We start from the raw sequence: 72,089 nt of genomic DNA on the forward strand, positions 1-72,089 counted from the left end.
GATAAACCGTCTAGGAGAAGTATTTCAAAATACATGATGTGCAAAAATCAGAAAATCTCACATAATTCATATTCTTCTAAGATTCACTATATAGTTTGAATGTAAAACTTGTTCAGAATAATACAACACACATGTCCACCAAATTTGGTTCATTTCCGTGAATGTATGTGTCAACCACAGTAGACGGCGCGCTAGGTGGCGCTGTAGAGTCCCTGAGCCACACCCTAGGCCACAGCTCTGTGTCTGAGTATCAAATGCAATTCTACATATGCCAGCTAAATTGCAAGAGTTTTAGAGCATGCCAAGTTGGTGAAAAATGTTACTGGTAAGATAATTATACTATAATAATAATAAATATAGCCGCAAGCGGCGATGGCGGGCCCGAGCACCTGCGGTGCGGAGACCTGTGACATTTCGGAATCTAACAAAGCAACATGTGCGTGTTGGTGGGCATGTGCATGAGCAACACACATGCCCACCAAATTTGGTCAATTTTCCTGAATGTATGTGTCAACCACAACAGAATACACGCTAGGTGGCGCTATAGAGTCCCTAAGCCACACCCTAGGCCAGAGCTCTATCTTTGAGTATCGATAGCAATAACGCACAAGCCCACCAAATTTGGTTCATTTTCGTGAATGTGTGTGTCAACCACAACAGACAATGCGCTAGGTGGCGCTATACAGTCCCTAAGACATTCTTGGCCAGAGCATTGTCTCTGAATAGCTATAGCAATAACACACATGCCCACCAAATTTGGTTCATTTTCCTGAATGTATGCGTCAACCACAACACACAATCTGCTAGGTGGCGCTATAGAGTCCCTAAGCCACACCCTAGGCCAGAGCTCTGTTTCTGACTAGCGGCAGTAATAACAAACAAGCTCACCAAATTTGATTCATTTTCGTGAATGTATGTCAACCACAACAGGTAACACACTAGGTGGCGCTATAGAGTCCCTAAGCCACATTCTCGGCCAGAGCTCTGTCTCTGAATAGCTATAACAAAACACATGCCCACCAAATTTGGTTCATTTTTGTGAATGTACTGTACGTGTCAACCACAACAAATGCGCTAGATGGCGTTATTGAGTCCTTAAGCCACACCCTCGGCCAGAGCTCTGTCTCTGACTAGCAAAAGCAATAACACACAAGCCCACCAAATTTGGTTAATTTTTGTGAATGTATGTGTCAACCACAACAGACAATGTGCTAGGTGGCGCTATAGAGTCCTTAAGCCACACCCTAGGCCAGAGCTCTGTCTCTGACTAGCAAAAACAATAACACACGAGCCCACCAAATTTGGTTAATTTTCGTGAATGTTTGTGTCAACCACAACAGACAATGCGCTAGGTGGCGCTGTAGAGTCCTTAAGCCACACCCTAGGCCAAAGCTCTGTCTCTGACTACCGATAGCAATAACACACAAGTCCACCAAATTTGGTTCATTTTCGTGAATGTATGTGTCAACCACAACAGACAACGCACTAGGTGGCGCTATAGAGTCCCTATGCCACACCCTAGGCCAAAGCTCTGTCTCTGACTAGCCATAGCAATAACACACAAGTCCACCAAATTTGGTTCATTTTCGTGAATGTTTGTGTCAACCACAACAGATAACGTGCTACTAGGTGGCGCTATAGAGTCCCTAAGCCACACCCTAGGCCAGAGCTCTGTCTCTGACTAGCGATAGCAATAACACATAAGTCCACCAAATTTGGTTCATTTTCGTGAATGTTTGTGTCAACCACAACAGATAATTTGCTACTAGGTGGCGCTATAGAGTCCCTAAGCCACACCTTAGGCCAGAGCTCTGTCTCTGACTAGCGATAGCAAAAACACATGTAGCTGCCAAATTACATCCAATTTATAACTTTTTTTCTGCCTATAACACCAACTTCCTGTTTCGTAATAAGACGCCATAATTCAAACCTTCGCCATTTCGATATGCTTCGAAAATTCAAAAATCTGTTCGCAATTCCTCTCGGGCAACCCCTCAAGATCCTTTTACTGCTCATATGACATGATTTCGATAAATCGTCTAGGAGAAGTGTTTCAAAATACATGATGTGCAAAAATCATAATCATAATCATAACTCAAAGTTGTTTAAGATTCACTATGTAGTGTAAATGGAAAAGTTGTTCAGATTTATACAACACATCTGCCTACCAAATTTGGTTCATTTTCGTGCATGCACATGTCAACCACAACAGACAGCGCGATAGGTGGCGCTATAGACCCCCTGAGCCACACCCTAGGCCAGGGCTCTGTCTCTCAGTATCAAATGCAATTCTACATATGCCTGCCAAATTACAAGAGTTTTGGAGCATGCCAAGTTGGTGAAACGGCCAAACGGGCTAAGACGAAGAAAGAATAATAATAAATATAGCCGCAAGCGGCGATGGCGGGCCCGAGCACCTGCGGTGCGGAGACCTGTGACATTTCGGAATCTAACGAAGCAACATGTGCGTGTCGGTGGGCATGTGCATGAGCAACACACATGCCCACCAAATTTGGTCAATTTTCTTGAATGTATGTGTCAACCACAACAGACAACACGCTAAGTGGCGCTATAGAGTCCCTAAGCCACACCTTAGGCCAAAGCTCTTTCTCTGACTATCGATAGCAATAACGCACAAGCCCACCAAATTTGGTTCATTTTCGTGAATGTGTGTGTCAACCGCAACAGACAATGCGCTAGGTGGCCATTCATTTTCAGGTGGTTCAAGGAAGGGAGAGAGTGTGTGTGTGTGTGTGTGTGTGTGTGTGTTTGTGTCTGTGTGGAAAGAATGGGGGAGGGAGAAAAATGCGGGAGAGAGAGAGAGAGAGAGAGAGAGAGAGAGAGAGAGAGAGAGAGAGAGAGAGAGAGAGAGAGAGAGAGAGACACAGACAGACAGACAGACAGACAGACAGACAGACAGACAGACAGACAGGGTAGAGACAAATGGAGCCATACAGTACAAAAAAATAACGCACTCCGGGAGCAGTGAGGGGCTAGGTGCCTTGCTCAAGGGCACTTCAGCTGTGGACTAGTCGGGGATCGAACCGACAACCCTCCAGTTACAAGCCCCAAGCCCTAACCAGTAGGCCACGGCTGCCCCAAGTGTGTGTGTGTGTGTGTGTGTGTGTGTGTGTGTGTGTGTGTGTGTGTGTGTGTGTGTGTGTGTGTGTGTGTGTGTGTGTGTGTGTGTGTGTGTGTGTGTGTGTGTGTGTGTGTGTGTGTGTGTGTGTGTGTGTGTGTGTGTGTGTGTGTGTGTGTGTGTGTGTGTGTGTGTGTGTGTGTGTGTGTGTGTGTGTGTGAGACCAGGAGTCCCTAAGCCACACGCTAGGCCAGGGCTCTGTCTCAGACTAGAGGTGGCAACACACAAAGCCACCACATTTTTATGAGGATTAGAACTTGGGTCTTACTCAGTCAGTCCCCAATTCAATCACAAAAATGACTTAACCTGAATAAAATCTTTATACACATGATCTTTTTTTTACCTTTTACTTTGCATCACACTGTCATTCTTGACTCTGTGTGTGTGTGTGTGTCTGTGTCTGTGTCTGTGTCTGTGTCTGTGTCTGTGTCTGTGTCTGTGTCTGTGTCTCTGTGTGGAGAGCGGGGGAGGAGAGAGAGACATCCAGCTGGGAGAGAGGGGAAAGTGTGAATAACTGTGGGGGGAAGGAAAGAGACAAGGAGGTGGAGAGTGGGTGAGCCACAGTGAGGGAGCAGCTAGATAGTTCTGTGTGTAACACGCGCGGGCAGCAAGGAGCGGATAGGAGAGACCATAGTCATATGAAAACCTAAATAACTCACTTTCTGTTAATGTGGTTTACGTCGAAATTGCAGCATAGGTTGATATGATTATTATTATTCATCAACTCTCTTCAAAATATTTTAGCTAAAACTGTGTCCACCACAATCATTAATGCGCTTTTAAAAATCACAAGCAACACCAAATTCAAAACTTTGTATATGACTGTCACTACAAACACACTAACTAATACTCCATCAAATTTCATCCAAATTAGTCACTGTTTTCTGCCTATAACACCAACTTTTTGTTTCTTTTATAAGACACCTAGATTCAAACCTTCGCCATTTCGATATACTTTTGAAATTCAAAAATCTGGTCGCAATTCCTCTCGGGCAACCCCTCAAGATCATTTTAGTGCTTATATGACATGATTTCGATAAACCGTCTAGGAGAAGTGTTTCAAAATACATGATGTGCAAAATTCATAATCATAACCATAACTCAAATTCTTCGAATATTTACTATAGAGTGTAAATGTAAAAATTGTTTAGATTAATACAACACATGTGCCCACCAAATCTGGGTCATTTTCGTGAATGCATGTGTCAACCAAAACAGACAGCGTGATAGGTGGCGCTATAGAGTCCCTGAGCCACGCCCAAGGCCAAAGCTCTGTCTCTGAGTTACGATTGCAATTCTACAAATGGCTGCCAAATTACAAGAGTTTTAGAGCATGCCAAGTTGGTGAAAAAAAAAAAACAGGTAAGACGGAAAAAGAATAATAATAATAAATATAGCCGCAAGCGGCGATGGCGGGCCCGAGCACCTGCGGTGCGGAGACCTGTGACATTTCGGAATCTAACAAAGCAACATGTGCGTGTTGGTGGGCATGTGCATGAGCAACACACATGGCCACCAAATTTGGTCAATTTTCCTGAATGTATGTGTCAACCACAACAGACAACACGCTAGGTGGCGCTATAGAGTCCCTAAGCCACACCCCAGGCCAGAGCTCTATCTCTGACTGTCGATAGCAATAACGCACAAGCCCACCAAATTTGCCTAATTTTCGTGAATGTGTGTGTCAACCACAACAGACAATGCACTAGGTGGCGTTATACAGTCCCTAAGCCACAATCTAAGCCAGAGCTCTGTCTCTGACTAGTGGTAGCAATAACACACAAGCCCACTAAATTTGGCTCATTTTCATGAATATATGAGTCAACCACAGTACACAACGCGCTACGTGGCGCTATAGAGCCCCTAAGCCACACCCTAGGCCAGAGCTCTATCTCTGTATCCATATTTGTTGTCCAAATTTGAGATGATAACCAGTGTGTTGATATGGTGTACTGTAAATCATGCATCTGTAAGGCTTACATCAATATCTTTGCTTCAGATCATTGAATTCATAAAATCTGTTGCTGTTTTTAATGTGTATGTGTGTCTTGATGTAAACAAAACGTAACTAAGTCATGATTGTTTGACTTTTCTGTATTCTGGTTGTTACATGCTATTCCAACCAAGCATTTTTGTGAGGAAAAGAACCACTTTAGTTGTGGACTGGTCGGGGATTGAACCGGCAACCCTCCAGTTACAAGCCCAAAGCCCTAACCAGTAGGCCCAGCTGCCTCAAGGGGGGGGGGGGGTGGGTTGTGTGTGTGTGTGTGTGTGTGTGTGTGTGTGTGTGTGTGTGTGTGTGTGTGTGTGTGTGTGTGTGTGTGTGTGTGTGTGTGTGTGTGTGTGTGTGTGTGTGTGTGTGTGTGTGTGTGATTGGTGAGTGAGTGTGTGAGTGAGGAGAGTGTGTGAGTGTGTGAGTGAGAGTGTGTGTGTGTGTGTGTGTGTGTGAGTGAGTGAGTGAGTGAGTGACCAGGAGTCCCTAACTGCTGATAAGATATGATTCGATAAACCCTTGGTTTGATTCGATAAAGCGTCTAGGACAAGTTTTTCAAAATACATGACTTTACTGTATTCTGGTTATTACATGCCATTCCAACCAAGCATTTTTATGAGGATTAGAACTTGGGTCTGACTTAGTCAGTCCCCAATTCTATCACAAAAATGACTTAACCTGAGTAAAATCTTTATACACATGATCTTTTCTTTACCTTTTACTTTGCATCACACTGTCATTCTTGACTCTCTGTGTGTGTGTTTGTGTGTGTGTGTGTGTGTGTCTGTGTGTGTGTGTCTGTGTCTGTGTCTGAGTCTCTGTGTGGAAAGCGGGGGAGGTTAGAGAGACATCCAGCTGGGAGAGAGGGGAGGGGTGGGAAGAACTGTGGGGGGAGGGAAACAGACAAGGAGGGGGAGAGTGGGCGAGCCACAGTGAGGGAGCCAGACCGTGCGCCGCTAGGCACACAGACCTATAAAAACCTAATAAACCTAAATATCTCACTTTCTGTTAACATGGTTAAATTCAAAATTGCAGCATAGGTTGATATGATTATAATTATTCATCAACTCGCTTCAAAATATTTTAGCTAAAACTGTGTCCACCACAATCATTAATGCGCTTTTAAAAAACACAAACAACACCAAATTCAAAACTTTGTATATGACTGTCACTACAAACACACTAACTAATACTCCATCAAATTTCATCCAAATCAGTCACTGTTTTCTGCCTATAACACCAACTTATTGTTTCTTTTATAAGACACCTAGATTCAAACCTTCGCCATTTCGATATACTTTTGAAATTCAAAAATCTGGTCGCAATTCCTTTCGGGCAACCCCTCAAGATCATTTTAGTGCTTATATGACACGATTTCGATACACCGTCTAGGAGAAGTGTTTCAAAATACGTGATGTGCAAAAATCATAATCATAATCATAACTCAAATTCTTCTAAGATTTACTATATCGTTTAAATGTAAAAGTTGTTCAGATTAATACAACGCATATGCCCACCAAATTTGGTTCATTTTCGTGCATGTATGTGTCAAACACAACAGAAACCGCGCTAGGTGGCGCTATAGAGTCCCTGAGCCACACCCTAGGCCAAAGCTCTGTCTCTGAGTTTCGATTGCAATTCTACAAATGGCTGCCAAATTACAAGAGTTTTAGAGCATGCCAAGTTGGTGAAAAAAAAAAAACAGGTAAGACGGAAAAAGAATAATAATAATAATAAATATAGCCGCAAGCGGCGATGGCGGGCCCGAGCACCTGCGGTGCAGAGACCTGTGACATTTCGGAATCTAACAAAGCAACATGTGCGTGTTGGTGGGCATGTGCATGAGCAACACACATGCCCACCAAATTTGGTCAATTTTCCTGAATGTATGTGTCAACCACAACAGAATACACGCTAGGTGGCGCTATAGAGTCCCTAAGCCACACCCTAGGCCAGAGCTCTATCTTTGAGTATCGATAGCAATAACGCACAAGCCCACCAAATTTGGTTCATTTTCGTGAATGTGTGTGTCAACCACAACAGACAATGCGCTAGGTGGCGCTATACAGTCCCTAAGACACCCTTGGCCAGAGCATTGTCTCTGAATAGCTATAGCAATAACACACATGCCCACCAAATTTGGTTCATTTTCCTGAATGTATGCGTCAACCACAACACACAATCTGCTAGGTGGCGCTATAGAGTCCCTAAGCCACACCCTAGGCCAGAGCTCTGTTTCTGACTAGCGGCAGTAATAACAAACAAGCTCACCAAATTTGATTCATTTTCGTGAATGTATGTCAACCACAACAGGTAACACACTAGGTGGCGCTATAGAGTCCCTAAGCCACATTCTCGGCCAGAGCTCTGTCTCTGAATAGCTATAACAAAACACATGCCCACCAAATTTGGTTCATTTTTGTGAATGTACTGTACGTGTCAACCACAACAAATGCGCTAGATGGCGTTATTGAGTCCTTAAGCCACACCCTCGGCCAGAGCTCTGTCTTTGACTAGCAAAAACAATAACACACAAGCCCACCAAATTTGGTTAATTTTCGTGAATGTTTGTGTCAACCACAACAGACAATGCGCTAGGTGGCGCTATAGAGTCCTTAAGCCACACCCTAGGCCAGAGCTCTGTCTCTGACTAGCAAAAGCAATAACACACAAGCCCACCAAATTTGGTTAATTTTCGTGAATGTTTGTGTCAACCACAACAGACAATGTGCTAGGTGGCGCTATAGAGTCCTTAAGCCACACCCTAGGCCAGAGCTCTGTCTCTGACTAGCAAAAACAATAACACACGAGCCCACCAAATTTGGTTAATTTTCGTGAATGTTTGTGTCAACCACAACAGACAATGCGCTAGGTGGCGCTGTAGAGTCCTTAAGCCACACCCTAGGCCAAAGCTCTGTCTCTGACTACCGATAGCAATAACACACAAGTCCACCAAATTTGGTTCATTTTCGTGAATGTATGTGTCAACCACAACAGACAACGCACTAGGTGGCGCTATAGAGTCCCTATGCCACACCCTAGGCCAAAGCTCTGTCTCTGACTAGCCATAGCAATAACACACAAGTCCACCAAATTTGGTTCATTTTCGTGAATGTTTGTGTCAACCACAACAGATAACGTGCTACTAGGTGGCGCTATAGAGTCCCTAAGCCACACCCTAGGCCAGAGCTCTGTCTCTGACTAGCGATAGCAATAACACATAAGTCCACCAAATTTGGTTCATTTTCGTGAATGTTTGTGTCAACCACAACAGATAATGTGCTACTAGGTGGCGCTATAGAGTCCCTAAGCCACACCTTAGGCCAGAGCTCTGTCTCTGACTAGCGATAGCAAAAACACATAAGTCCACCAAATTTGGTTCATTTTCGTGAATGTTTGTGTCAACCACAACAGATAACGTGCTACTAGGTGGCGCTATAGAGTCCCGAAGCCACACCTTAGGCCAGAGCTCTGTCCCTGACTAGCAGAAGCAATTCCACATGTAGCTGCCAAATTACATCCAATTTATAACTTTTTTTCTGCCTATAACACCAACTTCCTGTTTCGTAATAAGACGCCATAATTCAAACCTTCGCCATTTCGATATGCTTCGAAAATTCAAAAATCTGTTCGCAATTCCTCTCGGGCAACCCCTCAAGATCCTTTTACTGCTCATATGACATGATTTCGATAAACCGTCTAGGAGAAGTGTTTCAAAATACATGATGTGCAAAAATCATAATCATAATCATAACTCAAAGTTGTTTAAGATTCACTATGTAGTGTAAATGTAAAAGTTGTTCAGATTTATACAACACATCTGCCTACCAAATTTGGTTCATTTTCGTGCATGCACATGTCAACCACAACAGACAGCGCGATAGGTGGCGCTATAGACCCCCTGAGCCACACCCTAGGCCAGGGCTCTGTCTCTCAGTATCAAATGCAATTCTACATATGCCTGCCAAATTACAAGAGTTTTGGAGCATGCCAAGTTGGTGAAACGGCCAAACGGGCTAAGACGAAGAAAGAATAATAATAATAATCTGTACAAAAACAATAGGGCCTTGCACCTACGGTGCAGCCACTTTCAGTGGCCGCACCTCGGTGCTCGGGCCCTAATAATAATAATAATAATAATAATAATAATCTGAGCAGAAACAATAGGGCCTTGCACCTACGGTGCAGCCACTTTCAGTGGCCGCACCTCGGTGCTCGGGCCCTAAATATAGCCGCAAGCGGCGATGGCGGGCCCGAGCACCAGCGGTGCGGAGACCCGTGACATTTCGGAATCTATCAAAGCAACATGTGTGGGTTGGTGTGCATGTGCATGAGCAACACACATGCCCACTAAATGTGGTTAATTTTCGTGAATGTATGTGTCAACCACAACAGACAACACGCTAGGTGGCGCTATAGAGTCCCTAAGCCACACCCTAGGCCTGAGCTCCGTCTCTGACTAGCGATAGCAATACGAAAAAAGTCCACTAAATTTGGTTCATTTTCGTGAATTATGTGTCAACCTCAACAAACTATACACTAGGTGGCGCTATAGAATCCCTAAGCCACACCCTAGGCCAGAGCTCTGTCACTGACTAGTGATAGCAATAACACACAAGCCCACCAAATTTGGTTCATTTTCTTCAATGTACTGTATGTGTCAACCACAACAAACAATGTGCTAGGTGGCGCTATAGAGTCCCTAAGCCACACCTTGGGCCAAAGCTCTGTCTGACTGGCAGTAGCAATAACACACAAGTCCACCAAATTTGGTTCATTTTCGTGGATGTATGTGTCAACCACAACAGACAACGTGCTGCTAGGTGGCGCTATAGAGTCCTTAAGCCACACCTTAGGCCAGCGCTCTGTCTCAGAGTAGCAGTAGCAATTCCACATGTAGCTGCCAAATTACAACCAAATTAGTCACTGTTTTCTGCCTATAACACCAACTTCCTGTTTCTTTAATAAGACGCCATAATTCAAACCTTCGCCATTTCAATATACTTTTGAAATTCAAAAATCTGGTCGCAATTTCTCTTGGGCAACCCCTCAAGATCATTTTACTGCTGAAATGACATGATTTCGATAAACCGTCTAGGAGGAGTGTTTCAAAATACATGATGTGCAAAAATCATAATCATAATCATAACTCAAATTCTTCTAAGATTCACTATATAGTTTGAATGTAAAACTTGTTCAGAATAATACAACACACATGTCCACCAAATTTGGTTCATTTCCGTGAATGTATGTGTCAACCACAGTAGACAGCGCGATAGGTGGCGCTATAGAGTCCCTGAGCCACACCCTAGGCCAGAGCTCAGTCTCTGAGTAGTTTTACCAATTCCACACGTATCTGCCAAATTTCAAGAGTTTTAGAGCATGCCAAGTTGATGAAAAAGGGCCAAAAGGCCGTGGGACAGGTAAGGAGGAAAAAACTATAATAATAATAATAATAATAATAATAATAATAATAATAATAATAATCTGAGCAAAAACAATAGGGCCTTGCACCTACGGTGCAGCCACTTTCAGTGGCCGCACCTCGGTGCTCGGGCCCTAATAATCTGTACAAAAACAATAGGGCCTTGCACCTACGGTGCAGCCACTTTCAGTGGCCGCACCTCGGTGCTCGGGCCCTAATAAGAATAATCTGAGCAAAAACAATAGGGCCTTGCACCTACGGTGCAGCCACTTTCAGTGGCCGCACCTCGGTGCTCGGACCCTAATAAGAATAATCTGAGCAAAAACAATAGGGCCTTGCACCTACGGTGCAGCCACTTTCAGTGGCCGCACCTCGGTGCTCGGGCCCTAATAATAATAATCTGTACAAAAACAATAGGGCCTTGCACCTACGGTGCAGCCACTTTCAGTGGCCGCACCTCGGTGCTCGGGCCCTAATAATAATAATAATAATAATCTGAGCAAAAACAATAGGGCCTTGCACCTACGGTGCAGCCGCTGCTACAGCGGCCGCACCTCGGTGCTCGGGCCCTAATAATCTGAGCAAAAACAATAGGGCCTTGCACCTACGGTGCAGCCGCTGCTACAGCGGCCGCACCTCGGTGCTCGGGCCCTAAAAATGACAAGTAGGCTACGAAATCAAACTTTACAGGCTTTCATTTCTGAGTACGACTTCGCACAAATGACTGAACTGTCAAAATACGTCATCGCCACACAACCACTCTCATTGTCGTTGGTGGATGTAAAGAGCAACACGGCCCTATTTTATACTCCAGATTTTGCTGAGAGCAAAACTGAGACATTACTTGTTTGGTGGAATTACTGAGTTACATCACACGGTTTTAGACTGGCAAGTGGCGTAGCGGTAACTTCCCTGACTGCGACGCAGAAGACCCGTGTTCACATCCTGGTAGGGACGGGATATTATAGTTCATTGACTGAATTCACTGACCGATTTTGAACGTCGACGAATAATTATTTTTTGTTAATGTTTTTTAATAACTCTCTGAAATTTGTTTACCATTAACGAAAAATAATTTCGCCAGCCAATAATTTTCTAAGCCAAATTGAGCCGCCAACTGACAAACTTTGGCTAAGCCAGTTAGACTTTTTGCATCTAAAAATAATTATAGCAGAGACACACGCGAAAAATAAACGCGAGCCTATAAACGATTCCCACTGGATACACCATATCAGTATTGTGCTCGTTGCTACGATAGGCTACACAGGACTCAGTTGCATGTTCTGTAGACATGAAGTGGCAACTAAAGCCATCATCAGCCATGAAAACTTCAGCCAGCCGTTATTCTCAAAGCAAATGGCTTCGGGGTCTATAGGCTACATAACACACATTGCAAACATAGCCTATTTGAAACCGATCATTCCCCCTCCCCCATACACGTCTAACCAGTTCATGGAGGGGGGTGGGGGTCGTTTTGCTACGTGTGGACATGATTTTAGGCTACAGACATCACTGTGGCATTGGCAAATGCCTCCCCACCCCCACTGCATGGCTGTAGGCTGGCTGTTTGTTGTTTACATGAAACTCGTGGAAGAATGCGCAATCATGTTTCATCGTAGGCCTATATATGCGCGTTTTAGAATGTTCGAATTCGCCAGCGTGCGTGTACGCCTAGTTGTGTGAATAGAAAAGAACAGAATATACTTTATTGATGCCTTGCTCAAAAGTACTTCTGCCATAGTCTACACAGGTCGGGGATCGAACCAGCAACTCTTGGGAGTAAGGGCTGAAGCTCTAACCAGTGGGCCACGGCTTTGTCCCTTCACGACGTTAATCCGTGTCTCAACACATAATCACGAATTCACATAGAAGTTAGCTTAAATTGTAGAAACAATAGACCTATAGCTGTTTTTCAGCAGACATCGAAACATAGCCTACACATTCGCAAAACGGAGAATATCTTTTTCACTCATCATTTTTAATTAGCCTAGGCTACTTTTCTCGCGCCTATGCCTGCTCAGCATTTCTGCTCTCTCTATCTCCCTCCCTCCGAGGTAGACCCTAGATGCTTCTCCCTAAATGAATGAACATTGTCTTAGAAAGTAGCCGCGGTAGCCTGTAAAATGCGGCACGAAATCCTGGCTACTGTGTAATTGAAACCAGACTAGGTTAGGCTCTTTGTTCGGTCCGGTCATTTTCGGCGGCGCGAACATAGCTACCTATTAAATGAATAGAAGTGTATTTGGGGAGTGAATTAGAACTAGCCACCCATTCATTTTAGAGCTTAGATTATCTGCCCAAACCCGAACTGCGGGTTACGGATCTCGAGATCCAACAACACCGGTGTTGGGTCGACATTTTTCATCCTTCCCCTCCCGTCGGGTCAGGCTCCTAATCACAGAACGCGTATGCCTCCGTTTTAAAATAGCCAAGATTTCTAAGTAGGTTTGTTCAAGAACTCCTCCAGAGTTTTTTCCTCAAACAACACAAATCAACACAAATAAATGAACAGATAACTCAAACGTGCTGTAGGCCTATGTCATAATGAAACAACCACAGACAACACAGTCTGACAAATGTATTCAAACGATTTGATTCGTGCACGAAGCGCCATCTAGCTGTCATTATGTGTAAGTAACAGCCTCCCAGTCTAAGGACTCAGCGGTCTTTTGACCGCCTCGCCGCGCTTTAAGTAGTTCACAACAGCACGGCGCTTCTAGTAGGTCGTCAAAGCGGTCAAATGACCGGGGCGCGGCGCTTCTAGGTATAAGTGGGTCAGAGGGGCGCGGCGCTTCTAGTGTTAAGTGGTGTACAACTGTTTTCCTTGGTTTTGACTTCTGTTTTTACTGTGGTGACGGTCAATGTTTGTGTGTTAGTGTAGTTTTGTTTATGTTGTGAAACTCTCAATAAAAAGTTTATCACAAAAAAAATGTCATCAAAAAATCATGACTTATCTCTGCATAACATGTGTTTTAACCCTTAGATGCATAAGTGGGGTCAAAAATGACCCCAGAGGTTGTTTTCTTGCAGTATCTTCTTAATTTTTTTTTTTTTTTTCATTTAACCTTCCATGTATTCCTCAAATAGGTTGTCTTTGACATGAGGCCATTTGGATTTGTGTCTAATTATTATATTTTTAAAGTAATTTCATGTTTTGTATCAATACCACCGATCCGCATACGTGGGGTCACTTTCAAAAGTTAACCCTAGGATCTTTTGATTTTTATCAAGTGTGGCAGTAAGGTATACATTTACTGTTGATTATCACATCTCATGTCAGCAGTCTCACCATCCTGAAGGCTATTTTTACACAACAACATAAATCTAAGTATCATCATATAATGTGGCGGCCAAGCGTTCATAGCGACGTCGCTTTTTGATCCTTCGATGTCCACTCTTCCTATCATTGTGAAGCAGAATTCACCAAGCGATATTTACAGAGGGATTTGTTGATATAGCGTTCTTGGCCTGATTTGTATGACTTTTTATGCCTAAAAATAGGGCGAAAATTCATTTTTTAAGCCAATTGGCAGTATTTTCTGATTAACTGGATAACAAAAGAAGATATTCATAATCACCTCTGTAAATGTTTTTTTATTTGATATATTAACACTACAAAAAAACTATTTTCAACCTGGCTTTTTCCAATGGTTAGATTCTTTGCATCAAAACATATATGAAAATTAGCGCATATTTAATTAGACATGACCTAATTAGCATATTTAAACATAAATACAGAAAACTTGCAATACGTTTTTTTCTCCTATTTATGTGAGTATTCAACTCATACAGTTTTAATTCCCTGAAGTGCGGTTCTCCAATTTCACCAGCAGGGGATGGTAAAGCAAAAGCAAGCGGCTGATAACTGTAGTCCATACACTAATACTGTATGAGGACGCTAGGGGTGCAGTTCTTATTTAGTCAGTGCTATGAAGCACATGGTATTAGTAAAGCATCCGTAACATCACACACATCAATGCTATGAAAGGTTGATGCCAAATAGGATGCTGAAACATCAGGCTTATGGAGAGCTTACAGATATTTTTTTGTCATATTAAGGTATTCATGTTGACCATTTAATCTTTTTTAAAACATTCTTTCAGTGACCATGTGTCTAAAGAAGAAAGGCGTCATGATTCTACCTGTGTGTCCTACACTGATCCTGCTGCTGAGGGCTCGGCCACAACCACTTGTGTTTGAAAACTACAGCACCCACAATGCATTGAGTTTAACTGGTTTGATGTTGTAAACTAATAAAAAGAAACCATTTACTGAAGTGCACAGACATTTTTCCTCAGCGACATTTGTGTAATACTCTATTTAACCATAACAAGCTGAGGAGACCATGGATAGAGAGTGGGCATTATTACATGTATTAGTTGAACAGACAGTGGTGTCTAAAGTGACAGTCCACTATATTACAAGTGATCGCATTGTACAGCTTGGGATTCGGCGCACAAAGGTGCAGCAGTGGAAACCGGGCATTGAGCCCACCACTTTACAGACTGGTGGACATTGGCCCAGTTTCTTATCCGGTACACTGCCACTGCCCCAAATTATACATGTTGGATGAATGAAATAAAAGTGTGGATGACAGAAAGTCATCCAAGATGTAAGAGAATATTATCTTTATAATTCTGCCCTCTATTGGTTCTGAAGGTAATTATATTTAGTGTCCAAAAGTAAACTGATGAAGTATCCAACCCCCCAAATACAGAAGCCTTTTCTTTGTCAACAGTCAATATATTAGTGTATAGTTATAATGGGTGTGGGGTGGGTAGAAGGTTGAAGGTTTTGAATGAGTGTTACTGAAAAAGAGAGTCAGACACAAAAAAGCAAAACGTGGAGTTTGTGAATAGGACAGTATCCATATAGGCACAATCAATTTTCACATTTGCATTATTACCTGCTAGGGACAGGGAACTATAACAAGAATACACTGTGCAAGTTGCGTAGGGCCCTGTAAGTTACAGTTATCAAGGCCTCCCACGTCTACAGCTATAGGGACAGTCTCTCATATGTTAAGAAGAGGAAATTGAATTGCCATTCAAGGTTCAGTGGGAACAGCAGTCTGCTGAACTTGTGTTTGATTCGTGGTTTGATGTCAACAGATAATCTGTATAACATCACATTTGTGTAGTCGCTGTGGTACATTACTCAAGTCATCCTTGAAATTTGCAAAACAATTTGTAAAAATCGAGGGCTGAGAACCAAAGGGGCGTAAGTGACATTTTGGTCAAAATTGAGTTATATATCTCACCTGAAAGCTCTTGATGAGCTCTCTTAGCTGACACAATTATAGAAGTAAAATATTTGTAAATATATAGTTACAAAAGACAAAGGTCTTTAACTGTGAACATATAGAAGCAGTTAGATTTGTTTTGGCTCTCCTGTAAAGTTGGTGAAATATCACTTACGGCCCTTTGGTTCTCAGCCCTCAAAATAGCAAAAGACCATGGATTACCTGGGGGGGAATATTCAACAAAAACGTAACAAAATTGATCAAAATGAAAATTGATAATGTAGAAAACAACAGATAATTGTACATAACAATTTGCATGGATACACCAACGTATTTACAACTTGATCAAATAAATGAAAAACTGCTATTTTCATGTACACAAGTGACACAGTGATGTGACGATTGGTGTTTGCACACTACTCCAAGACCTGACCAGTTTGGTTATACGTATCCAGGGGTGACCCTGCTGATGATATCACTATCAGGGGTCTCTGCTATGCACAAGTCACCCCACCACAACAAGGTGTCACCAATGTCTGTGTTCACACTGTAGAGGATGGGACATGTTCCACTAATACTGCTGAGTCACTACTAATGTGTCAGCAGTTTATCTGAGCTAGAGAACTGAACTGACCCAATAGAGGCCTGCAGAGATAAAGCTGCAAGTGTGAAGTAGGCAGGCAAAGTGTGGGGTGACCTTTAAATAGACCACAGGCCTTAGCGCTTTAGTGCTTTAGCGCTGAGCTGTTAGCAGGAGCTGGGTGTCATCTCTTGGTGGTCTGCAGGAGTCAAGCGAGCCTCATGCAGACCACACAGGAAGATACAATGACTACATGATACAAAACATTTCCTATTACTGGAAATCAGAAGTGAAATGTTCAATTTGCTCAGCAAAGTGAAAAGTCATTTGGCTGGACCTTTTGTGAATTGAACAGATAGAACAGATTTTGTGAATTGACTGACTTAGTTACCATACAAGGAAACCACTGAATATTGTAAATAAAATGTTGACCATGACCTTAAAAGTTCAAACAGTTTAATTATGTGTAGAATTAGTAACTTTCATTACTAATTCATGCAAACACAAACACAAGCAAACAGCTGGTTTGCTACAAACATAGTTACAAATACATACACATTATGCACTCACCAACAAACACACACTCACATCTATTTGACTGCATTTCACAATTCTCACTGTTTCATGTCAGACTGTGTACTTGATTTCGTGAGAAGTCTCTAAAAGTGATGTCACCAAAGCATGTTGGGGTCTGTGGTGAAGAGAGGAAAGAGGAGGAGTCTTTGCTGTGGTCTTAATAGACAAGTCACACTTCAAAAGTCCACAGGACTCAAACAGAAACCTAATGACCAGAACATCAGTGATAGATAGATAGATAGATGGATACAAATGGAGGAGAAAATACTCTCTAAAGGAGAACATTTCTTTCAGTGTTAGAAAGCCAAAATTGACTTCTTGACACCAAGGGAAGACATGGAGACACTTTTGATCTTCTTCTTCTGTCTGCTTGTTGGTGAGTTACTCTACACACACACACACACACACACACACACACACACACACTGCAACACTTCACCACTGACATAAGTGTCAAGGATATGAGATGGGAATGTAACAATATTGTTTTATTTACTGTTATGTCTACCATACAGTATGTGTCCTCTGATGTGTTTGGTGTATTGTGGCTGCCTTTAACTCTCTCTCTCTCTCTCTCTCTCTCTCTCTCTCTCTCTCTCTCTCTCTCTCTCTCTCTCTCTCTCTCTCTCGTACGCACTGTACTGTAAGTAGCCTAAGTTCCAAATTAAGTTTTATAGTAATGTTCAAGTTAGATCTGCTGCATGAAGAATGCTGCATTCAGCGAATCCTACACTCTGGAGGCATGAACATCAGGGATGATGCACAAGCCCCCAGAGTGTACTGTAGCACTGTAGGTGATTGGTTGCAGATTTCTCTATTAATGTGTGTGGCCTCCTCAACAGTGCTTACTCCTTTTACACGATGTTGCCATCTGTCCTCTATCAAATGAATGGAAGTTCAAATGATATTAATGATGACCTGTGTGTGTGTGTGTGTGTGTGTGTGTGTGTGTGTGTGTGTGTGTGTGTGTGTGCCCACATACTGTAGGTGTTCATCCTTTGGAGTCTGTGATCCAGGTGACTGGATATGTAGGCCGATCAGCAGTGATCAGATGTCCCTATGATAAAATATATGTGGAAAACTCCAAGTACCTCTGCAGAGGGTCATGTCGTCTTCTTACACTTAAAAATAAGATAGTCAAGACTGAAGCAGGTCAGACCAGAGCAACCAGTGGGAGATTCTCTCTCCATGACAACACCACTGCTGGAGTTTTCACTGTGACCATCACTGGGCTGACTGCAGAGGATTCTGGGCAGTACTGGTGTGGGATTCATACAGGACTTGGAAAGAAAGATGTTTTCTCTCAAGTGAAATTAAAGGTACAAAAAGGTAACACTCAAGTTAAGATATTTGTGTCAGATCAATCATGTTTTCATAGTCAGGCATAGCGTTATTTCACAATTTAATTATATCATTGTACACTAACTCTCTCTCTCTCTCAGTCCCCTCTCCTTCCCCAAACTCAACCTTTGTGTCCTCCACTGAGGACCACACCCTTTCATCTTCAACTCCGACCTCCAACACCTCTCAAGCTCAGCGTGTCCTGGAGAGAACCATTAGTGTCAATGCAAAAAGGTTTGAACATGTTTATTTTGTAAAATGGCAGATGTTGTTAGGCTGGGTGAACCCAGCCTGACCTGCCGGCAAATTTGGATTTCGTCAGGCAGCTCAGGCTGGAAAAATGCTATTCTCTCTGTTCCCTGCCAGAACCTTTGGCTCCAATCACAAACTAGCTTATCCAAAAGATGCACCAGATTGTTGGTCTGATTGGTTGAAGGATTATTCAAGCATATGGAGTCATGATTTAAACGATGCCAACAGAGCTTGACAGTCCTCTGAGAGAGTATACCTCTCGTGTAGTAGAAATAAAGCACAGACTCCCCAAACTAATGTTCAATCTTAAAAGATTGAGCTAGTTTGGTGATAGCCAGACAAAGATGTTGTATGTGTATATGGCAAAATGAAGGTTACAAAGTTGGCAGTCCTGGTGTGTGTGTGTGTGTGTGTGTGTGTGTGTGTGTGTGTGTCTATGCTAATTTAAAAGTTGCTCTCCGCACTGATGACTTCCTGCATTCAGACGCACTTTAAGCCTTCATTACAACATGGGAACAACTCAAACAGGAAGTTGAAGCACATACATTACGTGTATAGAGAGAAAGATGGATAGACAGATACAAAGAGGAAGAGAGTATGAGAGAGAGAGTGGTCAGAATGGCGCGGCGCTTCTAGTGTTAACACATTACTCTAAATATTTGACAGCAAGGTGCAGTATTTTTAGATAATAGATTAATAATGTTGAAATGTGAGTGTGACAGCAAATGTTTAGATTGTAGGCTACTTTTGAACATTTCCAGCTAGATCCAAATCTGGCATTACCCCTCCTTCCACCACCAACACACAAACACACACCCACACAATGCTCCCTGCATCTATCTATCTATCTGTCTATCTATCAATCTACCTACCTTTCTCTCCATTACCTTTTGTCCTCCTGTTAAAATGTGTGCCATGTGCCATTTTCTAGAAAATCTGCACTCACCCTGACCTACTGGACTGTACGTGTGACCGTGATCATGTCTGTGTTGGTCCTGACTACTGTCTGCTTATACATATGGTACAAGAAAACTGCCAGGTATGCATATAGGTGCACACACATAGACACACAGACACACACACACACAGACAACACACACACACACACACACACACACACACACACACACACACACACACACACACACACACACACACACACACGGAAAGATCTGTTCACACTTACACACATCATGTGAATGTTTTAGTTCCCTGAAGTGCGGTTCTTCAATTTCACCAGCAGGGGATGGTAATGCAAAAGCAAGCGGCTGATAATTGTAGTCCATACACTAATACTGTATGAGGACGCTAGGGGTGCAGTTCATATTTAGCCAGTGCTTCTCCATTTTTTGAGAAAGCTATACTCCTTTGGATTGAACAGGAAGATCCTCACAGTTTTTTACACCTCCTTCATAGAAAGTGTACTGACTTTTTCATCTATATGCTGGTTTCACTCCCTCTCCATCAAAAATAAGAATCACCTCCAGAGCATTGTGCACACATGCTCTAAGATCATTGGCCACCCTTTTCAGTCACTGACATCGCTGCATGATAAGGCTACACTAAGGAAAGCCAACTCTATCTTGGAAGACTCTACTCATGTTCTACATGGAGTTTTCTAATGGCTGCCCTTTGGCAGGCGTCTGCGCTGTCCTCTTGCTAGGACTAACAGGAGGAAGGCGACCTTTACCTTTGAGGCTATTCGCCTTTTGAACTCAAATATGCCCCCAGCCCCCTCCTCCCTCTCCTGGGACTAACACCCCCCCGCCCCCCCCCCCCCCCCCCCCTCACCACCACCCTGTCTTATGTTGTGTTATGTCTTATACAGTGGGTATAGTAAGTATTCACACCCATGCTAAAGTTGACTAAAAAGAGGAATATAAAATCATCTTTTGAGAATTGATTGTAATGCCTTAATTCAAAAAATGAGTAAAAATCAAACCGCTAAGGACACTAATTTTCTTTGTGATTGAAGAATGTATCGTAAATAGATAAATGTTTTTCCTTAAATACAGGTTGCATAAGTATTCAACCCCTATGTTAAATTCCCATAGGAGCAGGAGGATTTTTTATATGTTTTTATTTTTAAAGGCCAGCTATTTCATGGATCCAGGATATTATGCATCCTGATAAAGTTCCCTTGGCCTTTGGAATCAAAATAGCCCCACATCATCACATACCCTTCACCATAGCTAGAGATTGGCATGGTGCTTTTTACAGTTAGCCAATTAGCCTGTTTGATGCTCATTGAGCTCAATGCAAATCATCAGCTGGGGCGCCAAAAAAATACTGTGCAGTACCAAAAAAATACTGTGAAGTAACAGAAAATTACTTTCTCGTAAAAATACGGTTATTTTCCATAATTAAAATACAGTTTGTAATTGTAATTTTAAAAGGATTTTGCCTCATTTTCATGTTTTTAATGTTTAATTAGAAACATTTTCACATTTCAAAACAATGAAATTACCTACAAATATGGTTAATAAATGTTGTATTACGGATAATAATGCTTACATTTACAGAAATGTGCTGTTATTAGTTGGTTTTCATGGATATTGGTTGTATTATAATTTATATTTTATGTGATATAACAGTATATGACACAAAATAATGTGATTCATCTTTCAAAACATGTCGCAAAAATGTGGAAAAACATGATATTGGGTTTACTATTGCAATAATTTAATGTTAATCTTAATTTCCATTTAATCCCCTCAAATGCATATTTAGAGCTCCCTCCCCAATAACACCATATGTTAGAAACCCTTCCGCAATAATACTAACATTATTGCAGGGCTCGGGTTTCTCCAGCAGTGCCTCTGCAGACACATAATGCAAGTAAGCATTGAGTGCCCAACTTTGTGACACTGCCAAGGGGGTAGAGGAATGCTATTGAAAAAGTGTTCAATTTCGCATTGCACCCAAGAAGAAACATACATATACTCCAAAATGTCCATGTATTTTAGTCATGGTCCTCTCTATAGTGGTTATCCTGACAAATCCCTTAAACAGTCATTTTCTGTGGAATGTTCAATCAGTTGTTCTATGACATATGGTGCACATCCCAAAAAGCCACAATAAAGAGTAATGAGGAAAAATTAAACATTATAAACAAGAAACTAACACTTACCCATAATCCCTAACTGCTGTAGGCTACTGGGATTCAGCCAATGTGAGCCCTAAGGACTAAGGACTAAAGACTTAATTGATCTCAGGTGCTAAGTGTGTGAGGCCTCATAGACCTCTGAAGTTCGCCTACAAAAAAGCCACCATCTTTGCCCAAATTAGGAGATCCGGTATCAGATTTTTTCTATGGGAAAATAACATGGGGATTTTCAATTATCGCACCTGTTGAACTCTGGCGGGGATGATGACATTGGAAATGCAGACGTTTTTCACTACACAGTTTTGTCCACTGCCGTCTAGTGGATACTGTGATCTTCGGTAGGTGAAGACGGCACACTTTGATCTTTGCTACCCCAGAGCTAACTTACCATGCAACTTGCCATAGGCAGTTAGCTTCAATTAACTCCCGGATCTCCTTATATGGGCAAAGATGGCAGCTTTGGATCCTTTTTGTAGGCGAACTTCAGAGGTCTATGCAACTTGCCATAGGCAGTTAGCTTCAATTAACACCCGGAACTCCTAATATGGGCAAATTTGGCAGCATTGGATTCTATTTAGGCGAACTTCAGAGGTCTATGGGCTCAGATAGGTATTTGAGATTGGGACAGCAGTTCACAAGATCACATGTGTCAGTATAGTTGAAAATCCAATGTTGATTCAACGTAAAACAGAGGGGACACTTTCAATATCACTTCAACATTAGGCTTCAACATAGTTTGAATGTTTCAAACCATATGAAATTACGAAAGATTTTTTTAACATTTTTCAATTAGAAATATATGCATTTCTGATGGTTTTTTTTGTAAAAGAACATGAATATAGTGTTTTTCACTGTTACAGTGATTTCTTGTTATTTCAAATTTGACATGTGAAATCACAGTCTATTTTTGTAAAATAAATGGCATTTCCAAAAATAATTTATTCCAGACAAAATCTGTAAAAAAACACAGTAAAATCCTGACATATCACATTTATTTTTTACAGTGCATTCTTTCAGTGACCATGTCTCTAAAGAAGAAAGGCGTCATGATTCTACCTGTGTGTCCTACACTGATCCTGCAACTGATGGCTAGGCCACAACCACTTGTGTTTGAAAACTACAGGACCCACAATGCATTGTGTTTAACTGGTTTGATGTTGGAAACAACTGAAGAGTTCTTTTCCAAAACGCTATATCCACCATTTTAATGAATTTTCATAAATCATTTTGTTACATTTTGTTTTTCATGTAATCTCAGTGAAACTGTATTGGATTATGTTTAGTTGATTTATCTTTACTCAATAAAAACAAAACAACTGCATTTTTATTGATATTACCTGAAATACACAATTAAATAACATAATTTTTTAATGTTTTCAAAAATGGATTTATAGCGTTTTGGAAAAGAGCTCTTCAACTATTAAAAAGAAACCATTTACTAAAGTGCACAGACATTTTTCCTCAGAGACAATTGTGTTATACTCTTTTTAACCATAACAAGCTGAGGAGACCATGGATAGAGAGTGGGCATTATTACATGTATTAGTTGAGCAGACAGTGGTGTCCAAAGTGACAGACTATATTACAAGTGATCGCATTGTACAGCTTGGGATTCGCGGCACAAAGGTGCAGCAGTGGAAACCGGGCATTGAGCCCACCGCTTTACAGACTGGTGGACATTGGCCCAGTTTCTTATCCGGTACACTGCCACTGACCCAAATTATACATGTTGGATGAATGAAATAAAAGTGTGGAAGTCATCCAAGATGTAAGAGAACATTATCTTTATAATTCTGCCCTCTATTGTTTTTGAAGGTTATTATATTTAGTGTCCAAAAGTAACTGATGAAGTATCCAACCCCCCAATACAGAAGCCTTTTCAGTCAATATATTAGTGTATAGTTATAATGGGTGTGGGGTGGGTAGAAGGTTTTGAATGAGTGTTACTGAAAAAAAGAGTCAGATACATAAAAGCAAAAAGTGGAGTTTGTGAAAAGGACAGTATGCATATAGGCACGTAAATTTTCACATTAGCATTGTTACCGGCTAGGGACAGGGAACTATAATAAGAATACACAGTGCAAGTTGCGTAGGGCCCTGCAAGTTACAGTAATCAAGGCCTCCTCCCACATCTACAGCTATAGGGACAGTCTTTCATATGTTAGAAAGAGGAAATTGAATTGCTATTCAGGGTTCAGTGGTATCAGCAGTCTGCTGAACTTCTGTTTGATTCTTGGTTTGATGTCAACAGATAATCTGTATAGCATCAATACAGTCTTTCTCAGTTGCCTTGTTACATTTCTCGAGTCATCCTTGAAATTAGTAAGTGCATTTCTCAAAACAATTTGTACAAACAGCAAAACACCATGGATTACCTGCAAAAGCCAGTCTCTTGCTCAAACTCCTTTGTTCGTCTCTCAAAAGTAAATATCTGTGTCCATATCTGTGAAAAAATGCCCTCATTTTCCCCTACGACAAACTCTTGAAAGCTTGCATTATCCCACTCCTGCAAAGACTGTAACCAAACATACTCACCTGCACTTAGTTTAATGTTTATTGCAGTGTATGTGTCTGTTGTGTAAGTGTTTGTGGTAAGCTTTTAATTTTAACTGTGATTATGTTAATGGTACAGCCTGGACTCTGATCTGATCGTGCTCTGATCTGATCGTGACTGTTGTTGGAAATAAATGGATATTTCGTATTGTACTGCTATCTCCTGCCATCTCCTTCCCTCAACACCACCACATTCTGTGTTGCACCTCCCACAACGTCAGGTGGCCGCCTCGGTCCCTCACAGTGTCATCATGTACAGTACGGATAAGACAGCCAAATTGCTTAGTCATGTTGTCAATGTACAGTAACAGTGTACTCTGGAGGGATGTTCGGATGTAAACTATGACGAAAGTTTTGATGACAAAGATAGAAATTGTAATTTGTTTAGGTTACACCCTAGTTTATGTGAGTTTAATTGCAAGAGACTGGACAAGATTCACAATTACACAGTTACTGTTTGTATTTTGTTAACAGACCAGCACACACACACATAAAAGACAAAGGACAATCTCCTCAGGGATAACTGTGCATGCAGTACTGTGGGAATAACAGTGCAATCTCCCTCCATCTCCTGATGTTCCTGTCTGTTGGGCCACAAATTCTCATCCATATCATAATAACATTACCAAAGTGACTGAAAACAACAGCAAAAAAAAAAAAAACCCTGTTAGCTGATCTGTTTATTTGCATCTCTCCAGCGTGTGTTGCTGGCCTAGCCAACCTAACAGGGCAGTGAATCCCCTGATCTGTCTGCACTTGCTTGATTATTTGCTGGCCTACCTTTTTCCTTCAGATTACTTTCCAAAATCGTGAAATATAACCACATAGTTTGTTTTTTGAATGCTGATGACTGGCTACATCATAAAAATAATAACAATAACAAACATCATGTGTTAGTTTTAAAATTAAATTAAAATTGATTAAAAATAAATATGTCTGAATAAAGGTTAGGACAATTCTAAGGGCCCAGCACTGACAGAGAGCACCTATTTGTTTTGGGTGGGTGCAGGGGTGGGGGAGGGGTGTGGTATTGGTATTTGCACACTACTCCAAGACCTGACCAGTTTGGTTATACGTATCCAGGGGTGACCCTGCTGATGATATCACTATCAGGGGTCTCTGCTCTGCACAAGTCACCCCACCACAACAAGGTGTCACCCACGTCTGTGTTAACACTGGAGAGGATTGGTCATGTTCCACTAATACTTGCTGAGTCACTACAAATGTGTCAGCAGTTTATCTGAACTAGAGAACTGAACTGACCTAATAGAGGCCTGCAGAGATAAAGCTGCATGTGTGAACTAGGCAGGCAAAGTGTGGGGTGACCTTTAAATAGACCACAGGCCTTAGCGCTTTAGCGCTGAGCTGTTAGCAGGAGCTGGGTGTCATCTCTTGGTGGTCTGCAGGAGTCAAGCGAGCCTCATGCAGACCACACAGGAAGATACAATGACTACATGATACAAAACATTTCCTATTACTGGAAATCAGAAGTGAAATGTCCAATTTGCTCAGCAAAGTGGAAAGTCATTTGGCTGGACCTTTTGTGAATTGAACAGATACAACAGATTTTGTGAATTGACTGACCTACAGTAGTTACCATAGAAGGAAAACACTGAGTATTGTAAATAAAATGTTGGCCATGACATTAAAAGTTCAAACGGTTTAATGTGTAGAATAAATGTGACTTTCATTACTAATTCATGCAAACACAAACACAAGCAAACAGCTTATTTACATATTTACAAATACATACACATTGTGCACTCACACACAAACACACACTCACATTTATTTGACTGCATTTAACATTCTCACTGTTTCAAGTCAGACTTTGTTCTTGGTTTTGTGAGAAGTCTCTAAAAGTGATGTCACCAAAGCAGGTTGGGGTCTGTGGTTAAGAGAGGAAAGAGGAGGAGCCTTTTACTGTGGTCTTTACAGACAAGTCACACTTCAAAAGTCCACTAGACTCAAACAGAAACCTAATGGCCAGAGGATCAGTAATAGATAGATAGATAGATAGATAGATAGATAGATAGATAGAAATGGAGGGGGAAATACCCTCTAGAGGAAAACATTTCTTTCAGTGACTTTAGAAAGCCAACATTTACTGCCTTCTTGTCCCACACCAAGGGAAGACATGGAGACACCTTTGATCTTCTTCTTCTGTCTGCTTGCTGGTGAGATATTCTAACAATATAATTTATCATACAGACACACCCACTGCAACACTACACTTGCAACACAAGTGTCAGAGATAGGAGATGGGAATGTAACAATTCACTTATTTTTAATTTGTATTTTTTTTTACTGTATGTCTACCATATGTGTCCCTTGATGTCTGTGGTGTATTGCGGCTGTGGCAGCCTTACTAAAAACTAATTTCTAATTTGACATAGAAAATTAGTTGTTCGTTCTGAGACCTAATAAATTAACCTTGCACCTTGAATACAGAAAACCTCTGTAAATTGTATCTCTCTCTCTCATGCACTCTAAGTAGCCTAGTCCCAAATTATGTATTATGTTCAAGTTAGAACTGCTGCATGAAGAATGCTGCATTCGGTGAATCCTACACTCTGGAGGTATGAACATCAGTGCTCATGAACATGCCCCCAGATTGTAGCGCTGTAGGTGATCGGTTGCTTTAGCTGCTGGCTGCAGCAAACAATTGTTTTTTTTTTTCTTTTTCTTTTTTTTACCGACAGATAGAAACAGTTATCTGCTGTATATGTAAAATTGACAGTTTTCTCTGTTAATGCGTGTGGCCTTCTCATTTATTACAGTGCTTACATCCGTACTATTTTACACGATGTGACCATCCGTCCTCTATGAAATTAATGGAAGTTCAAAGTGATATTGATGATAACCCTGTGTGTGTATGTGTGTGTGTGTGTGTGTGTGTGTGTGTGTGTGTTTGTGTAGGTGTTCATCCTGTGGAGTCTGTAATCCCGGTGACTCGATATGTAGGCCAATCAGCAGTAATCAGATGTTCCTATGAAAATAAATATGGAAGCAAGTCCAAGTACCTCTGCAGAGGGTCATGTCCTGTCATTGTAGGTAAAGACATTCCAATCAGGACTGAAGCAGGTCAGACCCATGCCACCAAAGGGAGATTCTCTCTGCATGATGACACCACTGCTGGAGTCTTCTCTGTGACCATCACTGGACTGACTGCAGAGGATTCTGGACAGTACTGGTGTGGGATTACAACAGGACTTGGACTCACTGATGTGTTTACTGAAGTGGAGTTAAATGTTATAAAAGGTAACAACAGACATTTTTTTTCAGGAAATGTAATGAAGTTTGTGAATGAAGAAGTTTGTTCTTTTTTCCAAATTTCAGTCATACATTGCCCCCCCCCCCCCCCCCTTCTCTCTCTCCCAGAGTCCTCTCCCTCCCCAAAGCTGATCCAGATTTCTGCACCGTCTCCGGTGTTGCCCTCATCCACGTCTCCTTCTGGGTTCACTGCAGTAGAGCAGAGTGGTGCACCAGGTCATTACAAGCAGTCTGTTATACTCGCCACACACAAAACCCTTGTTTACCATGTGTATATAGATACACACACACACACAGTTCCTAAAGTCTCTCTCTCTCTCTCTCTCTCTCTCTCCCTCTCTCCCCTTTCATAACAGAATATTCTACTGAGACACTTCCCAACAGGTGATCTATCAATCAGTCAATCAATATGTCAATCTACCTATCTACCTATCTATCTATCTATCTATCTATCTATCTATCTATCTATCTATCTATCTGTGTCTGTCTGTCTGGTTGCCTGTCTGTTTGTCTGTCTGTCTGTCTGTCTGTCCCCATTTCCCTCCTCTTGAAACATGTGTTTCATTTGTTGTGTCATTTTCTAGAGAATCTGCACTTACCCTGACCTACTGGACTGTACGTGTGACCATCATCTTGTCAGTGTTGGTACTGGCTGCTGTCTGCTTTAAAACTTGCTACAGGAAAACCAACAGGTATGCATGACTGTGTACACACAAGCACCCACACACCCAGACAGATACATATTTACGCACATACACCAGAGGTGGAAAACTCCAAGTCAAATCATGTTTTGGTTCTACCTCTGCACTTAACACAGGTGTTCTCATTAATTAGCTGCATGCCCTGGGTAAGCGTATGCGCCCGTGTGCGACCTGCTGTGTCCTGTGTACAGACTCACTGTAGCATTACTACTGGAGGTCTTCAGAGACTATAGTAATATCAGATGTGCAAATTGGACCGTAAAAGCCGGGTATGACATCACCTCACGTGATCATTGTTTAGGCTACTCACAACTGCCCCCAATAGTTGTCAATTTTGTGCCATGTGCCATTGTTTACTCTCATGATTGCCCCCAGCATGTATGTCGATAATAAAAACTGACATCACACTTGTAATGCTATGCAGAGGTGGTGCAGAAAATTATGCTGAAAAGGGTGTCACACCAACAGGAAACATCAAGCGGATGCAGGGTTTAGTATTGCAGAGCTCAGGGTATATATACTATATGTTGTGTGTCATAATAAGGCATTCATGTTTGCTATTTGTCCTGTTTTTAAATGCTCTTTCAGCCCTCATGTGTCTGAAGAAAGAAATCCATGTGATTCCACCCAAGTGAACAGCACTGGCATCATTGGACATTCTGGTGAAGGCACAGCTGAAACGGTCTCAACCTCTGTGCTCTAAGACTACAGCACCCATAATGCAATGTGTTTACAGTTTTTCTCAAATGCTAAAACACAAAAGCCAATCCTCTAAACCAAATGACCAGTTGTCTAAACACATTTACTAAATCTAGCCACAATTTTTCAATACCATAAACACATTTCACATGAAGACACAATTCTCAAAACACAATCCTCCGTTCTCATAAATCTAAGCACATTTTTCCTTGCTAAAACACATGTTGCAAAACATATTCTCAAATGAAAGCTCATGTGATGCAAAATTCTTGCCACAGTCAGCAATAACTGAACACAATGAACATACCTGGCGTCATTCATTACACACAATGACTCAAAAATGAAGACACTTGTTGCTAATAAGCACAGTGACTGTGGTTTGTGTGTGTGTGGTGTGAACGAAGAAAATAAAAGAATTTCACACCCTGATCACGTTTTCAAGAGTACTGTTGTGTGCAATAGATTCTGTTTTTTTGCATTGAGTTGTGTTACAGTAGTGTACTTGGATAGCCTAGAAATCTATACCCCACATACCCTAGTGGCCAAAAATATTTTTGCCTATACATTTCTGTGTAGTTTGTCTTGCCAGGCTAGTAATTGGAGAATTTTTGTACTCTTGATATGAAACTCACAACTCTAAATGAAGAGCTCTTTTCCAAAAACGCTATAAATCCATTTTATAGACATTATATACTGTAACAAATCATGTTACTGTATTTGCAGTAATTGTGTGTTTAAGGTAATAAAAATGCAGTTGTTTTGTTTTTATTGAGTAAAGATAAATTACTGTAACTAAACATAACCCAATACCGTTTCACTGAGATTACTTGAAAAACAAAATGTAAAAAATATATTTATGAAAATTCATTAGTAAAATGGTGGATATAGCGTTTTGGAAAAGAACTCTTCAAATGCCTAATCCTCTGCAGAGATCTAAGAAGATCCGTTACTCTATGCATTGGCAGTTATGAAACAAAGAACCTTCTCACAAATTGAGCATTGTGTTTTCAATTGTTTTGCTGAAGTGTGTAATGATGTGTATAGTGTTTACATTTTTGAAAGCTTCGAGCTGCTCTTTTGGTGTGAAAGTTTGAGTTTTGAAGTGAGAAGGTGTGGTTGTGCTTATGTAGCTTTAGAAAAGGGTATTGTGTTTAGACATTGGGGAAGATGGAGGAAACGTTTGTGAAATGTGTTTTAGCATTTGAGAAAAACTGTAATGACTGCTTTGATGCTGGGCATAAATGATAAAGTAGAATAGTGAAAGCCAGTGTACCAAGGAGCACAGACATTGTTCCTAAGAGCCATTTGTTCTATACTCTGTATTCTCTTTGTATAAAGCTGTGGAGAGAGAGAGAGAGAAAGAAACTGAGAGAGTAGAAACAATGGATGAAAAGAAAGAGTTGATGACAAAACAGTTACATTATGTATACAATTTCACAATTTCAACAAATTCATTGGTTTTGAAAGGTAATTACATTTAAAAAGTGTCCATGTTTAACTGTTGAGGAACCAGCCTCCCCATTCCAGTTACAGGGGAAAGCCTTTACTTTGTCAACAGTCAATATGTGTACGTGTGTGTGTGTGTGTGTGTGTGCGTGTGTGTGTGTGTGTGTGTGTGTGTGTGTGTGTGTGTAGTTATAACGGGTGTGGGGTGGGTATAACGTGTAGAGTAGTGTTGTATAACACATCAAAGAGGGTTCAAGATAAGTGTCAACCACAAAAAAGAGACATAAAGGCAAATAGAGAGAAGAGTTGAACAGTGGTGTTTGTGAAAAGCACAGTCACACACAAGAATAGGCGTGCACTTCCGCGTGTGAGCTCTCTCTCTCATGCTTTATTTCACACACACACACACACACACACACACACACACACACACACACACACACACACACACACACACACACACACACACCTACACACACACACACACACACACACACACACACACACACACACACACACACACACACACACACACACACACACACACACACTCAACTCAACCAACCAACCAACCACCCAACCAACCAATCACTCAATCAATCAATCAATAAATCAATAAAAAGTCTCTACAGTGAACACTATCTACAGTGTTGTCATCCTGTGTCCTGTTAATGGCTGGACATATCAGCTTTATGTAATAGAAGTTGTACAGTAAATGTAACCGTGGGAACTAATACATATCTTACACTGCATCTTGAGTAATGAGTGTGTGTGTGTGTGTGTGTGTGTGTGTGTGTGTGTGTGTGTGTGTGTGTGTGTGTGTGTGTGTGTGTGTGTGTGTGTGTGTGGGTGTGTGTGTGTGTGTGTAGGGGGATAGAGTGGAAGAAATGAGATTGAGTGAGATAGAAGAGAGAAGTAGAAGAAGAGAGATATACAGTATAAAGTGGACATGGTGGTTTTGGTCAGGAGTGAAGGGGGAGGGGTGTTTCTATTGGTGTTTGCACATGCTGACAGAAAGATGAGTGTATTGGAAACAGACAAAGAGGGGGAAGAGAGGGTAAGAGATATAGAAAAAAGAGAGAGAGAGAGCACTTGGCATGCTGTTCTTAGTCTTATCAAGTAAGAAACATGCTATTGGTGAAACAGCTCATGGACATACTGATATTTTACTGAATTGACACATACACCATATTGCCAAAAGTATTGTGTCACCTGCCTTGACTCGCATATGAATTTAAGTTACATCTCATTCTAAGGGTTAAATATGACGGTCCACTCTTTGCAGCTTTTCCAAGTCATGACAAATCAGAATACATTTTGTTTCATGTCATTCTCGGCTCTTAGTGATAAGTATCCCAATAGGCCTGCAGACACAAAGTTGCCTGTGTGAACTAGAGAATACATTTTGTTTCATGTCATAGCTCTTGATGAAGTGGTCACCACAGCTAGTTGGTGTCTGTGGTTAAGCGAGGAAAGAGGAGGAGTCTTAACTGTGGTTTATCATACACATTTCATAAGCCTACTACAGCGACTCAAACATAAATCTAATGCACATACAAGCAGAAACAGTAGACAGACAGACAGACAGACAGACAGAGATAGATAGATAGATAGATAGATAGATAGATAGATAGATAGTACTATAGACATATCCATTGATTGAAAGAATCAAGAGAGAAAGAGACATGGTTACCCCCTTGATTGTCATCTCCTGTCTGATTGCAGGTGAGTCACTCTAAGAATATATAATTACACTTAGACACACTGCCAGCCTAGTGAATACTTAAGCATTATCGCACGAGTGGGAGTGGTGTTGTTGGCCAATATCGCCACGGCTGTGGTTCGCCGTAGGCACGAAGCCGAAGGTCGAGTGCCGTAGGTAACCAAAGCCGTGGCGATATTTGGCCAACAACACCATGACCACAAGTGTGATAATGCTTTTATACAACAGTTCCATTGCCAGCAAAAAAAATGATACCAGAGTGCATTTTTAGGAAGGATAATTTATTATTTGCCATTGTTTAGTTTAGCCCAGTTCCTCCGCTATGCGAAGTAGACCTAGCTCAGAACGTGTTTGGTTGCTATGCAACTCCTAACTCAAAGAACGTGGAATGCCGTCTCGGTTAAATCAAAGTGAAGAATCAACCGTCGCGGAGTGATTATTAGCTGTGAAGAGTCACCAGTGGTGATATTGCTTAATATCCCCACTGATAGAACGCGTCTCGTCCAATCAGCTATTGCTAAATCGTTCGACCGGACCTAACTGTTGTATAAATATCACATAGCCTATGCAAATACATATCAGTAGGCAGGATAGGCACCAAGGCACATGTCTTCTAACATCAGAAACACACTCATACCTTTTTTGATACTCTAAAACTATAATGACATTCAGATATCCACTCCATGTTGAGTGTTTATTAGAAGATGCCAAGTTGATATAAAAACATGCAATAGTACTGATTCTCACTCCCTAATGAAATGAAACAGTCTTCAAAATGACTATCAATAAGTGTGTGTGTGTGTGTGTGTGTGTGTGTGTGTGTGTGTGTGTGTGTGTGTGTGTGTGCGTGTGTGTGCGTGTGTGTGTGTGTGTGTGTGTGTGTGTGTGTAGGTGTTCATCCAGTGGAGTCTGTGATCCAGGTGACTGGATATATACAGTAGGTAGATCAGCAGTGATCAGATGCCCCTATGATAAAGGATATGAGGGAAACTCCAAGTACCTCTGCAGAGGAAAGTGCATCTGGGGGAGTAAAGACATTTCTGTCAGGACTGAAGCAGCTCAGACCAAAGCAACTAATGGCAGATTCTTTCTGCATGATGACACCACTGCTGGAGTATTCACTGTGACCATCACTGGACTGACTGCAGAAGATTCTGGGCAGTACTGGTGTGGAGTTGAAACAGGGTTTGGAAAGAAAGATGTTTTCTCTGAAGTGAAATTAAAGATACAAAAAGGTAACACTCAAGTGAAGATATTTGTGTCAGATCAATCATTTTTTCAAAGCAGTATTTCACAATTTAATTATTTTATTGTACACTAACTTTCTCTCTCTCTCTCAGTCCTCCCTCCTTCCCCAAACTCAACATTTGTGCCCTCCACTGAGGACCAAACCCTTTCATCTTCAACTCCGACCTCCAACACCTCTCAAGTTCAGCATGTCCTGGAGACCATTATTGTTAATGCTACTAAAGGTTTTAACATGATTATTTTGTAAAATGACATGTTGTTAAACCTCAGAGATGTGTCAATGTGTTTTGTTTAGGGCTGTCAATCGATTTAAAAATAATCGAGTTAATCACGTATTCTGTGATTAATTAATACATGAATTGCATATATATATATACTGCCGAGAGTCCAGAATGAATTTAATCGAGTCAGTGCCTTTCCGGAAATGTCACTGCTGCAGCTAGCAACGCGTTAACAACATTTTAATAACATATCCGGAAAGGTACGGACTCGATTAAATTCATTCTGGACTCTCTATCCGACCACATAAAGACATGGGGATACTTCGGTTTGGCTTTAGGGACCCTCTCCTCACTACCACGTAAGTGTAGTGTTGGTTGGAACAGTAGAAGAGGTATAAAAATAGCGTTTTGTAGCGGCGAAAGGACTTGCCCCGGTCACTTCCAGGCTAACGAGTTTTGGCTAAAAACGGTGAACTCGAACATCCTCAAAATACATCCGAATGACATGATTTTGGTGTCAACTCAACGTATGTACTCCCAATAGTCCGAAAAATTGATCTAAAGTGCATTTCACTCCGGATTATCCCTTTAATGCCTGTGAAATGCATGTTAATGTGTCAGATAGGGGCATACGTTTTGAAAGCATAATACTAAGTAATACATTTTTTTTATATAATATTGCCGTTTCTGATATTAGCCTAGGCTACAACTTTAAACTGTCAAATGGCTTGCGATAACAACGCATTCACATTGTTGTAGCGAGATGGCCCGGCTGTAGCCTATGCATTCAACAGCAGGCTCAATTTGAAGAAGGGGCTTACCGTGGAGACCAACCATTTCAGTTAACTGCATAGCATGGTCAAATGAGAATTCACCTTTTATAATAATAATAATACATTTTATTTAAAGCGCCTTTCAAGACAACCAAGGTCACTTTACAGGGTTGCAAAATCATCACATAGAAATAAAAAAGAAAAGAAAAATGTTAAATGTTAAAGTCAGTTAGTCAGTCCATAAGCTTTCTTGAAGAAATATGTTTTCAGTCTACTTTTAAAGACAGTGATTGAGTCAGAGTGTCTGACGTAGTCTGACGTAGCAACGAATTCCATAGCTTGGGGGCGATGTAGCTGAAAGCCCTCTCTCCCAGGGTGCAGAGGTTCACATCAGGGACACGTAGCAGGCCTGCTGAGGAGGATCTCAGAGGGCAGGCAGGAGTGTACACTTCCAGGAGGTCAGTGAGGTAGGTAGGGGCGTTGTTGTTTAGGGACTTGTATGCCAGGAGCAGGACCTTGAAATTTATTCTGTAGGCAACTGGAAGCCAGTGCAGCTGCATGAGCGATGGTGTTATATGGCTGGTGGATTTGGAGCATGTTATAATCCGCGCTGCAGAGTTCTGGATGAGTTGGAGCCGGTGAAGTAGCTTATTTGGAATTCCAGACAAGATTGAGTTACAGTAGTCAAGGCGGGAAGTCACATACGCATTGACTAGGACTTCTGCACTCTGCTGGGTGAGTGCTGGGCGGAGCCGTGCAATGTTCCTTAGATGGAAAAAAGCATTTCTTGATATGGTGTTTATGTGTGCATTGAACGAGATGGTATTGTCCAGTATGACACCAAGGCTCTTGACCTGTTTGGAACAAGGGATGGTGCTGCCATCTACACAGATGGTGATAGGTTCCATCTTAGTAAGAGCTGATTTGGAGCCAACCATAGCAGCTCAGTCTTACTGCTATTCAGCTACAGGTAATTTTGTGTCATCCACACGTTGATGTCATGGAAGCAGGCAGTAAGTGCAGCTGGCGGAAGGGTGGCAGTAGGTTTCACTGAAAAGTAGAGCTGGGTGTCATCAGCATAGCAGTGAAATTGAACACCATGTTGCCTGAGGATAGTGCCAAGTGGAAGAAGGTAGATAATGAACAACAGATTATGTTTCATAAGTAGGCCTAGCGATAATTTCAATCTAGGCTACGCAATAAGGTTTCACAGCGCACAGTCAATGAATGAATGAAAGCGCCTCCCGCAAACAGCGGGTGGAAATCCCGAAACCTTTTCAACGATATGAAACTTGATAGTGAACCTTCAAATACCTCACATATTTCAGTGCCCATCAGTTTCAACATTTAGCAACATCACCAACAGTCCAAAAGTAAATGAAACCCCAAACTAAACAGAAAACTTCTGCTTTTGATAGCCTACCGGTGCCAATAGAAACAAAGCACATGTCTCTCACAATTAAACGCAGATTGGCCAGCCTGGAAGTTTGCACAGCCTAAGTAGCCTAAATAAAGATCATAGCCTAATTGAGGATTGATATGATCTACCGTGCGTTATAGGCTATTTATTTTAGTTTGGTATTTGCCTACATAAGCAACTGGTATCTTGTAGCCCTTATTGTAGCCTACTGTGTATGTTGTAATAAGTCCAAACTAGCCAACAGTGTGTGTGTGTGTGTGTGTGTGTGTGTCGGTTTATGGAGCGTCAGCTGTCATCTATCTAGCTATCCTGCAAACTAGGTTTAGTCTACCGTAAAACCATGTCCGTTTCGAGATTAGACTAAAGAGCCGTTCACACCAAGAACGATAACGATAACGATAACGATAACTATAAACAAATATCGCTCTCGTTAATATGAATGACAACGTTCACACATAAACTATAACAATAACGACATGAAGAACGATATCGTTGTTGATCACTTTCAGAGCGATTTTGAGAACGATAAAAAGCCAACAGCCAATCAGAACCCATAATATTCTAGCCATCACATTCATTAACATGGGGAGAGACTTTTCTTATCGTATCGTATCTTATCGACTTTTCTTATTGCCCTGATGTGTCATACATTTTAGCATCAAACTCAAACAAGCAAGACACATGCACATTTATGCATGCAGCGTATAATGTTTAATATATATTCTATTGACATATACAGTACATCCTCATGCACTTCTGATTATACTATGTCTAGACAATGCTGGAGAAGACCCTGTCGTCATGGTGATCCTGTGTGTGCTGGTGCCACTGGTAATGGTGTGTGTTTTAGTTTCAGCCCTCTACTACAGACATAGGAGGAAGCAGACAGCAGGTACACAGACACAGACACAGACACAAACACACACACACACACACGAGATATGGTACGAAATGGGACAACTTTATTGTCAGTTGAGCTGAAATTAATTTTGCATCCCTAGGCAGTTAATTTAAAACAGGACATAGACATACATCTAAGTGTATGTAATGTGTAATATGTATCTCAACACACGTACCCCCACCCCACCCCCTATCAAATCATCATCATGATTATCATCATCACAATTATTATTATGCTATATTATTCGACATGCACTTTCATTTCAAACCAGTCAATGCTTAAAGTGCTAACATTGTTCACAAAAAGTTTGTGAAAACCTGCACATCAGAGGCCTGCTTCACTAGTGCAACATAATATGCATGGCTGCATGAGAAATACTTAGATAGACTTACTTTGGTAAAAACACCAACTTTTGTCTATGGTAAACTGCCAAGCAGATAGGCATAAATCACTGATCTGGAGATGTTTAAATGAAAGACTAAGGCTACAATCTTCTGACCGTGTTATATTCAAATTTGACTAAACAGTACTCAATGCTAAACAGTGTATTGTGCAGTCTCTACTCTGTTTCAATGGAAGTTGCAAGAATCCATGTTGTTCTATTAAATGTATTTTAATAGTTTTGTAGTGGAATACGGAACAAAGTGCATTCTGTATTAGAACAAGACTTTTATGTGTCAAATACGGGTCTATTCTGTATAGTACGGGATGGTTCCGTATTATATAGAGCGGTTGTAACCCTAGTGCACACGCACACATGCACGCACACACACACACACACACTTGGCACCTCCACCCTATCTTGCCTTCCTCATGTTAACCTCTGTTCCAATCAGTTGTAGCATCCAGCCTTCACAACAGCGATCAAGAAGAAGAGGTAAGACCAGTGTAGCACAGTACATACACTCTTTTTTATCCCATGAGGGAAAATAAACAGAAATCCTTCCATACGTAAATAATTCTCTCTCTCTCTCTCTCTCTCTCTCTCTCTCTCTCTCTCTCTCTCTCTCTCTCTCTCTCTCTCTCTCTCTCTCTGTTCTTGATTCTGACCTTGAAAAACCTGAAAAATACTGCCTTCTAGTGGTTAATAGTAATAACATAAAATGTACACATGCTACTTTAGATACTATATGGTAAACAGTGAAAGAAATGACTAAAATGTGATAATTGAGTTTAAATATCAATCTAATGTATTAAAGCAAGATTATCTCGTGATTTAATGGCCATGCACAGGAAAACACCACAAATGTGTCAATGACTCAGCTCTGTTGTAGCTCTTTTTTACTCTCACTATTTCCGTATGCCATTTTGGCCATTATTCTATCAACATCATATCAATTGGAGATGTTCCTACCCATTGAGTGAGCTCAAGTATTTGTATTACTCATTTCATTCCTTAAGACATTTTCCTGTATGTCATGACTAGGGCTGGGACTCGATTTAAAAAAATAATCTAATTAATTAGAGGCTTTGTAATTAATTAATCGAAATTAATCACATTTTTATCGCACATAAATATGACCTGAGAACAGTGAGAAGTATTTTTTTTTTCACATGGATTTTTAGTATAACCTACTATTGGATAATGACTGAATACATAGGCCTACGCTTAAGCAACAAAAATATTGTTTATTAATAAGTCCAACAGACCAGTGCAATTTTTGCCATAAAGACTAGCAATACCATATTTAGAAATAGTACATTTTCAGAAATTCAGGTAGCCTATAGATAGGTAGACCTTCTGTAAACTATAATACTGTGATATCCTGTTAATTGTGTGTCACCTGTTACCTTGAGTTAAGTTCATGAAATTGTCGTGTCCCTTTAAGGGGAACTGGAGGGGTGGAGTTTACGTGTGTGCGTGTGTGCTTGTATGCGGTTCTGAGTGTGAAGTTTCTTTTAAGTCTATGGAAGCTGGACATGGAATTAGGTGCGGTGGATTACTGTTATAAGCGTGAGTTGTGGCTGTAACAGCAACTCGGTTGCTATTTGTTTAATAAATAAAGCTCAGAGGTTTCCCTCAAGTGTCTGGAGTATCACAATACTTTGTCCACGCTAGCTGCTTTATGTTTTGCACTGAGGTGATACCTGCGGTGATACGCGAATTCCTTGTTGCAATGGTTGCAGACAACCATGCTCTTATCAACGCTTCCATCCGTTCGTTTTTAGTAACATTTCCCATCCACGGGGCCAACCAACGCGGTCACATCAGCTTCTTTGTTCATGTTCACTGTGCCACTATGGTTTGTTTTGTCTGAACCAAACCGAACTCATGCGTGTTAGTTGGTGCTCCAGTATAATCGGTCCGTCTGAAACTCATCCAATGAGAAACGTTCCGCGGTGCAAAAATAAATAGGCATACGATTAAAATGCGTCAATTTTTTTAACACATTAATGTTTGTGTAATTAATTAATCATAATTAACGCGTTAAAGTCCCGGCCCTAGTCATGACTATTGTTTTTTCATCATACCCATGTGTTGTCCTCTAGCCCAGTGATTACCAGATGTCTGAGGAGCTTGGCAGCATTCCAGCATCCAGGGCGTCGGTCAGCCGTCGCGATAACCTTGCAGGTGCACCTCAACGACCCTCAGTGATCTCACTCTACTCCACTTGCAGGCCACACAAGGTCACACAAGCCTCTGAGCAGCCCGTCTACTGCAACTACCATGAAGACAACGTCATCTACTCGAATGACATTTAATTTGAAGAAACTACATCCCCCACAATGCACTATTTCTATCTAACCCTTAGAGGACTGTTGTTGCAAAGTTTGTCAAAATAAAATAAATCCATTCTTCTCTATAGCTCTGGAATACGCCACAGTGACAGAAAGAACAAAAGTGGGGGATTCCGATGAGACTAGGCACTTGTCTATAAGATCAAGTTCACCTGCACATAGATGTCAAGGGGATGATGTCATGAAAACAGAGGATGTGACAAAATAACTCAACCTCCCTTCTGTACTTAGATGTGTTTCTCTATGGCAAAGCATATTCATAATCCGGTCCGTCGAATTCTTGCATGGTATCCAATTCAAGGCTAACATTGCATCCCTTTCTTCGACAAAGAATCACAAATCACTTGTTTGCCTTTTCTTTGTTCATTGCAATGCAGTAAAAAGTTTTAGTAGAGAATCATCATGAGTGCTCACAGGCTACTGTACAGGCTCAGGTGAAGTCAGGTCAGATCAGTTCGTGTCACAGATGTGGAGCGCAGAAAGGTCACAGAGAAGAGACTGGTCATATTTTTATCACTAAATGCAAAATGGCATTTATATAACTAGGGCATTGCCCGTGCAAACAGTGTTTTCCAAGAAACATGTTACCCAATGACATTGATGCAGGTAGATCATGTTAGATTGGTGATGATGTAGAATCAGGCCCGTGCAGTTAGAGCTTTTTACTGTCTTTGCAAAGTAAAAAAGTGAAGGGGAAAGGCGTTTGAGTTGCAGCTAATGGCAATATTAGACACATGTTACATATCCGTGCGTTTTTGCTGTTGTTGGTAAATTATAGTCTAAAGTTAACCGCATGACCATGGCCATATGCCAGTGCTATGAACTCGGAGTGATGTTTGAATGAATGTTATGCCTGTAGCCGATGTCCAGATAGAGTGAAGAGCCGCTGTTTTAAATGCAAATTTTAACAGAATGCTACCGACGTGTGTGTCGGCCTGATCAGGCAACAGAAGCGCTAGGCAACCGCGGTTGTTGAGTAGCCTAAGCTATGCAATGTTACGTGACTCTAACAGCCTGGTGCATGTGACTGTAACAGCCGGGTGCATGTGTGTCAGACTCAGCATGTTTATCCAACATGAACAATCTTGAAACGGTCCGTTGTTTACTGTACGTGAGACATATTTCGTGAGTAATTTCCATGATTGGCAACGTGAGGGATTTTTTGTTTCTATGCTGGAGTAAGTGAGAGCGAGGGGGAGTGGCTAGTGCGAGAGCGGTAGAATTGTGGGATTGCGGTAGAGTTGTATTTCGCTTAATTTAACGATATCTTTGTCATTTGTTGTCCAACAACGACCAAACTTCACACTGCACTCACGCATGGCATTAGCAATACCCGTGTCAAATTTTAGGTCTGTCGGATGAGCGGTTCGAGAGTTATGCGTGGGACAGACAGACAGACAGAGTGACACACAGACAGACGTTCCTTGCTTTAATAGATAGATTTCATGTCCAGCTGGCAGCTTGCTTAGGTGGGATACATTTCAAAATGTGAGAATTTGCTTTATGCTTTTTGAGGTTGTATTATTCAAAATCAAATCAATGCAAGTATTAATACATGAAATGGTAGAGCTGGGTAGCCTAGATTCTGCTGGAAAAAAAACAATATATACCATTGTGAATGACTCTTACAATGACCAGGATAAATCCTTACAGCAGAAGGTAGTGAGAATGCCCTTAAAGTAGAGCAGGCCTCAATGAGTTAACCACAAGGGACAAGCACTGCTATCACTCCATCTGGTGCAGAACAGGGAGGTTGAGTTCTAGCCAGGTGCAAGGTTCTCTGAAAAGCACATTTATTTTAAATTCTAAAAATGGCAAATGTTTTGATAAATTATTATACAAGTGGAATAATGAAGGCCTGAATACTGTATATGCCATCTGATTATGAATATTGTAATAGTACCTGCTTTATAGAGCTCTTTGTGACTATGTCATTAGCTGATAATGAATACATATTACAAAAATGCTTGTTGTCACTGGGACTTACATTACTGTTGTATAAAAGACCATAGCCTATTGACATTCTTGTAATTGTACATATATAAATACAAATCAACACCATCATCCTGCCATTGCTGAAAAGTGTGTATATGAACATCTGACCCACTCATTTCATTGAACTGTCCCACTGAGAGAGAGCTAACTGTGCCTTGGTGGAGAACTTTAACTGCTGTATAATATTTTAACATTTTTACCAGTTGCCACATGCAAATGAGATATTTAGCTATTAGAATGTATCACTGTTAGACATTCTGGCCAACAGGGGGCATCAAACATGTGTTTTGATTGTTAAAATGGAGTCGCAAGCCTGTACGGCCTTCAATTTGGATTTGACTGGTTTTCAGGGAGACTTTCAGGCATTCAAACTCTTGGCATCACATGCTACCATTCACATGCGTGCACTTGCACACACACACACACACACACACACACACATACACACACACACACACACACACACACACATACACACACACACACACACACACACACACACACACACACACACACACACACACACACACACACACACACACACACACACTCTATGTCTGGCTCTTTCACTAAAAACCAAGGGGATAAGGCTATTTGAGGATCCATAGTTACAGATAAAGGCTGTGTTTAGACACAGCTAGTATGTCCACCCAAAAAGCATTAAGGCAAATGAGAATTAACTCTGGCAAGTGTTTTTTGTTTGTTTGTTTGTTAGTTACCATATAGAAATACATTATCCACTGCAGGTTTTGAATCTGCAATGTCAAATCAAGTCAAAAAGTTAGTGGGTCATAAGAATCTCTCCTTTCTCTTTCCTCCAGCAGAAATTATTACCTTCTGTCACAAATAACCTTCTATTTAGACACAAAGGTCACTGAAGGAGAATGATTGTTTTTCTGTCACAGATTTTCACACATTTTTAGCAGTGTTGAGAAACAGGTAGAAGGTTTAAAAAATGCCTGCATCAAAAGTTGGTTCATGTGTAAAACAGGCGTGACTGTGCACTTGAACACCCACACGCAGACAGATCCATATTTAACCCTCATGTTGTCCTAAAATCTTACGACGTTTGTTGTCCTTGGGGTCAATTTGACCCCAGCTACAAAAAACTCTCAAAAATGATTAAAATTATTTTTTTTACCCAATTTTTTTTGTGGTAGGTACTTAACAAGAGTGTAATAACCACTATCAAAAGCCCTACAAAACAATCCCACCCCCCCACACCCCTTTATGAACCCTGGAACCCTGACTGGCAATATGGCCAATCCAGTGTCAACAGCCCAAAGGCTGACTTTTTGGACTTTTTCAGACCTGCCAAAATAACTTATATGTAATATGTACTTGTATATGAAATAATGATAATAGCTACATGTTCTCATACTATTACAATAATAATATCCATAATTTGTCAAATATTCATTTTCATCATGTTTCATAAAAATGGGGTCAAATTGACCCCAATACCACCAACGTAACTATTTTTTTTACAGGACATTGGAAACATATTTTTGTGCAAATTTCATGTTTACTCTGTTGTACCCTTCAAATGAGGAAAAGTCATGAAACTTGAAGCAAAACAAAAAAAGTGAACTATATATTTTATGATGTTAAACACTGCTTGGGGTCAAATTGACCCCAAGGACAACATAAGGGTTAAGCACATATTCAAGCACATAAACACAGGCTTCTACCAATACCACATGCACATAATGGATGTGTTTAGACAACTGAAGGTGCAGTTCCCACATGTCACCAGCCGAGTGATTGTAACACAAAAGCAAGTGTTTTCAGTACCCCACACACGGATAGTGTAAGGAATGGAACAATGAGGATGGGTGCTGTGCTTAGTTAGCAAGTATGTGAAAAACATCTCTGACATTACACTTACAATGCAGAGGTGATGCAGAAAATTATGCCGAAAAGGGTGTCAAACCAACAACAAACTTCAGAGCTTAGTGTTGCGAAAACTTTTTCAGCCCTCATGTGTCTGAAGAACAAAAGCCATGTGATTCCATCTTTGTGAACAGCACTGGCATCTCTGGACATTCTGCTGAAGGCACAGCCGGGGCAGTCTCAACCTCTGTGCTCTAAGACTACAGCACCCATAATGCAATGTGTTTAATGACTGCTTTGATACTGAGCATCAATAAATTAAGACAAACAGTGAAAGCCAATGTACCAAGGAGCACAGACATTGTTCCTAAGAGCCATTTGTGCTGTACTCTTTGTTCTCTTTGTATGCTGTGGAGAGAGATGAGAGGAGAGACTGAGAGTAGAAATAATGGATGAAAAGAAAGAGTTGATGACTAAAGAGTTTCAATGACTGTATTGGTTTTGAATTGTAATTACATTAAATAGTGTCCATGTTTAAGTGTTGAGGAGCGAGCCTCCCCGCTCCAGTTCCAGGGGGCCTTATGCTACTTTGTCAACAGTCAATATGTGTGTGTATAGTTATAACGGGTGTGAAGTGGGTATAAAGTGTAGAGTAGTGTTGTAAACACATAAAATAGTGTTCAAGCAGAGTGTCCACCACAAAAAGAGACGAAGGCAAATAGAGAAAATAGTTTTATTAGTTTATGTAATATCAGTTGATGGGGGGGCACAGAGAAGAGAGAAGAGTCGGGGTAAGACAGAAGAGAGAATAAAAAGGGAGAGATTACAAATAGACTTTGTGGTTATTAAGTGAAGGGGGAGGGGGTTGGTGCTGACAGGAAGAAGTGTATTTGACAGGGCGGAGAGGGTGCGAAAGAGAAAAAAAGAGAATGATAATGAGAAAGATGAGAAGTTGAAAAAGTAGAGAGAATGAACAACAAGAAGAGGACAAAATAAAGGGAGAGCTAGAGAGAGAGAGAGAGAGAGAGAGAGAGTAACTGAGCATCTGCAGCTAACTCAGCATCTCGCTGTAGAAGATACATAATGTGGCTACTGCTTACTCCATCCATGTTGACCTTGACAGACATACTGCATGTAATGGCACTGTGCCATAGTTCAGTAGCGTGATGGCCTTAGCCTTGCTAAGATGTCTGAACTTGGGAAAGAGAGCGTGTGGGGACCTTGCAATACATAAATAATAAGTAATACCCTGTTCTATGTTTCCTGTCACACTCTGCTCTTGGCAAGAAGTGTCTAAAAGCGGCATCAACACAGCTGATAATTGTTTGTGGTTAGAAGAGGAAAGAGGAGGAGTCATACTGTAACTGAGGTCTTAACAGATCATACACACTTGAAGAGTCCACTTAATCTCAAACAGAAACCTAACACAGATGAACAGATAGATAGACAGACAAACAGCCATGTTTGTGTTCACACTCGAAATAATTAGCACAATAAGTGTCAGCAGTTTATCTGCACTAAAGACCTCAATTGACCTTTGAATTAGAAAGATGAACTGACCTTTCTGTGAACTAGAGAGATGAACTGAACTTTCAGAGGCCTGCAGACACAAAGCTGCCGGTGTGAACTAGAGAACACATTTTGTTTCATGTCATACTCTGCTCTTGGTGAGGTGGTGTCACCATAGCGGATTGATGTCTGTGGTTAAGAGAGGAAAGAGGAGGAGTCTTAACTGTGGTTTATCGCACACACTTTATAAGCCCACTACAGCGACTCAAACAGAAATCTAATGCACAGACAAGCAGATAGATAGACAGATAGATAGATTAATTTATTGGTCCATTGACTGATAGAAAAGCAAGAGAGAGAGAGAGGGATGACATATTACTAACATGATACATATCTTTCAATGGCTTGAAACACCAACAAATACTGTTTTCTTGTTCCGCACCAAGGGAGGACATGGAGATGTCTTTGATCTTCTTCTTCTCTCTGCTTGCATGTGAGTTACTCTAAGAGGAGATGATCACACCCACACCCACTGTCTACACTATTGAATACATCACATACCCTACATGAATGCATATAAGTAATATGGGGAGGATAGGCACCAATGCACCTGTCTTGAAATACACACACTCACTGCCACACTTGACTGAAAAACGTACATCACACAAGTATCAGAAACACACACACACACACACACACACACACACACGTTTAATGTATTGTCTGCTGATAATTATCAGAAAATAAGCCCTGACAGGATGAACAGAACCCAGACGCTTGGCTACCATTTTGTGGCTTCTGCTAGCAAAATTAATAGTTTGTCACACAGATAGAACTTGACAGTTGCAGATGTTGCGTGGCTAATTATCAATGAAATCCACTGCGAACGGATTTGTTGCGGATTGATATGAAAGAAGTGAATTAAAACACAAAACCTTTTCCCAAACATTGGGAAGGCTGTTCATGTGAATGGAACTTTTCTGCAGCACTCTGAAGAGCTGTGTATTAAATAAGATGATGATGTTTGTCTGTCTGTCTGTCTCTCTCTCTCTCCCTCTCTGTGTGTGTGTGTGTGTGTGTGTGTGTGTGTGTGTGTAGGTGCTCATTCTGTGGAGTCTGTGATCGAGGTGACTGAATATGAAGGTAGATCAGCAGTGATCAGATGCCCCTATGAAAAAAGATATGAAGGAAACTCCAAGTACCTCTGCAAATGGTTGTGTCCTCGCATTGTAGGTAAAGACATTCCAATCAGGACTGAAGCAGGTCAGACCAAAGCAATCAATGGAAGGTTCTCTCTGCATGATGACACCACTGCTGGAGCCTTCACTGTGACCATCACTGGGCTGACTGAAGGGGATTCCGGGAAATACTGGTGTGGAGTTAGCACAGGATTTGGATACACTGATGTGTTTACTGAAGTGGAGTTAAATGTTATAAAAGGTAAAAGTCATCATACATCTCTGTATAACATATGGAACAATATATAATGGGCCTTACCTATAACCTCTCTCTTTCTCTCTCTCTCTCTCTCTCTCTCTCTCTCTCTCTCTCTCTGTATATTTCAGCTCGCCCTCCCACCCCAATCTCAACACTTGTGCCCTCATCGTCATCATCATCTTCATTTTCAACTCCAACTTTCAACACCTCCCAGTCTGGAATCATCAAGAAGACACCCATCAGCGGTTAGAGCTCATCTCTAAATGTCATAGATTCACCCATGTTTGAAAATGTTTTTTGTTTGTTCGTTTTGATAACAGACATTGTATCATATGATATCCATTTGTCAAATCAAAGTCAAGCAAGCAAGCAAGCCACATACATGTATGCATGCATTGTTTAATGTTTAATATTCTATTGACATATACATCCTTATGCACTTCTGATTATATGAAATCCACAGCAGACCAATCAACTGCTGCTGAGCCTCAGGAGGAGCCAGAGGACTCTGCCGTCATGGTGATTCTGTGTGTGCTGGTGCTGCTGGTAATGGTGTGTGGGTTAGTTTCAGCCCTCTACTACAGACAGAGGAGGAGGAAGCAGACAGCAGGTACACACACACACACACACACACACACACACACACACACACACACACACTTGCCACCTCCACCCTGTCTTGTCTTGTCTTCCTCATGTTGACCTTTGTTCTAATCTGTTATAGTATCCAGCCTTCACAACAGCAATCATGCAGAGGAGGTAAGACCAAGACTTTTCTAAATAAACAGAAGTCAAACCATATCTACATAATTCTCTCTCTCTCTCTCTATCTTTCTCTCTCTTACCCATTCTAACTCTGTTGTGAGCTTGATTTCCTACCTGAGCACTACTGCCATCTAATGGCCAATAGTAGTAATATAATATCTATAAGTGTTACCTTAGATGGTGTATGAACTGTAAAATCATGGACATAAAATGTCGGAATTGAGACCATAATGTATTCTGATGTTTAAGAGCAAGGTGATCTAGTGTTCTAATGGCATTCACCATGCAGAGGAAAACACCACAACTGAAATAATGACTCAGCTCTGTTGTCTGTGACTGATAATAATGTAATGTATTTGTTTGTTTATCTTTCCAAGTATCGTATGCAGCTCCAATACAATTTATTTGTGTTGGTATCTCTTTTTGGCTAATATATTTCCTTATGCCATTATGACAATTTGTTATGTTTGTTGTCCTCTAACTCATTGAGCTCACAAACTAACTATTTGTATTAGTCTTTTGACCAATCTATTGTTTTCTCATCATACCCATGTTGTCCTCTAGCCTAATGATTACGAAATGTCTGATGAGCTGGGCAGCATTCCGGTGGCCAGGGGGTCGGTCAGCAGCGTCTACTGCCTTGCAGGTGCACCTCAACGACCCTCAGTGATCTCACTGTACTCCACTGTTAAGCCAGTCACACAAGGCTCAGACCAGCCCATCTACTGCAACTCCCATTAAGACAATGTCACCTACTCCAATGACATTTAAAGTGAAGAAACTACATCCCCCACAATGCACTATTCATATAGTTCAACTCTTAGAAGACTGCTGACACAAAGTTTGTCAAATAAAACACACCCACTCGTTCATGTTTAATTGCTCCGGAACTATAGCCTGAACAGCCAGACCCACATCAAGATATAGGGCCTGGGAAACTCACCGTAGTCAGTGATCAATCGGAGGGGTGGGATAAACAGTTGTCTTTCAAGTTCTCTCTCCACGCAATAGGATAGCACAAAACAAATCATCTTCATGTTTTCAAGTAGCAGGATGCTTAATGGTCGCAACTTCTGGTCGCATGTCAGTCATCATTATGTTAAGCCCGCTCATGCGATTGGTTCATGGTTTCTGCCCGAGCTCAGCTCCCAAGTCAAACGTAGAGTTTCTAGACTACCCGTAGGGGCATCTAGATTTCTAGGCTACTGAAAATAGCGAAAGGAAGAGCAGAAGTGGGGCTTTCCAATGAGACTGTATGATCAAGTGTTTAAATTGGAAAAAAGAAATCATGAAATTAAATTCAGTTGTATCATATTAACGGTCTATTCCGCTTTGTGTTCACCTGTGCACCCAGTACTGTCATTTGAATTACTAATAAACCATGATAGCATAGGGGGGTCACATTATAAAAACAGACAAAAAAGGCGAAATAAAACCTTTAGCTAAACCTACCCGATGTGATCATGTGTTCCTCTATGGTAAAGCATGTTCATGAACCAGTTTCGAGATCCATCAAATTTTACTGCATTGCATGAACAAAGAGAACAAAGTAAAGGCAAAAAGGTCCGTGTAACGCTTATCAGTTAAATTGTCTATTCAAAACTTAAAAATCGGAAATTGGAAAATGTTTTTCAATTTCCTAATATTGTGGGGGGTTTTTTTCGCCAGGTAAAAGCGTCAGTAAGATTTTGGAGCCATGTTTTTTATTTTGCATATTATGTGTTGACTGTTGAGCGTGATAGAAAATTGGATAATTGAAAACATAGAAAATCGGAAAGGTTTGTTGTTTGCGCCTCTAGGCTGCTGGGGAAGCCAAACCTTGCGATATTCCCTGATCAGTGGCTGCGCGTAGAAAGCACAGGCGACTCGTTGCGTTTCCGTGGACGCTTTACATGGGCGAATGTTTAGTATCTCAGCTCATGTATGTTTTGGCTGGTAGTTGTAAAATGTAGTATGTGTGTGTGTGGGGGGGGGGGACGAAGGAATGAGCGGAGGATGGAGGAACGAAGCTTGATGAACTGCGCAAATGAGACGTCCTCGACTGTTTACACACCATTTAGCACGTGCAACGTCAGTGTAATAGGGCGGATCCAAAAGACTCGCCGACATCTGTATGCAGCAACTCGTCAGCTCTTCTGCTGATAAAAAAGGACATACACCACATTGTGTTTTGAACTCAACACATAATGCATAATTTAAAATCACTAGGTCCGACATGATGCTTTTTTGTGCAGATACACAAAATGTTTCAATGGCAAATGTTGATAAGGACGTTCAAATAATGAACTTATTGTTCGTTAGGCTACTTTTATGTTGTTGTATGTTATGAGCCCCTAACATAATCCCACTATAGCTTTTAGCATCAACTTCACACGCCATAAATAACAGACAACATTTCTATATTTCTATATTTTTAAACGTTACGTATACAGGATACGTCATCCATGCGTAGCCACAGAACGCCCATCTCCGAAATAACAGTTCCGCGTGGGATGGTCTTAGGTTTCCTCTCGTATCGGGATTGCCACTTCCCTCCTCTGTCCTCGGTCTTGCCTCCTCTGGTTGCAATTACATGAATGAGATGTCCTCGTGCCTCGACTGTGAGCGATTTCCGGTGAACGAGGATCGAGGAGGGAAGGAAGGACCGATAAATCGCTACATGAAAGGCACCCCAAATTTCAGAACGTCTCGCCCATTTTGAAAGCCTTTTTCAGAAATGTGAAGTGGGTGGAGTTATGGGGTGAAGTGACTCTTTAACACAGGCGATCTCATCAATAAGCTGCTCTCCTGGAGTTGGGCTTTTACACCTCTGCAACCTGGCCTGCTCACCCAGCCTACAAGGAGGCCTTTATTCACTTGGAGTCCATGAATGTGGTCAATGACAGCACAGAGCGTAATGTGAAGCTCAGCACAGACTACAGGCTCTGCAAGTCAACTGCCATATCTCAGGAAGTAATAAAGATAGAGACACACAACTGGCACCAAATGATGCGCAATGTCCATATTTATATTCAACTTTCTTTGACATTATAGGGCTAAATCTATTATTTTTGTCGTTATTTAAGAAAAACACAATATTTGTAGTCTGTTGTTAATTGGAAACTTCAGAGGCTCGGTGGACCCCTTAGATATCAATAGAATTTAATAGAAATTCCTCATGGATGTTTAATTTAGTTAGTGTAAAATATCTATTCTGGGTACAGTTTGATTTTCTTTTTTTTTTTTTTTTTTTTAAAGGGGCAAATGATGCACCCTAATAGGCATGTTAACTTTCACGTAGATATTCACACTTCTACATGTGAACTTTCTCTCTTTCTTTCTCTCTCTCGCTTTCACACACACACACAATGATGTCTGTGCAAAGCAGTCACATACATGCATACTGTATAGGCATGTCAAGTTTCACATTCACACTTTCACATGTGAGCTCTCTCTCTCTCTCACACACACACACAGACAAAGTATTAACTGTGGTTTTAACAGATCATGTGCACATATCCACATAGACACCTAAAGCAGATGAGCAGATACATACTGTAAACAGACAAACAAACAGCCATGTTTGTGGAGAGAGTTGAACACAGGCCACTGTACTGTTGCAGCTAAGTCACCACTAACATGTCAGCACGTTATCTGTACTAGGGACCTGAACTGACCTTTGTGTGAATGAGGCAATACAGTACATATTGTTTCACTCTGTTCTACATGAGCGTTCACTAAAAAGTGGTGTCACCACAACTGAGTGTCTGGGGCTAAGAGAGGAAAGAGGAGGAGTTCTACCCAGATCATACAAACGTAAGTCCACTACAACAATTCAAACAGAAACCTTATACACAGAGAAGCAGAGAGATTGACAAACAGATAGATACCGTAGATAGATAGATAGATAGATAGAGTAATTGATTGATTGGTTGATTGAACAAAGAGAGATAAATAGAGAAAGATAGAGAGATGAGCCATTACTATAATTCTTTTCAATGACTTGAAACACGCCAAGGGAGGACATGGAGATCGGCTTCTTCTGTCTACTTGCAGGTGAGTTTCTCTTACAACAGAAACACACTCAACTGCTAAACACATCACATGAGTATCACAACACACACACACACACACACACACACCCTGAAACGCACGCACACATGCACGCACGCATATTGTTATTGTCAAGAAAGACATGGGATGCTGATGGTAAAATAGGTCCATGGACATACTGAGATCTGACTCTATTGACACATATGAACTTCAGTCAGTGTCTTACTGTGGACACACATGTGGCTACTGCTTACTATTTATCCACGTTGACCTCTAGAGGACACATGACATTGCCGTTTCACTAGCATGGTGGTAATATTATTTCATGGGCTGGGACTGTTCAACCCCATGTTCAACCTCTTGATTTCTATCTGTTTATACCTGCCATGGAGTGACCTTAAGGGGTCACTGAGATATGCAATAATGACACCTGTTGAAAAATAGGAAAAAGGGCTCCCCTTTCTGAATATCTAACCATTGAAATATCACCAATGTCTAGCTGCGTTCACACTGTAGAGGATGGGACATGTTCCACTAATACTGCTGAGTCACTACTAATGTGTCAGAAGTTTATCTGAACTAGAGAACTGAACTGACCTAATAGAGGCCTGCAGACATAGGGCTGCATGTGTGAACTAGGCAGGCAAAGTGTGGGTGACCTTTCAATAGACCACAGGTTTTAGCTTAGCTGCTAGCAGGAACATCTGTTGTTGGTCTACGGGAGTGAAGCGAGCCTCTTGCAGACCACACAGGATGTACCAGTCACCATGACTATGAAAATATTTCCTTAAAGAGCAACTTGCAAGTTGATTTCAAAACAGAATATATATTTCATACTCTCTGAAAAAGGAATTTGAAGTGTAGCATCATTATGACCAAGATTGTTTCATGGGGGATTAATCAATAAATTAATATACTGTATGTGTATATTTAGTGACTGTACACTTACACATGCACAAACACATTTAAAGATGCATGCACACACATGCAGGCACACACACACACACACACACACACTCACACACACAAACACATACACAGACAAGCACAGACACCCACATACTGTACATACATACACACAGGTATGCACATTAATGCACCTACACACACACACACATGCATAAACACACACACACACACACAGATACACACACAAACAAAGACACATGCATACACACACAGTAGACAGGCAGGCATAAGCACGCACACACGCAGCTTCATGCACACACACATAAACACGTGCACAAACACACCCACATGTACAGTATGCACTCACACATCCACCCCACACACAAACAAGCACACACACACACACACACACACACACAAACACGCACACACACACACACACACACACACACACACACACAGACACACACACGCACATTCACACGCACACCATTACCCCCACACACACTCACAAGTGAACATGCACACACACAGACACATAAAACATACACAAAGGCAGGCAGGCATATACGGGGCCGTGGGTGTGTGTGTGTGTGTGTGTGTGTGTGTGTGTGTGTGTGTGCATGCCCATGTGTGTAGGTTTTCATCCTGTGGAGTGTGTGTTGAATGTGACTAGACATGTAGGCAGATCAGCAGTGATCAGATGCCCCTATGTATCTCAGTATTTGTATCTAAATGTATCTCTGTGTATGTCTATCTTTAAAGGTGTCAATGTTGTCATGGCACTAATACAGGTGACTGAATATGTAGGTAGATCAGCAGTGATCAGATGTCCCTATGGTAGAGGATATGTGGGATACTCCAAGTACCTCTGCAGAGGAAAGTGTGTCTGGGGGAGTAAAGGCATTCCAATCAGGACTGAAGAAGGTCAGACCAGAGCAATCAATGGAAGATTCTCCCTGCATGATGACACCACTGCTGGAGTCTTCACTGTGACCATCACTGAACTGACTGAAGAGGATTCTGGGCAGTACTGGTGTGGAGTTAAAACAGGACTAGGAAGATATGATGTGTTCACTGAGCTAAAGTTGGATGTTAAAAAAGGTACAAATCAAGATGAAAGACATATTTTTGAATATCAGGAAACATTCCACTCTGTCAGTTCGTCATAGTTTAAAACAGTATAATTTTATATAATTTTCATATAACTATCCTCTCTCTCTATCTCAGTCCTCCCTCCCTCACCAAATTCAACTCTTGTGCCCTCCACTGATGACCACACCCTCTCATCATCATCTTCATCTTCCCACACCCTCTCATCTTCATTTTCATCTACAGTTCTAACCTCCAACACCTTCCAAACGCAGCATGTATTGGACACAACCAAGACAGGTTAATGCTGATGTTTTTTTAGGTATTTGGATTTTTTGCCTGTCTTATGACAGGACAGTGAACACCCCCCCCCCCCCCCCCCCCCCCCCACACACACACACACACACACACACAAACAAGCAATCCCCACCCCATCCACACAAACACACACACACACAACTTACACCCCATCTACCTCCCCACAGTGCTAAAACACAATCATACAGCATGTAATGTTCATATTCATATTTTGTACAGACTGGACAACTGCTGCCGAGTCTCAGGATGTCCCAGAAGTCTCTGTTGTAATGGTGATCCTGTTTGTTCTTGTGATGGTGTGTGTGTTAGTTTCAGCCCTCTACTACAGACAGAGGAGAACGCAGACAGCAGGTACACACACACACACACACACACACACACACACACACACACACACACACACACACACACACACACACACACACACACACAGACACACATAGACACACAGACCCAGTCTCCTCCATCAGCTTAAGAAGCAGAGCTAACATGCATTCATGTGGCAGTAAGAGAGAGTTGTTTTTTTCTAGCCTGAAACACTGACTTGGTTTTCTGCTCAAACACAGAGGCAGTTAGGGGTTGACTTTTAAACCAAAGCTGGGGGACTACTCAGTTTCCATTCTAATATGAATAAACCAAATGTGGTTGCAATCTCATGCGTGTATAGTTTGGCCTGAAGTCAGAGCTCCCATGTGACTCAATTGAGCCATGTGTTGAGTTTGTGGTTAGGGTTTGGCACATCAGTACAGTAGCTGAAAGAGCTACCGATCTTCCTGTACTTGCATATTCTCTCTCTCTCCCTCTCTCTCTCTCTTTCTCTGTCTGTCACACACACACACACACACACACACACACACACACACACACACGCACACACACGCATGTAAACATGCACACACGCATGCATGCACTCACAAATACACACGCACAACAAACACATGCACAAACGCATGCATGCACTCACACACACACACACAAACACACACCCGTCTCACCTTCCGCATGTTGGCCCCTCCTTCTGCTCTAATCTGTTACAGTGTGTGGCCCAGCCAGCCTTCAGCACGTGGAGGAGGTAAGACAGAGAGTTTTATAAATAACCTGGAAGTAGAAACCCCACTCACAGGCCACAAACACCTCCGATGCACAGCTCTGTGTTCTTTGAGCAAGCCTGTCCTCGATTGTCAAACAGTAAAAAATAGGGGACAAGACAAGGGGAAATGGTAGATTTGGTTTGTTTTCTGCTGTCTTGTTGGTGTTTGGTTCAAATATCTATGGAAGCAATGTCATTCAAAATTCCTGACAACATGTTGCATGGCATCCCGTCACACCCGTTTGCTACACTTGTTTTTATCCAACGTATACATGAGGAGAAACAAATTCCTTAGTACATCTTATTGATATTTAAATGTCAAGATGACAATTAATGTGTCTTATAAATGTGACATGATATTAACATCCTCTAGGCCAATGACTATGAGATACCTGAGGAGCTAGGGAGCGCCCCAGCGGCCAGGGGGTCGGTCAGCAGCCTCTACTGCCTTGCAGATGCACCTCAGCGACCCTCAGTGATCTCACTGTATGCCATCTATTACAGTTCCCAGCAAGACATCTACTCTGACATTTCACCTGATGAAACTACATCCCCCACAATGCAGCATTCCAATGATGTTGCACCACAACTGAGCACCACTGCCGAGATTACGACAGTGGTGCAGAATAACAAGGATGACTTTATCTACTCAACAGCCCAGTTTCCAAACATGTAATATATGTACTATGTTATGTATAATAATCCATAATTAATAATAAAGATGTGACTATAATGCCCATTAGTAGTTATGTGTGCAATGTTTCACTGTGTCAATAAATGTGGTACTGCAAAAGTCAGTTTATTCCTTACATTCACCATGCAAGTTAACAACTTAACCCTAGACATGGAATGGGATGAATAGGGATGTGATACAAGTGATAGAACTGCTGTAAAGCCAGTCTGTGTTCTGGTTTGGGTAACAAACATTATGGAGAGATCATCCAACTGCCATCTAGTGTTCAGTGAAAGCAACTAACTTTGTATTTGTGCAATGGACAGGAAATTAGATAGACCAAATAGATAAACCCTGCAGCTATCTGAGCATTTGCAGCTAACTCAGGGCACATACAGATGGGTCTTAAAATGGAATATTGTGGAACAGTTAATCCTCCTTCCCCCATTCATTTAGAAAGTAAATCTTTCATATCAAGAGTTCAGATGCAAAACCCTCTAAACGCCACCCCAAAAAAGAAATACGATTGTGAGTGAATGCTCTCCACAAGTAGTACACAGGCCCGACCGAAATTGGCCAGTTCCCAAGTCAACGGAGAGTTGCTAAACTACCCCCCTAGGGGCGTCTAGATTTCTAGGCTACCTTTTATTGACAATGGGAAAACAAACACTTCACCTACCTTAGTCTAGAGAGCAGGAACAGTAGCCCAAGTAACAGAGTTCTCATATTGTATCATGTGTTTCATGTGAGTACGATTTTAAATAGATATGAACAAAAACATTCCATGCTTCTCCCTCCCAGATACATGTAAATTGAACTATCCCACCAGGACAGTAAACTGCATCTTGGTGGAGTACATTAATCTCACATTTAAAAATATGTAGACATGTTCTTACCAGTAATCTTGGCACTGTGGCATACTGTCTCTACAAAACATACCAAACACAATGTATTGCTATTACAGTATTGCTCTCTATCGCTCTATGGCCAAAAGGGGGCACCATACATGTACATCAGAACCATACATGGTTAACATCCTTATGTCTGCACTCTTTAGTTTGCACAATAGAAACAGAAGTTGTTATGTTAAAGACATATGTTGTTAAAGGAACCACAGGCCACAGGATGTGAACATTGTGTCATTTGAAAAGAGGTGTAATTTTCTGTGTCCAGATAAGATCATCACAGTTTGAAGTGAAATTTCAAAATCATCCGGGATGCTGTTCTAACACAGCATTGGGCATCATTAGACCCTTTTTTTTACTGAGGCATGTGTCCCGGTACTGAACTGCCGTGTCCCAGTAAAAGCTGTTTAACTAAATTGGTCACGGAGTTCTCGTCACACAAATATCACACTGCTAATTGCACGAGCGAATGGATTCTAAGCTTTCCAATGATATTAGCGGCAAGTTGCTGTGATAAATGGTTCATGAGAAAATTAAGATTGAATTTACATGAAATGTAATCGTATTTGAACTGTGCATGCAGCTCTGCACACCCATTACTCTCTGTGAAATATCTCACGTGAAACCTCAAGTGAACATCCTAAAACATATACTGATGTTTTTTTTATGTTTTGCTGTACAGTATTGATGCTGAGAGAGCCAACCAAAACAGCTGTGTATATAGCAAAATGAAGGTTACAAAGTTTGTACGTCGAAACGTTAGTCAATGTTTTGCACCTTTTCAATAAATATGAAAGAAGACATCTGAGTTGCACCGGCATTCCTCTTCTTGGCAGTCCTGGTGTGTGTGTGTGTGTGTGTGTGTGTGTGTGTCCATGCTAATTTAAAAGTTGCTCTCCGCACTGATGACTTCCTGCATTCAGACACACTTTAAGCCTTCATTACAACATGGGAACAACTCAAACAGGAAGTTGAAGCACATACAGTACGTGAATAGAGAGAAAGAGAGATAGACAGATACAAAGAGGGAGAGAGTATGAGAGAGAGTGAGAGTGGTCAAAACTTCCAACAGGAATGTAGCTATTGCAGTGACTTAACAAAAGCCAAAAGTTTTATTTTTCCACACTAAGGGAAGCCATGAATACACAGCTGATGATGATATGTCTGCTTGCTGGTGAGTTACTCTACCCCCTACCCACATAGATAGACAGACAGATAGAACTTAGAAAGATTGATTATATGCAAATAGTTGTGCTGATTATCAGTATCAAAATGTGGACATGTATTTCTTCTATTTACAAGAAAGGCATATTTGATGTACTTCCAAAATTATTCAAAATGTCTGTGTGTTTAGGTGTTAATTTTGCTGAATGTGTGATCCAAATAACTGGATATGCAAATAGAGCAGCAGTCATCAGATGCCCCTACGATTTAAAATATAAAAAAACCTCCAAGTACCTCTGCAGAGGGCGGTGTCCTCACGGTGAAGGTAAAGACATTCCTGTCAGGACTGACGCGGGTCAGACCAAAGCAAAATGGAAGATTTTCTCTGAATGATAACACCACTACCGGAGTCTTCACTGTGACCATTGTTGGACTGACTAAAGCAGATTCTGGGAAGTACTGGTGTGCCATTAGAATAGTTTCTTATTATGATATATACATTGAAGTAAAGTTAAACATTATAAAAGGTAACAATCAAGACACATTTCTGCCAATTTGATTAGTTTGAGCTCTTAAATTCAATGTATGCGTTTTAATATAATGTTTTGTCTTTTCTCATTTCACTCATGCATTCTATACCTTTCCATAGCCCCCCCTCTCTCTCATATGGTTTCTTTCTCTCTGATAACAGAGCCATCCCCTGAAATCCTTCCCAACAGGTGACCTATCTATCTATCTATTTATCTATTCATCCATCCGTCCATCTGTCCATCCATCCATGCATCCATCCATCCACCCATTCCCATTTCCCATTTCCCTCCTCTAAAAATGTGCTATGTGTCATTTTCTAGAGAATCTGCACTCACCTTGACCTACTGGATTGTACGTGTGTCCATCATCTTCTGTGTGTTCGCCCTGACTGCTGTCTGCCTAAGCATATGGCAGATATCAGGTACCATAAAACCTCTATTCAAATAATAGGCTGGAGTTTCATTTTCCAAAAGCGCCAATTTGCACCATCTGATTTTTGAGACAGGCATCTATGAGACTGGCCTTTACTTCCTTTGACACAAAACTTCCCCCCTGCAAAGTTGAGAAATGTTATAGAATTACTTTTGAACATGTTGAATGCCTACGCATATTGCAAGGCTATCTGATGATGGCCTTGATTACAGTTCATTCATTTAGTGTTGAGATGTTGTTCACTGGGAGTTAGAGATATAGATAATGATCCAAAGAGTATGCTGACAGAAAACACATTTAGAAAAACTAAAATAGAAAGTTTGTGAACCTTTTTGTTTTGTTGCCAGCATAATAAAAACAAGTTTAGGCTTACCATTGGCCTATCCTTGTCATGTCAAGATGACATTTTGTCTAATATGCATATTTGAAACAAAATAGGATGAATAATTTTGTTCATTGTAAAAACCAGACCAGGCCTCTGTGTGTCTTTATTTATCCAAACCTGTAGCCACACCAGGCATGTAAAAGAGACAGGCATCTATTTGGAATTAGGCTTTTATTTTAAACTGTATGGTACAACACACACACGCACTCAAGTGCACATTCACAAACACACATATGCTCACATACTGTACACAGTGGTTTCTGTCTATACCACATGTAGAGCAGCAATGTTCTGACTCATGTAGCAGAATTTAGAAAAGAAAACTTATTTATTTGTACAAAACTTCCATTACAGTATCTTTTGCACTTCAATTATAACAAAATAAAAAATAGGACTTTAATTCATGATTGCAGCTATCATTGCAATGCCATTTGTTTTTAGCAATAGGCTACAACAACATCGATAGCCACTCTCACCAACACCAACAGAGACATAAACAATGCACAGCTGTCTCTGGTTTTCAAGTCGCCAGAACTCGCCCTGAACTCCCTGGTCCTCTAATTTGTACGATACCTAAATGACTTTAGAGGGAGTGCTTTAGGGGAGTACAGAGGGATAGTAACACATAGGCGGTGAGTCCCTCTGTTGACGGTAGTCTACAAACTATTACTGTAATGAGGACTGAGGACCTCGGGGCCCTGTGCTAATTTAGCAAATGCTATGGAGAAGTTGTTATAAAAGCATTCAGAACATCACACACATCATGATAAGTGTGGTGCGAAAAATGTGGACCTCATGCATGAGCAACACATCAGCTATGTGATTATTTACGATGGGTATACGTCATTATGATTTATGATATCTTAAGTATGGAGAATAAAAGGGAGGACACATGTCTTAGCTCGTAAGGAGATTGCGTTTGAGAAGGCTGAGTGAAAAAACAACTAACATCTAGCCAATTCCGGGTGTCACCAGCAGGGGTCTGTACATGAAAAATTGATTCAGAAAACAATGCTAAACATCAAGCTGATGCAGAGTGTCCTTGTAAAAGTTGTTCTTTGTCTCTTGTTTTGGTCTTTCAGCTTCCGTGCCTCCGAAGAGCATAGGCCTTCCTGTGATTCTACCTGTGTGTCAAGTACTAGATTTTCTGCTGCAATCTCTACCTCTGTGGTCTAAAACTGCAGAGAGAGAGAGAGAGAGAGAGAGAGAGAGAGAGAGAGAGAATAAATTATGGATATGGTTGGATGAATGAAAATAGTGGATGACAAAAGTGTCAAATAAAGGCTACATTTTGTATTTAATGACACCTTTTATTGATATTGGCCGGGTTTCCCAAAATTGTTAAGAAGCTCTTAAGTGCTAAGAACTTCTTAGGAGCGTTGTAAGAATGTTCTAAGAACGCTCCTAAGAAGTTCTTAGGACTTAAGAGCTTCTTAACGATTTTGGGAAACCTGGCCCTTGATAGTAAGGGAATTAATGTTAAATAGTGTCCAAGTTTAACTGATGCAAGAATCGGCCTCCCCACTCCATTTGAGACGCCTTTGATTTGGCAACAGTCAGTATATTTATGTACAATTGTATCATATTAAGAGTGGAAAGGAGGTGTCGAATGAACTACTTATTCAATCAATTAGTCATTCAATAAAAAAGTCCAATTATCTACAGCTTTGCCCTTTCTGTGTCTTCTTATGAATGAACATAACAACTGTACATGATTGCGGTTGTAACTGGGAAAATTATATATGTGTATATATATATATATATATATATACAGTGAGGAGCACATGTATTTGATACCCTGCTAAAACAGGAATATAAAATCATCATTTGACAATTGATCTTAATGCCTTAACTCAAAAAATTAGTACAAATCAAACCGCCAAGGACACCAATTTTCTTTGTGATTGAAGAATGTATCGTAAATAGATAAATGTTTTCCTTAAATGCTAGGGGAAGGAAGTATTTGACCCCCTATGTAACCCTATGGGAATTTAACACATAGGGTTAACATAGGGGCAGGCAGATTTTTATTTTTAAAGGCCAGCTATTTCATGGATCTAGGATATTATGCATCCCGATAAATTTCCCTTGGCCTTTGAAATTAAAATAGCCCCACATCATCACATACCCTTCACCATAGCTAGAGATTGGCATGGTGCTTTTTCCAGTAGGCCTATTAGCCTGTTTGATTTGCATTGAGCTCAATGAGCATCAAACAGGCTAATAGGCCTACTGGAAAAAGCACCATGCCAATCTCTAGCTATGGTGAAAGGTATGTAATGATGTGGGGCTATCTTAATTCCAACGGCCAAGGGAACTTTATCAGGATGCATAATATCCTGAATCCATAAAATAGCTGGCCTTAAAAAATAAAAATCTGCCCGCCCCTATGTTAACCCTATGTGTTGAATTCCCATAGGGTTACATTGGGGGTCAAATACTTACTTCCCCCTAGCATTTAGGAAGAACATTTATTTATTTACGAAACATTCTTCCATCACAAAGAAAATTGGCGTACTTAGCGGTTTTATTTTTACTCAATTTTTGAATTAAGACATTAAGATCAATTGTCAAATGACGATTTTATATTCCTCTTTTTAGGCAACTTTAGCATGGTATCAAATACATTTTCTCCTCACTGTATATATATATATATAGTATGTATTCCATAGGTGTTATCAGTGGGGGAGGGGCAGGGGAAGAGGCACAGAGAGAGAGAGAGAAAGAGATGAAAAGCGGACATTGTGGTATTGGCCAAGAGTAATGGGGGAAGGATTCATACAAAGTGTTTTTATTGGTGTTTCCACATGATGACAAGAAGAAGTGTTAGACAGACAGGGTAGGAAAATAAACAGAGATGAAGAAAGCATGCAGCTAACGTACAGTAGTATCTCACAGTACAGGGCACGTATGTGGCTACTGCTTATACTCCTTATCCATATGTTGACCACACACACACACACACACACACCACACACACACACACACACACACACACACACACACACACACACACACACACACACACACACACACACACACACACACACACACACACACACAGCTACAGTATATGTACTGTATGATGTTACATTTATTAGCAAATAGACACAGCAGCACAAACACAAACACAGACATATTTGTTACATTGCATTTCAGCCTGTTTCATGCAAGACATGAAGACATTGGTTTCGTAAGAAGTGTCTAAAAGTGGCCCTCCGCTAGTGGTGTCACTGCTGGTCGGGGTCTGTGGTTCAGAAAGGAAGGAGGAAGAGAATTAACTTTGGTCCTAAAAGAACAGTCATTTTAAGAGTCCACTACATTACTGAAATGTGAAGAACAGATAATTAAAAAACATTGATAGATTCAGTAGATTCAGTAGATAGAAAATGGAGGGAAAGAGATGTCAACATACAAAAGGAATACACTTCTTTCAGTCACTCAGGCAAAAAAGTTAAGATTTTCTGGAATGAAAACGCTGTTGATTGTCTACTTCTGTCTGCTTGCTGGTGAGTTACTCAAACATCATACACAGACACAGAGACAGGTGCACTCTCTCTCTCTCTCTCTCTCTCTCTCTCTCTCTCACACACACACACACACACACACACACACACACACACACACACACACACACACACACACACACACACACACACACACCATAACTCTTCATTCATGACTTTGATACCGTAATCATACAGAGAAAACATAACCTCATACCTTTATCTTTTGCTAGTTTCTCCACTTTTCTTTTTTTCCTAAATTGGGCACTTGATGGCTTTGACCATTTAATCTCAGTGTTTATTTGCCACTCAAGAACCAACAGATTTCCCATCCCCCAAGTCACACACAACCAATCAAGACTAGACCAACTCACCTTGGTGATCACATAATAATAATACTTATTAACCATTTCACACAATTCAGAAAAAGACAGAAGTGCACAGGAAATATAGGCCTATTTATAATAAATGAAATGTGTCATTTAACTTTTGAGAAAGTTTAGGTGTGACTTACTTTAGCCCACTAATTCCATGAATGTGACATAAATGGCCTCCTCATTTACAATAGGGTTATTTTCCCACGACTAGTGATGCTGTTGTCATGTCATATCACAGACAAGTAAGATGAGTATCTATGTGTGTGTGTGTGTGTGTGTGTGTGTGTGTGTGTGTGTGTGTGTGTGTGTGTGTGTGTGTGTGTGTGTGTGTGTGTGTGTGTGTCTGTGTAGGTGTTGATTCTGTGATCAGGGTGACTGGATATGTAGCTGGATCAGCAGTGATCAAATGCCCCTATGACAGAGGATATAAGGGACACTCCAAGTACCTCTGCAGAGGGTTGTGTTACCGCATTGTAGGTAAAGACATTCCAATCAGGACCGAAGAAGGTCAGACCAAAGCAATCAATGGGAGATTCTTTCTGCATGATGACCCCACTGCTGGAGTCTTCACTGTGACCATCACTGGGCTGACTGCAGAGGATTCTGGGCAGTACTGGTGCGGGGTTGAAAGATATGCAAGAGACCTATACACAGAAGTGGACGTAAAACTTATAAAAGGTCATCAATACTTGTATTAAGTGGTGTACAACTGTTTTCCTTGGTTTTGACTTCTGTTTTTACTGTGGTGACGGTCAATGTTTGTGTGTTAGTGCAGTTTTGTTTATGTTGTGAATTAATCACAAAAAAAAGGTAATCAAAAAATCAAGACTTATCTCTGCATAACATGTGTTTTAATGTAATGCACGTTAACAACTTTCCTTATCCTCACTCTCTCTATCTCTGTCTCTGTCTCTGTCTCTGTCTCTGTCTCTGTCTCTCTCTCTCTCTCTCTCTCTCTCTCTCTCTCTCTCTCTCTCTCTCTCTCTCTCTCTCTCTCTCTCTCTCTCTATCTATCTATCTCTCTCTCTCTCTCTCTCCTTGTATCTTTCAGGTCCCCTTCTCACCCCTTATTCAACACCCTCTAATGAAGATCTCACTGCCTCATCGTCACATCGTCAAAACATACTGTATGATATCAAGTTATTTGGACATGGGTTAAAAGGAAATATATGTATTTTAAGAAAACATTCATGTATAGTTCAACAATAATGAACATAGTGTAATTTAACACATTACTCTAAATATTTCACAGCGAGGTGCAGTATTTTTAAATAATAGATTAATCATGTTGAATTGTGAGTGTGACAGCAAATGTGTAGGCTACTTTTGAACATTTCAAGCTAGATCCAGATCTGGCATTCCCCACCACCACACAAACACACGCCCACAAAATGCTCCCTGCATCTATCTATCTATCTATCTATCTATCTATCTATCTATTTACCTTTCTCTCCTCCTTTTGTCCTCCTGTGTGTCATGTGCCATTATCTAGAGAATCTGCACTCCCCCTGACCTACTGGACTGTACGTGTGGCCGTGATCATGTCTGTGTTGGTCCTGACTGCTGTCTGCTTATACATATGGTACAAGAAAACCGACAGGTATGCATATAGGTGCGCGCGCGCACACACACACACACACACACACACACACACACACACACACACACACACACACACGCACACGCACACACACAAACTCACGGACAGGTCTGTACACACATACACACACTGGTTTCTGCCAAAACCAAACATCACGCGAATGTTTTAGGTCACTGAAGTGTGGTTCTCCAATTTCACCAGTAGGGGATGGTAATGCAAAAGCAAGTGGCTGATAATTGTACACTAATACTGTATGAGGACGCTAGGGGTGCAGCTCTTATTTAGTCAGTGCTATGAAGCACAAGGTATTAGTAAAGCATCCGGAACACATCAATGCTATGAAAGGTTGATGCCAAATAGGATTCTGAAACATCAGGCTCATGAAGAGCTTATAGATATGTTTTTGTCATATAAAGGTATTCATGTTGACCATTTCATATTTTTAAAAACATTATTTCAGCGTCCATGTCTCTAAAGAAGAAAGGTGTCATGATTCTACCTGTGTGTCCTACACTGATCCTGCTGCTGAGGGCTCGGCTACAACCATGTGTGGTTGAAAACTACAGGACCCACAATGCATTGTGTTTAACTGGTTTGATGTTGGAAACAACTAATACAAATAAACCATTTACTGAAGTGCACAGACATTTCTCCTCAGAGACATTTGTGTTATACTCTTTTTAACCATAACAAGCTGAGGAGACCATGGATAGAGAGTGGACATTATTACATGTATTAGTTTAGCAGACAGTGATGTCCAAAGTGACAGTCCACTATATAACAAGTGATTGCATTAGTTTCATTCGATCAGCGTCATAAAGGTTCGCCGCGCCATTTTGTTGACATAGCGTACCGCAGATGAGCCGTCAGCTGATAACGCATCAGTATTTTGTTGACAGTTCTACCGGTAGAAGTTGATCAACGCACATATAATGATCAGCTGAGCATGGCTTCCTCTCATCGTTATATAGACAAGATAAGCTTGATTGGTGTGGACCCATATCTCATAGAAGCGACACATTTAAGTAAAGATCCGTCTTTACTACCTGGGATGACTTATCCAGATATCTTAATTATCTCGTACCCATGCTCTACTCCAGGAAGTGTCATGTAAAGTCTCATGAAAAGACACGGCAGACTGACCGATTGAGGAGTTTTGGAAAATATACACGCTAAAGCTGTAGGGGAAGCTCTGCAGAGAAATAAGCAAGCATAAAACGAGCGAAAATGAAAAGTGAAAGCGAAACCGGCGACGAAATCGCCAATCCTGCATAGTAAAGCCTACCTGCGTGTGCTCGTAGAGCGAGTGGCTAGCAGCTACAAAGAAGAAGGAGAAGAGCCAGTGGATATGGAAGCTAGCTACACATCGAGAGAGGGAAAGAAAAGATGCTGCTGCTGCAGACTCAGTCTAGCCTACTGAAAGTTAGTGAAAGAGACGTGTGCATTGTTTAATCTATTGACCATTGAATAAAACGGTGATTTGTCTTGCATCTGCTTGTCGCTCACTACCTAGAAGTGAATGGAGTACTGACTTGTTTGGAGCATAGGCTGAAAAGATCCAACTAACGTTATGGTCTGGAGCTGAGGCAGGAAGAGGTAACACATTTCTCAATACATTTTACAAATGTAAGCTAACAAGAACACTACACAAATGGGATGTATCTACTAAAACAATTCTACACGGACTTTGTTTTGTAGGCTAGCCTGCAGAGCTACGCTACCAACACCAGCCACGCACAACTAAACAAAATGTAATGTTATGTAGCCTAGGTATTATTGGTTAGGTGAGCTATCGGAATGCCAGTTTCGGTATCGAGCAATCCTTATATCTAACCTTAACGTTATCTGTGCTAAAATGATAACCACAAACTTTGCTGTGAGGAGTTGGCTGAAAGTTTTGCCTATTAATCCTGGCTAGCCAAGTCTCTCCTGCGCTGGCTCAGCTCCTCTGTCTAGCCTACTTTCCTTCCAGTTTTCTTATCGCTGGAATAGCATAAAAATGTACTCCAGGGTGTTTATTGCTGTTATTGAAACAGCCGTGTATAATACAGCACACCATTGCGTAAAATGCAAACAGTCAACAAAATACTGATGCGGTATATTACAGTATCAGCTGATGGCTCAGTTGCAATTATATACTGTAATCAAAAATCCACCGGAGCTCCAAGCGGTTTTGTAGCCTAAATGCAACAGTGTTTTACAGCTCTTCAAGTCACGGTAAAATGTCATTTTTGGTACATAGGTCATTAAGAGACACTTATGGTGTGGGTGTTTGTGTTTCTATACGAATCCTCCGTCTTAGTTTGTATAGAAATTAATATTAAGTTGCACATACACGGAAGTGTCCGACAACACGTAGGCTACCGTTCCGACTAGGCTACCGGTATGTCAACAAAATGGCGCGGCGAACCTTTATGACGCTGATCGAATGAAACTAATTGTACATAGGGCAACTTGGGATTCAGTGCTCAAAGGTGCAGCAGTGGAAGCCGGGAATTGAGCCCACCACTTTACAGACTGGTGGACATTGGCCCAGTTTGTTATCCGGTACACTGCCACTGCCCCAAATTATACATGTTGGATGAATGAAGTAAAAGTGTGGATGACAGAAAGTCATCCAAGATGTAAGAGAACATTATCTTTATAATTCTGCCCTCTATTGGTTCTGAAGGTAATTCTATTTAGTGTCCAAAAGTAACTGATGAAGTATCCAACCCCCCAATACAGAAGCCTTTTCTTTGTCAACAGTCAATATATTAGTGTATAGTTATAATGGGTGTGGGGTGAGTAGAAGGTTTTGAAAGAGTGTTACTGAAAAAGAGAGTCAGATACATAAAAGCAAAAAGTGGAGTTTGTGAAAAGGACAGTATGCATATAGGCACGTCAATTTTCACATTACCATTGTTACCGGCTAGGGACAGGGAGCTATAATAAGAATACACAGTGCAAGTTGCGTAGGGCCCTGCAAGTTACAGTGATCAAGGCCTCCTCCCACATCTACAGCTATAGGGACAGTCTCTCATATGTTAAAAGAGGAAATTGAATTGCTATTCAGGGTTCAGTGGTATCAGCAGTCTGCTGAACTTGTGTTTGATTCTCGGTTTGATGTCAACAGATAATCTGTATAGCATCAATAAAGTCTTTCTCAGTTGCCTTGTTACATTTCTCGAGTCATCCTTGAAATTAGTAAGCATTTCTCAAAACAATTTGTACAAACAGCAAGACACCATGGATTACCTGCAAAAGCCAGTCTCTTGCTCAAACTCCTTTGTTCATCTCTCAAAAGTAAATATCTGTGTCCATATCTGTGAAAAAATGCCCTCATTTTCCCCTACGACAAACTCTTGAAAGCTTGCATTATCCCACTCCTGCAAAGACTGTAACTAAACATACTCACCTGCACTTAGTTTAATGTTTATTGCAGTGTATGTGTCTGTTGTGTAAGTGTTCGTGGTAAGCTTTTAATTTTAACTGTGATTATGTTAATGGTACAGCCTGGACTCTGATCTGATCGTGCTCTGATCTGATCGTGACTGTTGTTGGAAATAAATGGATACTTCGTATTGTACTGCTATCTCCTGCCATCTCCTTCCCTCAACACCACCACATTCTGTGTTGCACCTCCCACAACGTCAGGTGGCCGCCTCGGTCCCTCACAGTGTCATTATGTACAGTACGGATAAGACGGCCAAATTGCTTAGTCATGTAGTCAATGTAACAGTGTACTCTGGAGGGATGTTCGGATGTAAACTATGACGAAAGTTTTGATGACAAAGATAGAAATTGTAATTTTTTTAGGTTACACCCTAGTTTATGTGAGTTTGATTGCAAGAGACTGGACAAGATTCACAATTACACATTAACTGTTTGTATTGTAATTTGTTAACAGACCAGCACACACACAAAAAAAAGACAAAGGGCAATCTCCTCAGGGATAACTGTACATATAGTACTGTGGGAATAACAGTGCAGTCTTCCTCCACCTCCTGATGTTCGTGTCTGTTGGGCCACAAATTCTCATCCACATCATAATAACACTAGTGCAGTGCCCGTGCAAACAATGTTTTCCAAGAAACGTGTTGCCCAATGACGTTGATGCAGGTAGATCATGTTAGATTGGTGATGAGAATCAGGCCCGTGCTGTTAGAGCTTTTTACTCTTTGCAAGGTAATAAAAAAGTGAAGGGGAAAGGCGTTTGAGTTGCAGCTAATGGCTATTAGACACATTACATACCCGTGCGTTTTTGCTGTTGTTGGGAAATGATAGCCTAAAGCTAACCGCATGCATGGCCCGTCTATGCCATGGCCATGCCAGTGCTATGAAGCGCAAGGCAACCGCGGTTGTTGATGAGTAGCCTATGCAACGTTACGTGACTTTAACAGCCTGCTTACCAACATGGGTGCATGTGTGTCGGACTCAGCATGTTTATCCAACATGAACAATCTTGAAACGGTCCGTTGTTTACGTGAGACATCGTAATTTCCATGAACACGGAGTTTGTCAGCGAAATGGGCTTTTTTGTTTCTATGCTGGAGTAAGTGAGAGTGAGGGGGAGTGGCTAGTGCAGAGAGCGGTAGAATTGTGGGATTGCGGCAGAGTTGTATTTTGTTTAATTTAACGATATCTTTGTCATTTTTTGTCCGAACATGATCAAACTTTGCACTGCACTAACGCATGTCATTAGCAATACATGTGTCAAATTTTAGGTCAGTTGGATGAGTGGTTTGAGTTATGCGTGGAACACACAGACAGACAGACAGAGTGACACACAGACAGACGTTCCTTGCATTAATAGATAGATAGATAGATAGATAGATAGATAGATAGAAGATATATAGATAGATAGATAGATAAGCCATAAATAGGCTAAATAATAATGTAGAAAGGTTTCATGAAGTTTCAATGCATGTCAGCAACAGCTGCTTACTGTAGATGAACATCACAGGGAATGCAAATATTAAATGGATATGGAAATATTGTCCAGTGAAATTCTTCAAGAAAGTAGCCTAGGTACCAATTGTTTGCTATTTGCTATATGCTATATTTTATATTGTATGCTAAATCTGCAGGAAACAAAACAATATAAGGAAAAATGTTTTGTAGGCTAGTTGCTGCTAAACTCTAAATGATTAGCCTATAAGCCACACATAGCCTAGGCTTAGCTAAATAAATAATATGGAAATGTTTAATGATATTTTGTGTGACCACAGCAATACGGATTCCAAATGTAGAATGTTACGTGTCTTGTAGGTGTCTGTTATAGCCTACCGGAATGCAGACCTACAGTAAACTGCGTAGCTATGTGCAGTGAGTTTGTGTGTCTTAACTGCGTAGAATTGCCTTGCTAGGGCAAATGTTCACTCGGGAAGCACATCTGGTCTGTGCGGGGCTGTCGGTTCACATGTGAAGTTGTGATGTGTCGGAGGGATTTATGGATTTATGCGACATCTATGCAAGGGACAGTCATTCCCAAACGTGTTTTGACATGTTGGAGTGTTTTGACATGTTGGATGCATTGAGTGTGGTGTTCTATTCAAAGTTGCAACGTGACAACCGTTCGTAGAGTAGGCTAAAGTTTATTTCCCTCATCAACCGCGGTTGTTGATGTGGAATAGGCATGCAACGTTACGTTTCATATGTTAAAGCCTGCTTACCAACATGGGTGCATGTGTGTCAGACTCACCACGCTTATCCAAGATCAACTTTTATCCAAGATCAACGAATCATCAACCGGTTGTTGATGTAGAGTACAGCCATGCTTACCAACATGAGTGCCCGACGGCTTGGCTTTTTTTTTAACCTATGCTTTTTTTTTTCTATGCTGGAGTAGCCTAAGTGACAGTGAGAAGGGGAGTGGCTATAGAGAGCGGTAGAATTTTAGTTTGCTTAATTTAACGATATCTTTGTCATTTTTTTTCCAAAAACGACCAAACTTTGCACTGCACTCACGCATGTCATTATTAAGACTTATGTCAACTTTTAGGTCAGTCGGATGAGCGGTTCGAGAGTTATGCGTGGAACACACAGACAGACAGAGTGACACACAGACAGACGTTCCTTGCATTAGGTGCTGTGTCCACCAAACGCGTTTTTTGCGCCGACGGCGACAATTTTCAATGTAAAGTCTATGTAGCTCAGCGCTCACAGCACTGAGCGCCCTCGGTGGAAAAAAACGGTCGGCGCCGACCTTTTTTGTCGCAGCGCTCAGAGCGCTCAAAGTTGAAATCTGTTCAACTTTTAGAACAGCGCCGGGCTCGTCAATGGCACTTCTCGTTATAAACCGTCTCTGGTTTTGGTAACTTCGCAACAATAAACACTTATCGAAGCGCCGAGAGGAGGAGGTTTTGAGCGCTCTGGCTGTAAAAAACGCATTTGGTGGACACAGCACCTTAATACATAGATTACCAAAGTGACTGAAAACAACAGCAAAAAAAAAAAACTGTAAGTTGATCTGTTTATTTGCATCTCTCCAGCGTGTGTTGCTGGCCTAGCCAACCTAACAGGGCAGTGAATCCCCTGATCTGTCTGCACTTGCTTGATTATTTGCTGGCCAACCTTTTTCCTTCAGATTACTTTACAAATAGTGAAATATAACCACATAGTTTGTTTTTTGAATGCTGATGACTGACTACATCATAAAAAATGATAATAAAACAAAACATGATCATGTGTTAGTTTTAAAATTAAATTAAAATTGATTAAAAATAACTATGTTTGAATAAGGGTTAGGACAAGGGCCCAGCACTGACAGAGAGCACCTATTTGTTTTGGGTGGGTGCAGGGGAGGGGGAGGGGTGTGGTATTGGTATTTGCACACTACTCCAAGACCTGACCAGTTTGGTTATACGTATCCAGGGGTGACCCTGCTGACAATATTACTATCAGGGGTCTCTGCTATGCACAAGTCACCCCACCACAACAAGGTGTCAGCCATGTCTGTGTTCACACTGAGGATGGGTCATGCTCCACTAATACTTGCTGAGTCCCTACTAATGTGTCAGCAGTTTATCTGAACTATAGAACTGAACTGACCTAATAGAGGCCTGCAGAGATGAGGCTGCATGTGTGAACTAGGCAGGCAAAGTGTGTGGTGACCTTTAAATAGACCACAGGCTTTAGCGCTTTAGCACTGAGCTGTTAGCAGGAGCTGGGTGTCATCTGTTGGTGGTCTGCAGGAGTCAAGCGAGCCTCATGCAGACCACACAGGAAGATACAATGACTACAAGATACAAAACATTTCCTATTACTGGAAATCAGAAGTGAAATGTTCAATTTGCTCAGCAAAGTCAAAAGTCATTTGGCTGGAGCTTTTGTGAATTGAACAGATAGAACAGATTTTGTGAATTGACTGACTTAGTTATCATACAAGGAAAACACTGTATATTGTAAATAAAATGTTGGCCATGACCTTAAAAGTTCAAAAATGTTATTATGTGTAGAATAAACGTGACTTTCATTACTAATTAATGCAAACACAAACACAAGCGAACAGCTAGTTTGCTACAAACATATTTACAAATACATACACATTATGCAATCACACACAAACACACACTCACATTTATTTGACTGCATTTCACAATTCTCAGTGTTATATGCGTTCTTGACTTTGTGCGAAGTCTCTAAAACTAAAGTGATGTCACCAAAGCAGTTTGGGGTCTGTGGTTAAGAGAGGAAAGAGGAGGAGCCTTTTACTGTAGTGTGGTCTTAAAAGACAAGTCACACTTCAAAAGTCAACTAGACTCAAACAGAAACCTAATGGCCAGAGGATCAGTGATAGATAGATAGAAATGGAGGGGAAAATACCCTCTAGAGGAAAACATTTGTTTCAGTGACTTTAGAAAGCCAACATTTACTGCCTTCTTGTCCCACACCAAGGGAAGACATGGAGACACCTTTGATCTTCTTCTTCTGTCTGCTTGCTGGTGAGATATTCTAACAATATAATTCCTCATACAGACACACCCACTGCAACACTACACGTGCAACATAAGTGTCAGAGATATGAGATGGGAATGTAACAATTCACTTATTTTGAATTTGTATCTACTGTATGTCTACCATATGTGTCCCTTGATGTCTGTGGTGTATTGTGGCTATGGCAGTCTTACTAAAAGCTAATTTCTAATTTGACAAAGAAAATAAGTTGTTCGTTCTGAGACCTAATAAATTAACCTTGCACCTT

At 41.1% G+C, this 72,089-nt stretch overlaps 4 protein-coding genes and 1 long non-coding RNA gene across 5 annotated transcripts in view; all 5 read left to right on the forward strand.

The window, feature by feature from the left end:
* The first annotated feature begins 17,200 nt into the window (after positions 1-17,200).
* On the forward strand, positions 17,201-22,847 carry LOC134083623 (CMRF35-like molecule 8). Its single transcript, XM_062539820.1, has 5 exons — positions 17,201-17,331; positions 17,943-18,284; positions 18,398-18,530; positions 19,480-19,587; positions 22,659-22,847. Exons 1-5 carry the CDS (start codon positions 17,292-17,294, stop codon positions 22,672-22,674), a joined length of 639 nt encoding a protein of 212 aa, XP_062395804.1. The 5' UTR covers positions 17,201-17,291; the 3' UTR covers positions 22,675-22,847.
* A 3,350-nt stretch (positions 22,848-26,197) lies between these two features.
* Positions 26,198-29,184, forward strand: LOC134083575 (CMRF35-like molecule 8). Its single transcript, XM_062539816.1, has 6 exons — positions 26,198-26,384; positions 27,127-27,468; positions 27,589-27,696; positions 27,837-27,864; positions 28,065-28,172; positions 28,770-29,184. The coding sequence occupies exons 1-6, from the start codon at positions 26,345-26,347 to the stop codon at positions 28,882-28,884; spliced, it is 741 nt and encodes a 246-aa protein (XP_062395800.1). The 5' UTR covers positions 26,198-26,344; the 3' UTR covers positions 28,885-29,184.
* Positions 29,185-44,982: 15,798 nt separating this feature from the next.
* Positions 44,983-48,204, forward strand: LOC134083543 (CMRF35-like molecule 5). Its single transcript, XM_062539814.1, has 6 exons — positions 44,983-45,181; positions 45,787-46,128; positions 46,254-46,370; positions 46,589-46,735; positions 46,850-46,884; positions 47,455-48,204. Exons 1-6 carry the CDS (start codon positions 45,142-45,144, stop codon positions 47,629-47,631), a joined length of 858 nt encoding a protein of 285 aa, XP_062395798.1. The 5' UTR covers positions 44,983-45,141; the 3' UTR covers positions 47,632-48,204.
* A 9,555-nt stretch (positions 48,205-57,759) lies between these two features.
* LOC134083740 (uncharacterized) lies at positions 57,760-59,638 on the forward strand. The gene is made up of 3 exons (XR_009939751.1): positions 57,760-57,792; positions 57,925-58,025; positions 59,504-59,638. It is a non-coding gene; the product is annotated as an uncharacterized LOC134083740 (long non-coding RNA).
* A 12,020-nt stretch (positions 59,639-71,658) lies between these two features.
* The window catches only part of LOC134076855 (uncharacterized), a 17,286-nt gene continuing 16,855 nt past the window's right edge, over positions 71,659-72,089 (forward strand). Inside the window, exon 1 of the mRNA XM_062532118.1 lies at positions 71,659-71,829. Within this exon, the coding sequence (XP_062388102.1) occupies positions 71,790-71,829 (40 nt within the window). The 5' untranslated portion in view covers positions 71,659-71,789. The remainder of the gene's footprint in view (positions 71,830-72,089) is intronic.

The sequence above is a fragment of the Sardina pilchardus genome, chromosome 1 (genome assembly GCF_963854185.1).
Source record: "Sardina pilchardus chromosome 1, fSarPil1.1, whole genome shotgun sequence".
In the NCBI taxonomy this organism is placed as follows: Eukaryota; Metazoa; Chordata; class Actinopteri; order Clupeiformes; family Clupeidae; genus Sardina; species Sardina pilchardus.

What these genes read in the sequence shown, in the direction of transcription:
- LOC134083623 (XM_062539820.1), top strand. Translation starts at nt 17,292, where the DNA reads ATGGAGACACTTTTGATCTTCTTCTTCTGTCTGCTTGTTG. An exon ending in GAAATTAAAGGTACAAAAAG is followed by an intron (nt 18,285 to 18,397) that starts GTAACACTCAAG and finishes TCTCTCTCTCAG; the next exon opens with TCCCCTCTCCTTCCCCAAAC. An exon ending in ATTAGTGTCAATGCAAAAAG is followed by an intron (nt 18,531 to 19,479) that starts GTTTGAACATGT and finishes GCCATTTTCTAG; the next exon opens with AAAATCTGCACTCACCCTGA.
- LOC134083575 (XM_062539816.1), top strand. Translation starts at nt 26,345, where the DNA reads ATGGAGACACCTTTGATCTTCTTCTTCTGTCTGCTTGCTG. An exon ending in CTTCTTCTGTCTGCTTGCTG is followed by an intron (nt 26,385 to 27,126) that starts GTGAGATATTCT and finishes GTGTTTGTGTAG; the next exon opens with GTGTTCATCCTGTGGAGTCT. An exon ending in GGAGTTAAATGTTATAAAAG is followed by an intron (nt 27,469 to 27,588) that starts GTAACAACAGAC and finishes TCTCTCTCCCAG; the next exon opens with AGTCCTCTCCCTCCCCAAAG.
- LOC134083543 (XM_062539814.1), top strand. Translation starts at nt 45,142, where the DNA reads ATGGAGATGTCTTTGATCTTCTTCTTCTCTCTGCTTGCAT. An exon ending in CAAGAAGACACCCATCAGCG is followed by an intron (nt 46,371 to 46,588) that starts GTTAGAGCTCAT and finishes TGAAATCCACAG; the next exon opens with CAGACCAATCAACTGCTGCT. An exon ending in GAGGAGGAAGCAGACAGCAG is followed by an intron (nt 46,736 to 46,849) that starts GTACACACACAC and finishes AATCTGTTATAG; the next exon opens with TATCCAGCCTTCACAACAGC.